Source organism: Rhyacophila brunnea, unplaced genomic scaffold, assembly GCF_057557595.1.
Source record: "Rhyacophila brunnea isolate RB1 unplaced genomic scaffold, BYU_Rbru_1.0 scaffold_13, whole genome shotgun sequence".
NCBI lineage: Eukaryota > Metazoa > Arthropoda > Insecta > Trichoptera > Rhyacophilidae > Rhyacophila > Rhyacophila brunnea.
Genome location: NW_028232785.1, coordinates 13,955,597 through 14,016,544, shown reverse-complemented (window position 1 = coordinate 14,016,544; position 60,948 = coordinate 13,955,597). Strand labels below are relative to the sequence as shown.

Below are 60,948 nucleotides of genomic sequence, written 5' to 3'. Positions count from 1 at the left end.
TTTGAGAATCGATGCCTTTACCGAATCTTTTTTTTGTTTATTAGGTAGGTATTGCTAAGACATAAATTTTAAGCCGTACGTGAACAGCTGTTTTGAAGTCGTGCATGCACACACAGATACGTGAAAAACTCCAAAAGTTTGAAATGATTTCAATCAGTCATTAAAGCTGCTTTCTAATAATTCCTGTTTTTATGATGTTCATGGATGAAATAATATTAATTGATCATTTCCATTACCCGAAAAAAAATAATTAATAAGCTCACACAATATTTTAAACCAGTTTTCGGTTAATTAATGATTTACAATATATTATTTTAGTCACAAAAGATGGCAGCACAAGCAAAAATGCCATTAAGAAGTTTTTTTGTCTATGGGCAAGCCACAAGCGTCTGTCATCGCGGACGCTATATTTCTGTTTTAAATAATATACGCACGATGGATATTAAACGCGAACTTGCTGACGTCGAATCTGACGCAAAAGACCAGCATTGGTTTGAAGTACCAATAATCGACCCTAATTGCCCTGATGCCGAAATTTACATAAAAGAAGAGAAAGCCGAAGGTGTGACTTGCACCGTTGAGGTTAGATTTTACTTATTTATTGTGTGAATATTGAATGTATCCCTCAGACATAAGCCAGTTTGTCGCTTGGGATGAATATAATACAGTAATTAGTCACTAATATCGTCAAAGAAACTAGAAAAAACAGCACAACATTCGAATTCAATCAAGATTCGATTCGAATCTTTGATGACAGAAGTTTCAGAACGTAAAAAACAAACAATAATAGCCAATAAAACGAATTATTTTGGTTTCATGCAATTTGTACGTAAACAGTTGCATTTATACATTGTAATCGCGAACATTTCGCGCAATTGTATTTCTAACTTACCTTCTGTCTTTTCTTGTACCCAGTAGTTTTTTTTATTACTTGACGTATGACGTTTGAAACTTGTACGTATGCAGTTCGCCGTATCACACTTCACCGTGAAATGTTTTATCGGAAATATAATATAGCCGTATAAAAGACCTTCCTACTTTTCTTGTAGGTTCTTGTAGGTTTACAGGAAGCCAGCAGCGAACAAATTTTCAAAATAGCAGATATACTGGATTTTTTGTTAAGTAAGATTAGGTTTTCATTCTTGAATTCATGAATTTTGCCAAAATCAGCTTTGAAAATTGAATTAATGTTCATATTGAATCACTAATAAAATTGGAGAATGTATAGTAAACGGTCTAAAAACGCTCGCGGCGATCTGTGCTAGGATGAAATGTTTTACGTACAAATTATATGTGATCGAACATTTCCTTCAGTTGTATGTATAACTAATTACCTTTTGTCTTTTCTTTTACCCATTAGTATTAGTGTACGTATTTTCATTTTGTATACTGTATGTATGTGTTTTTATTTAGACGAATATACAATTATATTATGTTGAGCGAACATACTTATTTGAACCAGAGATATATTATCATTTTAGTACATATTTTACCTAGATACTTATATATAAATATATATTTGAAATATATAAGTACCTAGGTATATATTTATATAATATGGTAAATATAATAGGTATAAAATATATATTTGATATTATTTTTATAATGCTTTTATTTGTATACTTACACGAGAAAGACAGAACTTAATATTATGTAAGTTAGAAATACAGTGTTGTCATATAGGTAGGTATATTCATTTTTTTTTTAAATATTAATAACCATGCCCTTGCTTTTTCATGCAAGGTGGTTGGGTGGGTTAGTTGCATTGACGTGGGGCTAATTAGGTTCCTCCATTTATATTTTTATTTTATTAAATATTTTATGTAGTGTTCTTGTGTTGTTCTATTGCTTAGTACTTCGTGAGGCTTTTGAAGGTCGATTTCATAATTATGCTGTCTACATCGAGTCCTGAGAGTCCATCGCCCCCTTTCTAGTATAGGGCAGTCGTTGATGACATGCCACACAGTTTTAGATGTGTTGCCGTCACATGGACAACAGTCATCATCCCTCAATTTAAATCTTTTTAGATAAGCTCGCACCGCTCCGTGGCCTGTTAGTATCTCTGTGAGTTCGTGTGATATTTTTATGTTCCTAGCAAGAGTGATGGCAGAGTTTATGTTTTGAATAAATGTCTGCGTTATTGATCCTGTGGCGGATGTTGTGTATCTGTGGTTCCATAGCTCTATTGTGTTTTCGTTTAGTTTTTGTTTTGCGTAACTAATTATATAGATTCAATGGTTATATTAATTATATGGATTCGATTATAAATTATTGAAAACCAATAAAGACATCTTATTATAACGCCGTCTTATAATGCCGAGGGTTCCAGGTTTGGTCAATTCACATGTGGTTGAGCAATTGCCTTACATCATTTTCTTTTAAAAACAACAGTCTGTTACGGCCGTAGTAAATGCCGTTTAGGCCAATATGATCGGACAAGTTAAAAAAAATACAAAAGAATATTTTAGATTGAAAAGGAAATAATATGTAAATATTCGTAACTGCATATTATAATTATTAATCACTGTTAAATAGTCAAATTTAATCTAATTTGAACATACCTCTTCTTTCTTCACCTTGTCTCGACCTAGCATTGGGTCTAAGGCAAGCACAAGTTCGCGACACTTCCCTTTGATCCATCGCCAACTCTTGCGCCTCCCGCAATGTCAGACCTGCAGCGCATATATCGCTTTTGTAGCACCGCTGCAGGGTTTGGTAGGGCAGGCCATGACGATGGCACCCTTGAGGCTGTGCCACAAGGGTTCTAAATATTGCACTCTTTGGCGGCATCTGGTACACATGTCAAATAAATGACAGAAAATTAAAACAATCACAGAGAAAAATGTGTCATCTGATGTCAATCCTATTCTGTCATCTGTTATTTAAACAAATGTTAACGGTCATAATACATAAGTACAATTTACCTGACATGATTTATTATTGAATTACGTTAGGATTAGGTTTTGGTTTGTTTTCACTTTTCAAAAGTCGACAAAAATGACACTTTTAATTATCAAAATCCGCCCACTGACACGTCATATTATCGTCAACTGGTCGAATCGTGTTTATTCTATTATTTATGAAATACAATTGCATACATATTTCAACATCAACTGGAGTCGATCTGGATGAACGTCTCTCCTAGCTACTACTACTTTTCTCGGTCTCTTGTTCTTCGCTGCCACGCACATCCACCGAACTTTATGAATCAGTCGATACAACGAGTTTTAGGGCATCCTTGTGCATGACTTTATTTTTCCAATCATCGATTAATATACCCAGAAAAATATCATTTCATCTGCTTGCCGGTCTCTATCATGTCGCGTACCTACTCTCGTATGCCTCCTTATTTTTATCCCTTGGTTTCTTTGTTATGCCTAACAGACACCTCATCCACGCCACGTTGCGCTACTCATTTTTTTTTTTATCTCGTTTACATTAAAGCTATAATTCAGTTGGGGCACGGCCAAAAACGATTGTTACTACGCGACGCGAATATTGTGCAAACGATGCGTGCAGAACAAAATATAATTTGTCATAAAAATTCAACATACGTCCATTTAATATTATGTTTATTGTTCTATTGGTATTAATAATAATATATTCATTGACATGTTTTCTTTTTCAAGTACCTATATGGGTAACATTTTTTAGTCATCTTTACACTCTTTAAGAATTAATTCCCTCGTCGCCATCACAAAATAAATTGACGTGTTCACAGCTCGACTTTCGCTCTCCGATTGCCAGCGAGTCCGAAATTTCGTCGCACATATAGTTGAAAATTATTTGCCGTTTCACTGAAGTATGTTCTTAAGAGATGCGAGTGAAACGTGAAACTGCGTAAAGTATTTAATAGAGAATGGAAGGTCACTTTTGTAGATATCTACTATGTAGGCGCCTAAATGCGTGCCATGGTATTTTATTGATAATAATTGAACAAATGACGTAGTTGTTGACCCACTGAATTTGAGTGCCATTGATTTGGTTCAACAAAGCAATCGACTTTTGTCTTCAATACATACATCTATAAACCTATTTTAATTGTCGTAGATTGCATACAATGGTCAGACAATATGGCGGCTCTCGTGGTGCAGTGCGTAAGGCGCTGGCCTTCCACCTGAGAGTTCTGGGTTCGATGCCCCGTGAAGACACAACAATTATCTGATTTTCTCAAAGCATGGGTGTTTGTGATTGTTTAAAATTACTAAAAACCACCCTGTACAACAAAACAAGTACATGGATTATTAAAAATAAAAAAATGGTCTGACATTCATTTAGATGTTGTGAGTTTTACTCCATTTTTTAAGATATTTTTGACTAAATGAGTTCTGTATTCCCTGGCAGTGTCGTCCCGTGGTAATAGAAACGTCATGCGTTGCTTAGGGGTTGCCCTCAATAAAAGGCGGCAACAGAAGAAAACTAATACAAATTATATCATTACTTAGCAGTGACGGTTTTCCACACCTGTTGTTGACGGTTCGTCGCTATAGGATTTGTTTCCCGAATAGACCAAATGTCAATTTTACAGGAGACGAAAAACCAATTTCATTGTCGTATATTTAAATATCAGTAGATGTATCGATCATTCTTTCTACACTGTATGATTGCAACATTATCTAAGAATAGAATCCAAGAATAATATACTGGTATAAATCATTAAATGCACAGAAAATGCATTTTATTTACAAGTACTCACTGTGGATATTCGGGAAATTTTTAGCGCTCTCTCAGAATAATGGATATTCGGGACAAAGACGGGATTTAAGACCAGAGCGTATTGCTGCACGGCTCACGGATTACTGAGTGGTCAAAAAGTACGCGCCTCAAATGTTATATTTATTAACACGATAATTGTCAATAATTACTTTTACTATTTAAATACTTAATGATCGTAATTACACAAGTTTGTATGTAATAATTACATGCGGCAATCGATTTTTTGGTTTTTTTCGGATTAAGTAATAAAATAGTTTTTACGTAATTAACTATTTTTTTATTGGACGAATAATTCACAAGATTTAAGAATGTACCATTCTAATAATCGAACATACATAATTTTTAAAATCACTTCTGAGAAAATATATTATAACCAATAGAAAAAATCTTTTTGAAAAAAGTAAGACACCCGGCAGGAATCGATCCTGCATCTCCTGGGTTTACGCCCCAGTCCACGAATTATCCACTATGCTACGAGGTGACATACTTATGACGACAAACTTTAACTATTGGCGTTTTAATACCTGCTCATCAGCATTCTTCAAAATCAAGCGACTATCGGCGATCGGTTTTTGTTTATTAAATAAAAGTAAGTATTTACTACTTCAATTACTAACTGACGTCACGGATTTCTCCAATATTTTATGATGGTACTTATTCGTACTTGCTAACAATTTTATATTAATACTTTTTCCAAAAAATATTTTTTATTATATCTATATATTTCTATAATTAACAATTAAACTTATTACAAACCACCAAATAAATATTATATATTTACTATTGTAAGGAATAACAACACAAAATAATAGCATGTATAAATTAATAAATTACCATTGGCTGCTAATATTAGGTAGGTACCAATATCCTAAGTATATAATATTCATCAAATAAATAGTTACTAACATACATATTACATTAAATTAACTATCAGCGCATTCAAAAATAAATAATAGCGTCGCCTTTATTTTAATAGAAGACCTAGATTAAAAGTGAAATAAAGACAAACAATGTTTGATTAATAATAATTTGAAATAATAATTATTTTTTACGTCATAGTAGTGACCGGGTCACACTGTAGAATTCATATAACCGTTGGGATTTTGTGTCATTTATCAAAACAAAATGCAGTTATTTAGGTTAAAATACTCACTTCTATAACTCTACTCTAAGTTCAGGGCGAACTGGTGATGTATCAGCTATGAATGATCTCTTCAAATTTGATGAATTCACTATTAAAACAATATTAACTTTAAAAACAATATCAATAAGACGAAATTTGAAAGAGGACTCCGGGCGGCCGAAAAATATGAAAGTGATCGTGATTGTTTTAGAGCTAGACAGCGTGAATGTGGGAGCGAGATGCACGGCATCAGCGCGTTTTGATTGGCTAAAGTCATATTCGGGAAATAAAAACTCAGCCAGAAATCTATTTCGACCGAAATTAACTTGGATATTCAGGTACGAATAGTTGGATATTCGGGAGAACACCACGGAGTAATTGTAACTTAACATGGCGTATTCGGGTTTTTTAAAAAAATATCTCTGTTCCTAGATAAAAATATATTGTTTTTATAAATGATTTCGGTAGAGTTCGATAAAAGAAATTGAACTGCATTAAAATTTCGATTTCGACAAAAATGGATATTCGGGAAACAAATCCTATAGCGACGGGTTGTTAAGCCACACGATTCGGTCGCTCCGTTAAAAATACCGATATTTTAATCATAATACTCTCTTACAGTATATCATACTGGCAAAATTTTTACAAGGGGCCGCCTCTGCCTCAGACCTCTATGTACTTATAACAATCGTCAGTTGATATGTTATGATAATATTGTGTATGTCAGTTTTTCAAGATTTTATTGCATTTGTCTGCTTAAGATACTTAATAGAAAATAAGTAATAAAATAGGTAGATAAGTATAGTATTCTCTAGTAACTTTGAAATTGTATACAGTGACAAGATGTGTGTGTAATACGCACTGCGTATTAGTGTATTCGTAAATGCCAGGCGGCTGATTTCATCAAATAATTCAAAAAAATCTATTCCAAATTGCAAGGTTGCGTGGAGAGTGGTCTATCTATCGAATTTGAGACTAAAAATGAAATCTGATGGCGCTTTACATCTAGTTTTGGTTGGCATCTTACATAGGAATCGAACGGTTCTCTTGTTTAGTACTAAACGTCTTAAAATATCATTAATACGATTAAAAGTATAGTTTAATATCTACCTAATATAATCTATTGTTTTTTTTTCAGAATCCTGAAACTAACCCGGCCACTATAAACAGCCAACGAGTTGACTTCAAGGATAAGTCTGCTGAAGACGGCCAAACCAACAATGGAAAATCACAACCTGGGTGTTCTTTTTCGGAATACAGGGCAAAAAATCAGGTACCTGCATCAATATCAGTAGCGAAGGGCGGAGGTAGGCTGTTAAGATCAGCTATAAATAGTGCACATCAAACTTTGTAAGTCGTACGTACATATTTGTTTTTATTGAACCAAGTCTACAATTTACAGATGGTGTTGGCTTGTTTTTAAAAATCAATTAAACCCTGCCAACCAAACCATAATAGTTTTTGTATACTTCAGACGATACGACAAAATTGTGCACACTTTTTCATACATATATACTTATTTGTTTTCGTTGGATTAAGAATACATATTACACTTGGTTCATTTTTTTTAAGTTTATTAAGCTTTGCCTAAATCAAACTATTGCAGAAAAAAAATAATATTTTATCTATAAATATCAAAAGTTATGTATGATTTAATTTCATTATTTAGTTTTATCGATAGACAAGTATTTTTTGACTATTTATTAAGGCTTGGCGTTCGCAGGGTTTAATTGAGTTTGAAAAACTAACTAACTTCATCTGTAGATTGAAGTCCTATTTCAATGAAAACAAATACATATGACAGATTAATGAGCACTTCCTACACCTCCATCCTTCGCAACTGATATAATATTTATACATATGTTAAATTTGACTGCGGACAGAAAATATTATATTATAAAAATGCATTGACAGACAACGTGTGAATATCTTTACTTTTTTTTTAGAAGAAACAAAACGTGGCATTGTGGTATTAAAAGTGCTAATTATTACGATGTTCAAACATCAATAATATGATAGGACCTAATGATTCCACGCGTTGATTTTCAAACAATTGGTTCTGCGCCTTCATTTATACGGTTCAAACATTGTACAATTATATTGCGGAAGGGTATAATCAATAATGTCAGAGCCTAATGCGGAAACATCGTCCTTAGCTAAGATCATGCTGTCTATGGTTCACCTCGTCTTAAAACTTCGTTCGTTTTTTCTGTTGAAAAAAATACCATATTTAAAAATTCTCTTTCCTATAGTTTAGGTAAATTATTTTATAATTGTTAAACGATGTCAAAAATATGACAACTGCACTTTATAAATGCAATAACTATAAATACTATCATGGAATGATTTAAGTGTAGGATAGTGACGTTACCCCAGTCCCGGAATAATCCCAAAGGCACTTTATCTTCAACCGGTCCTGCCCTTAGACCGATTGAGAACCTTTGCTTAGCCTTTGCTAGTAATAAGCTGACGTATAGATCGTTAATTATTTAATTAACCCTCAATTTGAATTTACTTTTGTAAATATATACGCAATCTTTAATGACAGCTGACCTCCTGTCACTTTTCTTTAGATCAGATGTTTATCGGAGAAAACATCGTAGGTTATTTTCAAAAAATAAAAACTTCTTTCAGTAATACCTACTGTTTTAATTATTTATTAAATTAATCTCAATAAATGAATTTATTATATTTAATTGTTTATCAAATATCTTAGCACTATAATTTATTTACTAAAAAATTAACAATAATTATTTATATAAACTTATTTTTTTATTTACTTAATTTTATTATATAAAACTATCTATAGTTATTTTTACATTTAACTTAATTTATAGGTATGGCTGCGCGCTTATTATATTATTAAGGCACCGACTATTAAGATTGAAAACCGGTTGTCATGCGCGGCTGATGATGAGTGATGTAATCGTAAGATGATGCAATTGTTTACATCGAACGCGGGATAATCGTCACAATTACGATATATTTACTTTAAATGCCTTTCGAACTCTAATCGTGGCAAGGGCTTTCTCACAGAAAACAAATAAATGCATCGATGCACATTCGATTACGCGATTAAATCTCGACTTTTCTTCCCGAGTGAATATTTTCAACTTTCCCCCGCAGAGGAACGGCACGTCATTCCCCTGCGGCTTATACTTTCCCACTCTCCAAATTAAAATTTTTAAATCAAGATCCTGGACGCCATCGGAAAAATGACAACATTTCTGGCGAATCATAGTCCAGTTAAATGATGACATTCTTGTTTAATTTTATACTGATGCCCATTGGTCAAAAGTGTCTTCGTATTCGACCAATTGAATGCTATAAAAATGTCATCATTCCACTGAAGATTTTACATTGCCCAAAATAGATCAATTACGTTATTGATTATTTTTATCCTCTCTCGCGCGAATTCAAAATATTACGTTATATACGCAAAATGATTTTATATAATGCAAAGAAGATTATAGTTATAAATTAGCTTTAGTTTACAGCATTTAGATATTGATATCGCATAAGTTATTCACATGAAATGGTTTATGTTTAACCTTAAACTCTAGACTTCTTAATTACTTACATTTTACTTACAAGACCGTTTGGTCTATCTGAAAGAAATTATCCATAGTTCACTCTGAGTGGCTGTGAGCTGCTCAGACTGTACTATGGGACTCATTACATAATTGTTATAGCTTTGTTTAGAGGTAGGCCACGTATTTTCAAACAAAAATCGACATTTAAGGTCGGACTGAAAAGTTGTGACGCCACAAATTTTTCGAAAAGAATGTCAGCTGAAGGCGTACATTTTTATGGCCGTCTCAATAAGTAGGGTGGGAATTGTGGATAGGATTGTATGGATAGGAAGGGAATTGGAGTGGATTGGATTTGGACGGGATAGCATGAGACTAGGGACCACGTTGGGCGCCACTGTCATATAATTGGATTTAAGTAGGTATAAGGAAGGTATGGGAGGTGGGTAGGAATGTATGGATAGGAAGGGAATTGGAGGAAGGATAGGATAGGGAATGGGATAGGATAATAGAGCATGAGACTAGGGGAAAAGATGCAGGGTCGTAGGTAGATTGACATTACCTCTAAGACCTCAGTTACCTGTTTGGTTACTCTACTCATTCGGGTGTTCCTATAATAATTAAATACATATAAATTCATTGAAGATAAATCTCCGGTTTGTGCGCGACTCTATGAAAAGCATAGAGACAATAGTGATAAGGATAATTAAATAAAAAGCGTGTAAAGAAATTTCAACAGATGTATAATTAATGTATAAGATTAACTTGCGGGCGACAGTGTATAAAGTTGTATAATTAATCAAATGAATTACGAGCGCCTAACGCAATATAATATACAGACAAATTCAGAATAAAAATCAAATACTAGTTCGGTGGACCGTAACGTGAAGAAAACAACAATAAATACCAAATACACAAATGCTCTTCAGTCTTCTTCGCCGTCCTCGAATGCGTCAGGTCCATGGGGCTTCCTTCAATCTCCTGGCATGATGGGGACGTCCTTCAGTGGGCCATCATCAACGTCTCCAAAACGTCAGGAAATCAAGGCCATGTGCCCCGGTTCCCTTGGCTCGGAACTTTCAGAGAGACGTCTGCTTCGGTCGAAAGCTAAAAACTGAGAGACTCCTTCCCGCTCGCCGTCATCTTCTCAAGCCCTTTTTTTGTTTAGCGCCGGAAATAGTTTGACGAACTGCGTACAAATTGTCCGGCGTGCGCAGCTCGTACTCCTGTCGATGTTTTGCGTAGTTGCCATCATAAAAAATAGTGTGTCATGAAAATAACATGACAATACATATTAATATTTAATTATAACACTCATATACCTATAATAATTTTATAAAAATTGGATTTCTCTGTTGCGTAATGCTTATAATGTATATTATGGCAATACTATCATCACCTTTTGTTTATGGTTAAGCGCGTCTATAAAGTGTCCCATTGTCAGAACTGTCAAAAGTATATCATCTGACACCTGCACGGTTTTGATCTGCTACGATAATCCAACGTAGGTAGGCTTTCGATTCGAAAGATGGGCGTGAAATGCGAGCCGGATGATTTCGAATTTGATGCAGAATGGCAGGTTCCCTTAAACCATCAAATTAACCCTGTGACCAATAATTATATAAAGCAAGAGATTGCCGACGGTTCCAGCATTGCTTTTGAGGTTAGTTTTATAAAGCTTATATATCTCCAATCTCATTCTTCAAGAGTAAGCAAGACGCTATGTTGTCATTTTATGGTACTGTTTGACAGTCGTAAAAATAGATTGTCCTTAAAATGAATCGCTGCGCAGCGTAGTTCGTTTTTTTGTCGGCAGGTTCGCAACTATTGTTCTACTGCGCAGACGCATAGATCGAACAAATCCAACTGTCGCGTGAAAATACAGAAGCTTTCGTACTTTTTTGATTCATGCATGCAATCTTGCAACTGCAGGATAGTACAACATGTTTACAAGTATATTAATTTAACCCCACGATGTTCGCGCGGCTTAAGGCCATACCTCAGTTGAGACACGGTTTAAAAAAATCGTCGCTAGGCGATGCGCGGATTGCGGGTCGCGGGTGGAAATGAGGCATGTCAAACCAAATATAATTTGTCTTATAAATCCAACATGTGTCCATTTAATGTTCTGTTTATTGTTTTATCAGTAACAATAATAATATATTCATTGACATGTTTTCTTTTTAAAGTAAATTTAAGAATTATTACGGCCGCCGCCATCACGAAGCAAAATGCCGTGTTTCCAGCTCTACATTCTCTCTCAGAATGGGAGCGAGTGACAAATTTCGTCGCGCCTATGGTTGAAAATTATTTGCCGTTTCACTGATGAATCACATTAAGCGTCGGCCGATAGCTTCGTGGGTCCCAAGTTCGAATCTTGGGTCTGACAATTTGTGTATGAGTCAGAGTATGGACCTAATAGGTTGAGATCCAAATCCTTAAATAAATCCACTATGTACCTCATGGAATTACACATTATTGGCTTGTGAATTATTTTTGTTACCTACAAGTCTTTTTACGGGAAGCCTGGCGGGAACCGCGTTAATTTTCACTGTTGATTTTGGCAAAATTTATGAATTAAAGAATGAAAACCTAACCTAACAAATGATATAAGTAGTATATCGGCAATTTTTAAAAATTGTTTGCCGCTGGCTTCCCGTAATCGGACAAGAACCTTAGGTCAACAATTAAATTGACACTATTTTGACAATATTTTAATTAGGTAATTGTTTTGCAAATTTTTGAGTTATTGTCTGTTTATTGGAAGCCATCGGCAAATTCATTTTGATAATAGCCGATATACTAGATTATTTAAGTTAGGTTAGGTATATGTAAATGATAATATGCATATGACGTATCTATCCGTTGCGCGAAGACAGACATACTGCACTGATCGGATTTATTTGACTGCAGTCGACGCCGAACCGATATTATTTGACATTTTCCAAACACTTCATCAAGGTTGCTCTCGTGGTGCAATGTGTAAGACACTGGTCTTCTATCCCGGAGCTCTGGGTTCGATACCTACCCGGTGAGGACACAATATATTTATGTGGTTTTCTCAAAGCCTAAATGTTGTGATTGTTCAAAATCACTAGCAACTACCTTTTACGAAAAAGCAAGAACATGTTTATTAATAATTACAAAAAAAAAAACATTTGGTCAGCATTATTCGGATTTTAAGATCTCAGGATCCTATCTATAATAACAATAAAAGTTTTGAGATAAACTCAAATAAAAACTTTGCTACCATATATAATTCATTAAATAAAGCTCAGTTTTTTCAACTAAGTATATCTTGTAAACGGATATAATATATATGTACAGCAACGAGTATTGCTTATAATTACGGCATGCATTTTTGTAGTTAGGTTTCTGTGATCCTAAGAAATCGTATTGCAATGGAAAATAATGCTTTCGCGATGAATATACCAATTATTATTATAAATCATATAAAAGTGAGTGATATTCCATAAAATAAGCTTGATTTAATGAAATAATAATAAGTACTAGCTGAGCCAGCTGGCTCTCGCCAGTCTGTCTCGCTAGGTCTTGCAGACAGCTTTTCGTCATAATTACATGGTGTTGGATTTTCACTTCAGGATGGATTTTCATTTACGTCAGACAGTTTGACATTTCGCTGATATGTCAGTTTTACGATTTTCATTTCGTCACTGCCAATACAAATTTGGAGTCATATGCATAGTCTATTCTGGAGTCTGGCCTTCACAATATCGTCTGACACCATTTCAGGCTGTTATCCCTAGCAGAACAGCTGGCAATCGCCAATTGCTACCACTGACATTTTAATTTAAATACAATATATGTGTAGGTATGTGCAATTTAAATTTGTGGAAGCACCTTAAAGAGGCCTTCATCCAGCAGTGGATTGATACAGGTTGATGACGATAATGACGATATAAATGGGTAGGTATTAATACCGGGAAGAATGGATTGGGGAACTCACATGTATGCTGGCAGCATTCTTCACGAGTATCACCTTGATTGAGGGTTGTGTGGACATCAGGACATATAATTCAAGATAAAACACGTCTTTGATTTGACAATTTCCCTGCGCAGGGACGTTTAATTACATTAACTTTTCAGACATTGGTTGGAATACATCATTAATTACACTTGCACAGGAGTCTTAGATTTAGCTATCGCACAGTCATTATATGGGAACACGTGTTTAAGCACATTAGCCGTATCGGCGCGAAAGTGTTTTATCGAGGACGCGACACATGGTTTTTAGGTGGTTATAGGGATTACTATCGGGCCGCTTACACAAAAGGAATTCACTGATTTATAATAATGAAACGAGCGCGACTTTACAGTTTACATCGTAAAGACCCCGGGCCGCACCGAAGGTGCAACCCCGGATGTCCGCTTCCACTTTGGCGGGAGAATGAATACTGTCCGCCCTTATCTGCAACGACCCTATCGGTGGTGAGACAGCGGGGAGAGGTACGAAGGGAATCTTTCGGTCAAGTCAAAACCTAACGGTGATCTTTTCTGTCGGCAGGTACAATTTTTTTCGCCCATTGAGGGTGCTATTGTTTACTTAGCTTTGTCAGAGATTCTAAACATTCGTCAGGGGCAATGGTGTTTTTGATTAAATCGCTGATCTAGAATTTGAAACTGTCGCGCCGGGGCCTCCTCTTTTTTTGTCTGGTAACAGTATATAGAATCACAAATTTAAAAAAAATATAGCAGTTTACATGACCAAGAAGAGTAGAATTATGTTTGTATAACCTTCATCCAGTAGTGGATTGATCTTGGTTGATGATGATAATGACGATATTTTGAATGGGTAAATATAATATCAGCAATTTTGATAAATATAGCAATTCATCTAACCGACAGAAATGCAAACATTTTAAAGAGGCCTTCATCCACCAGTGGATTGATTCAAGCTCATAGGCAATATAAATAGATATAATTTAATATCACCGATTTTGATAAATACAGCAATTCAAATGACAGAAAGGAGTAGAATCAGGCTAGGAAGGCCTTTATCTAGCAGTGGATGGGTTCAGGTTGATGATGATAAGGACAACAGAAATTGGTATAATATCACAAATTCGTTAAACCGATAGTAGTATAATCAGGTTGCGGAACCCTTCATCCAGCAGTTGATTGGTCCTGGTTGATGATGATGATGATATGAATATTTAAATAAATATAATATCACCGATTTTGATAAATACAGCAATTCAAATGACAGAAAGGAGTAGAATCAGGCTAGGGAGGCTTTTATCCAGCAGTGGATTGGCTCAGGTCGATGATGATAAGGATTATAGAAATAGGTATAATATCACGAATTCGTTCAACCGATAGTAGTAGAATGACGTTACGGAACCCTTCATCCAGCAGTGGATTGATAATGGTGACGACGATTTATGAATATGTCGATAAATAACGTTAGCATTTTTAATAAATATAGAAATTGAAGACTGTCAAGAATACAATCAACGTGGAGAGGCCTTCATCCAGCAGTGGATAGGTCCAGATTGATGATGATAAGGACGATAAAAATAGGTAGATATTATACTATATCACAAATTTTGATTACTATAACAATTCGTATTAATTTCTTTCATTGTTTGCAATGGCAACAATGGCAGTTTAATATGACTATATTAATCTATGGAAATTAGTAGCCTAAGTCATTAATTACTCAATAAAAAAAAGAGTGCGTGAACAACCACAAAGAAGTATTTAAAAAAAATCAAATTTGGAATTCAATTATGTTATCTATGTAATAATTCCACATGTTGTTGGTTAGTTTTTTTTATAATTTATTAAACCCTGCCTCAACCAAACGATAGTAGTTAAAAATATTATTCTATCTATTAAAATCCTTACAGCACATCTGTTCTGTCCGCATTAGATATAATTAATATGTTATTTAATTGTGGTAATTAAATATTAATTAAATACTCCGCGGCGAATGAGATATTAAATATCCAAAATTATATTTGATTTAATGGCATAATTTTAAATATTTCATAGACAGATGCGTATTATGGCTTGTTTTTCCCAGGGTATAATTGAATTTTAAAAACTAACCAGTACCATCTGTAAATTATAGTCTTATTTAAATGTAAACAAATACGTATAACTGACAAAGTTTAGTCTGCAGTATCTATGGTGAATCCACCCTACCTCCACCCATCGCCACAGCAGGATAGTCTAATTTTTATACATTTAGATTATTGCGTTGTTACAATACGTTTTATTTATTGAATGGGGGAAGATCCCATTAAATTGAAAAAATGTAAAAACTATGTCTCGTACTAAGTCTTTTAAGATACTCATAATTGCCACTCTGAAGGGGTGTGTCCATATGCTTTGCTTAGGAGCAAAAATACTATTTTATTTTAAAATTAGTAGGTTTTTAATAATACTACTGAATAAATCCCAACATGCTTAATTTATTATTTAACAAATTATCTGGGCGAGGAAATAAAAATGATATTATTTTTTTCACGTACAAAAATGGAAAAGTAGTAGCTACTTACTTATATTACCTACCTAATTATGGTGTAAAATAGTAATAATTGACTACTATTAGAATATTATTTGCCAATAACCGATAAGATATAAGCGATGTTACGGGTAATAAAGAATAAATGATACGTAATGTCATTTTTACAATAATAATAAAAAGAAACATTATTGCATTTTAATAATTATTAATAAAATCGCGAATTAAATATTATTTGTAATAAACGTGACATGAATTTCATTTACCTACCTACCTAAATGTAAAAAGAATACTATTACATAATATATCAGGATAATCAAGGTGTCTGAAATTATTATTCATTGATAGTAGTATTAAAATTCTCCATTATTACTATTGGCAATGAATACACATATAATATTGCAATAAATGTCTATGCTATTTGAAATGTCACATTACTGTTCGATGTTTTCTAGGATTTTCACAAATTCTAAATTTGAAAATATTCTGACACGTCAACTAAATAAGCGAAAGAAAACAAATGACAATCATTACTCTATTAGTTTGATAGATAAAAAGCAGTGACATGGTTTTAGATTATATTTTAGAAGTAATTAGTGAGGAAATATGCATTTAAAACCCATAGTACGCCTATGTGCTGCTTACAGATTTGAATAATTTTGTGGAATATTAATTGCGATTTGTGAAATATCGATTATACAGACAGTATTAAGCGACATTATAAATAATTTGCGGTAGATAGACAGTAAAGTAGCGAAAATGTATGGTGACGGATATAAAACGCGATTAAAATGATATTTACTGTGATTGTGTCGAGTTTTATCAGATTGTGCCGGATTCAAATGGAAGTAGATTCGGGACTCCAAAAATTGAACTGAATTCCTTTAATAATCAACAAAATGGTATTTAAAAAAAAAAGTTAACGTATTTTCCAAAATCTTTTAGGATAATAATATATAGGAGATATATTGTGTTTTTCAGAACCTTCAAACAAGAGACATGGTAAATATAAAATCGGAACCCGAATTTCAGCGAGTGGACATCAAGAAAGAGTTTATTGAAGATACAATTAATTATAAAGATCCGCAACCAAGTTGTTCGTATTCGGAATATAGCCCAGGAAAACAGGTAATACATTTATTTAAACTATGTACGTACTTTACAATATACGTAGAAACATGAAGATATTGTGTTTCTTTCTCGTATCTAGTCTATAAAAATGATGATGACAATAAAACAAACAAATAGTGGATGATATTATCTAGTGACATAATGTGACATGATAATATTATGCATGCGGGTGCAGCTCTACCTTAGGGGTTCATAGGGGCCATCCCCACATCGTTATCATGTGGTGATTGCGTAAAAAACTTCCGATATTTTTATCATTGTCATAATATACCTATTTAAATAAATGATTAAATAAATTGGTAAAATTATTTCATCTATCTTAACCCGTCGCAATTTTAGAGAGATATTTATTATTGATATGATTACGCGGTATTAAAATATGCATGTTGGATGAATACATAGATACAAGTTTAGGTACCTACCTACTTAACTGTTCCTATTCATCGTAGTGCAGTCGAGGTAAACCTATATTATTTGACAGTTTCAAACCATTTTGTCAGTAATTGCAGCTGGGAAGGAATGCTTCCGCGGTGAAAAGTATATTTGTGGCAATCAATTACCCATGTGCCCATAATATGAGGCACCAAGGGCAAATGGCATTTTATTGACGCCTTCTGTAGTATTCGCGTGTATATACCTATTAAAGAAGAGCTTGTAGACTTAAGTCAAGGTTCTGAGAGAAGAAAGAAAGAAAAATAACTGAAAACTTGGGGTTATACAGTGATTTCTCCTACGAGATGAAGGAATCAGCACCACAACATATTTTATTATTTATATCTATGCAGACGGAAAGATAACTAAATGGAATATCTTTCATCTCTTACTCATTATTTTTGTTAAGTCACCGTACTCCTCTCTTCCATGAGCACATAGTGGTGACCTCAGTTTTAGGTATCGGATCCTCAGACATTCCCAGACTTAAAAAATACCGATGCTTCAAATCCAGATGTAGAGCCCCTTGATACGCTCGATTATGACTGTGTGTGGTGCGGGGCGCGTTAGTTTCGAAGTGTCTATGTTTGTTATGCTGATGAAATAATTTGACTTTATTTTGTTTATAAGTCCGCTGTTGGCGTTCCATTTAGTAGTCTGCAAAGTTGTTGGCAGTGTGGTGTTATCAACTATAGTGAGTTGTGTATGCTGTGACTTAGTGGAGAAATTCAATGCTTTGGGCAGGGGTAGCTCTGAGTTTCTCAATGAGTGCCTCGCTGGGTAAAAACTTTGGGAGAAATTGGGAGAGGTTGCCTTATACCTAAAGTGAATTGGCGGATTGGGTAAATATGCACATGGAACGAGCCGCTGCATTAGCGGTGTGCGATAAGTGGTTACCTGTCTATTCCAAGATGTTGGCCATGACTCATTATAAAGGTTTCTAGCAGGGTGAGGCGTTTTCAGACAACCTATATAATTCGCAGGATGTGAACCCTCACAGTTAGTACAACGGCTGGTCCCATATCTGGAAACTTTTTGCAAACTAAGGTAATTAGGAATGTTTCTAAGTACATATAAAAAAATTCGCTCGTCACACGCATTTTCTAAAAATTACCAAGCGCTTCGGTTCATTTACTTTTCTATACCGACCACTGCCTCCGTGACCTCCGTTTTACCCGGAAATTCGTCAAAATGAATATATTTATTTTTCTGTCATTAATACGATCTGTCTTCTATTTGTTTTCTTTAGGTTAACACCACTAGCACTGTTATAGCTAAATCGAACTTGTGTATGACAGAAGCAGATAAAATTTACTCCGACATACACATTGATGAACATGCGATTAAGAAGGAATTCGAAGAATACAACGTAAGGTTTACAAATAAATACTTTTATTACAAGATTTTAGTATTGTAAGTGCTGATATGATAATACTAGCAGTATCGCCCCACTAACCCCCTTTTGATGCCGCTACATACAATTGTCCGTAAGTGAAGCATTCCGATCTAATATGGCAGCTCGGTTGGCTCCTTGCCGATTAGCGATTCTCATAACAATTATGTGTATCTAACGTTGCCATTTGACCTCTGATCGAGCTGAAATAAACGCCAATATTTTTTTAAATGTACACATTCTAGCAACATTTTCAATAAAAAATAACGGTCGCAACCATCGACTATAGATATATCTAGACGCCACCCGTTGCATCGCTAAATGAAGCGCGTGCCGTGCGTTTGGTTTGAGGCGAGTGAACGCATTCGTCTACAAATGTTTGAGACCATTGACCATTTCGCTAGTGCTCGCCCAAATTGCTCGCACTAGACGCTCAGAATTAAAATATAATTTTCTATTTTTTTACGTTATATAGTATTTTTAAGCGGTCAAAATGCAACCATTAGGTAAAGATAACCATATTTAAAGTTATTTTAAAGAAACACTAAGTCACCGATATTAAAATATATAATAATATACAAATACATTATCACGAATATGTATCAACTTACCCATGAAAAATAATACCATCTTCTTGCTTATCAGTACGGCTACCATATTTTAATTCAACACACAACTGTTACTTAATTAACTAAAAATATTTACCACCGACTTTATGTTTAACACAAAAAATAGCAATTTTAACAACACGAGCTCGCAGGTTTTCGACGCTACGTGAAGCGATTCACCACGATTTTCCGGCGATACTTTTGAAAACTAACTCACACATATGTAGACCTTTTTATCTTACTCTAGCGCGTGCCGCAGAGATTATAAGGGTGCCGAATACTTTCTCACTCGCACTCATGCATCGTTTTTGTTCAGGCCTTGGTTGCAACATTTACTTCCGTGTTGCAAGGCCCTTTTCCGCAAAATCCGTAAAACTGTCCCCGGGGTGCAACGGGCTAAATTTAAAATTCGAGCACCACGCACTCCGGCTCGTCTGCCTCCATCTACCCTTCAATTTTTGTCGAATTCCGACTGCGCGTGTGGATTTGTATAAAGAAAAACCGACACGACGGTACAAACAAATATATTTCCGAAGTTATAGTATAGCATATACATCATCCTATAATCTATAGCAGCAAGGGCAACCCTTTTTATGCTTACGTGCAAAGTATTTATAATAATGAGTGGGGTAAGTACATATATTTTTTTATTGATTTAGGTTAACCAGAAAAATCAATCACAGAGAATAAGTAGAAAAAATATAATTTATTATAAAATAATATATGATGGTCCCAATAACAGCGCGGTCACAAGTAGTGTAACTAATGAAATTAAATTAAATCAAATATTAGGTACAGTTGCGATGAATATAATCGGATATCGTTAAAAAAGATAAAAACATTCGTAATAACATAAAGTTGGAAAATGGATAATTTAGAAGAGGTTATTATTCAAACTACTCTACTATACCAGAGCTGGTTGAATACATACACATGCAGATGCATATTAGATTTGAATCAAGTTATCAACTGTCAAATTTGTCTTTCGGTTGATTAAGTGAAATTGTTTCGTTCACTACGTCCATCTTTAAACGCGCGATAAAAATTAAAATGGAAAATAGCCATACACATGACGTAATCATAAACAGTACCGATGGGTCATATAATTCAATAGAAGGAGCATGCCGCAAGCAAATGTACCTACTATCCCATTGTGAAATCTTCATCTACTGTTCCAATACGTAGTACCTTCTTTTACTCTTCTCGCTTTAGAGATACGACAATGGTTGAGTTAAAACAATAGTTAATTCACCTAAAGTACACTACAGCCAACTCAAATTGATATTCTGAAGGATGCCAAACACACTTGCAGGGTGAAACAAAAGGCTACTTCACTTTGATCATCCGGATCAGAATCTATTTTGTAAAATGAAATGTGAACCATACGTAAATTGTCAGGGCCGATCGAGGTCAAATTGAAACCTGGATTAGAACGAAAAACTAACAGGATGATTATACCCACTTCTCTGTTATGAAAACGACATGTACCTTAAAACAAAGTTTTTCATATTATTTTTGCATCGTTCAGCTTAACTAGTAAACCTGTGTAACTTCAGTAGATAGTCAACAGCATACATGTAATGCGGATGAAACTTTAAAAAATGGTTACGCTGTCTAGATCGTGCTGTGCTAATAATTATATTATAAATCCTTTTTTAGGATAACGCAGCAAATCTCAAATCGTCGGAAGAAGAGAAAATTGATCACATCATACAAATCGACGAACAAGATGTTAAAAAAGAACTCGAGGATTACAACAAAAGGTTTAAAAAAACACGTGGCACTATGAAACGAAATGTCTCTAAATCATTCCCCGAATTAGTGGCTGTTATAGAGTTGGAAAAAAAATATTTTCATCTTAATAATTTTGTGTGCGGTATATGCTATAATTTTTTTGCATCGTTAGACTTGCTCGAGCTTCACAAAGTGTTGCATAGAAATATAATCCATAAAATCACTAATAAGGATGTTAAACAATGTAAACTTAGTAAATGTAAAGTCTCTTGTCACACTCCATTTAAAAGCGATGAATCTAATTATTCTAGTGACACGAATAAACTTAAATTGACACATACCGCAGAAAAGCTATTTAAATGTTACCAATGTGATTATTCTTGTAATAAATTTCGTATACTGAAATTACATATAATGACACATACTGGAGAAAAGCCATTTCAATGTGATCAATGTGATTACTCGTGTATAACATCAACTCAGATGAAACGACACAAAATGAGACATTCTGGTATAAAGCCATTTAAATGTGATGAATGTGATTACTCTTGTAGATCATCTGGTAACATGAAATCACACAAAATGAAACATTCTGTTATAAAGCCATTTAAATGTGATCAATGTGATTACTCATGTGTAACATCTGGTCAAATGAAATTACATATAATGTCACATACTGGTATGCTATTTAAATGTGACAAATGTGATTATTCTTGTAAAACATCTTCCCATATGAAATCACACAAGATGACTCATTCTAGTATAAAACCATTTAACTGTAATCAGTGTAATTACTCTTGTAAAACATCTGGTAGCATGAAACAGCACACACTTCAACATTCTGGTATAAAGCGATTTAAATGTGATCAATGTGATTACTCGTGTATAACATCAACTCAGATGAAACAACACAAAATGACACATTCTGGTATAAAGCCATTTAAATGTGCCCATTGTGATTATTCTTGTAAAACATCTAATAGCATGAAACGACACAAAATGACACATACTGGCATAAAGCTATTAAAATGTGATCAATGTGATTACTCATGTATAACATTTAGTCAAATGAAATTACATATAATGTCACATACTGGTATAATTCCATTTAAATGTGACAAATGTGATTATTTTTGTAAAACATCAAATGTCATGAAACGACACAAACTGACACATTCTGGTGTAAAGCCATTTAAATGTGTCCATTGTGATTATTCTTGTATATCGTCGTCCCACATGAAATCACATTTGATGACTCATTCTAGTATAAAACCATTTAACTGTGATCAGTGTAATTACTCTTGTAAAACATCTGGTAACATGAAACAGCACAAAATTACACATTCTGGTATAAAGCGATTTAAATGTGATCAATGTGAATACTCTTGTATAACATTCCGTGATCTGAAAGTACACAAAACGACACATTCTAGTGAAAAGCCATTCAAATGTGATCAATGTGATTTCTCATGTGTAACATCTCTTCAGCTGAAAACACATTTAATGATACATACCGGTATAAAGCCATTTCAATGTGATCTATGTGATTACGCATGTATAACATCTGCTAACATGAAAATACACAAAATTACTCATTCTCCAGATAAGCCGTTTAAATGTGAGCAATGTGATTATAATTGTAAAAGATCTAGTCAGATGAAAATACACAATATGACGCATACTGGTATAAAGCCATTCAAATGTCTTCAGTGTGATCACTCTTGTACATCTTCCCGTAATCTGAAAGTACACAAAATGACACATTCTGGCGAAAAGTAATTAATATGTGAGCAATATGATTACTCATGTGTAAGATCTCCTCGGATGAAATTACATTTAATGATACATACCGGTATAAAGCTTTTCGAATGTCATTAATTTGTGACGACATGTATAACATCTGTTTATATGAAATAAAACAAAATGACGCATTTTGATGAAAATCCATTTAAATGTGTTATTTTTGTGCTTATTCTTGTAGAAAATCTTTTAATATGAAATCACACAAAATGACTCATTCTAATGAAAAAAAATTAAATGTGATCAATGTAATTATTCTTGTATAACATCCTGTCATTAAATTTACCGAAAATTAAACTTGAAAATGAATTTTTCATTTAAATGACATCAAACTAAATGATTTATTCTTGTTGTTCTATTGTTTAACTATTATTTATTCAACGAATAAGACAATAATATATGAGAATGTCACATTCTATAAACTGAATATAGATAATTTGAAAACGTCTCATGCATACACACTTACTTACTAGGAAAAAATATTTTGTTCTAAAACCGATAGCCAACATAATGCAATTGCATAATCATTTGATGACACAACTACTGGTTAAAATCAGCGTAAATAACTAAGATGCCTGTCTCTGAATTACTTGAATCCAGCAGGTAGAGGATCAAATCCGGTCGGTCATCGTGTTTTTTCCACTTTTTTCGTGATATTTATTAGTATGTATGTGCATGCGTTCTTTTCAAAATATGTATATTTAATTAAATTTTTCTTGTTTAACATCTTTTAACATTAAAATACACAAAATGACCATTAAAATGAATGTAGGTCTTGCATTTTTGTTGTTAGATACTAGTTAGTACTGTGTTTTGATATTTTTGTTATGTATTTGGAATATATGCTTGTAAAAATAATTCATCTGTTCACTGAACTATGACTTTTGTCTTTGATGAAATAAATAGAAGCTATAATTATCTTCAAACCGATTGTGTTATTATTTTTCTGTTAAACATTATTCTCTACTATTTTTTATTAGTAACACTGTAAAATTAGGGGTTAATTTATATGGCAACTATCAGAGTGACTTTAATTTGAAGAGTCGCAAGGGAAGTCGTGAGTGTCGCGCTCCCCGTACGCTCTGGCGAATTTAGTAAAGGCCGCAAAATTGGCCTCGGTTGCCACCATGTCCGCGTGTCCTATTGGGCCCGAATGTGGTCGGACCCAGGCAAACAACTCTGCTCGTTCGGGGTCCATAAGTGGACAGTCCCACAGGACGTGCTTTGCATCCTGCTGGTCGTGTCCACATGAGCAACCCGACCCATGTCTTGCCAAACCAAACCCCTGCAGTTTGGCCGCAAAGTTTCCATGGCCAGTCATGAATTAACTGGTTTAGTGGGTCGGCATTAGTCTCCTCGTCATGTGTCTCACCGAGACATCTGGAAAGTATAGAAAAGTCTAGCGGCCCTTAGGGGAGGCCACTTATCTCGCCTGCCATGCCGCATAATATGCGATCTTGTAGACCAGCTCAGATACAGTCTTTCTGTAGCTCACGCCCTCCACTCTCGATGGCTGTGTCAGAGGGACACCGGCGAGAGTTGTATTGATCCTCCTCATAAGGAGAGTGATCGATCCTCTAATTTGAACGTGCAAGTCGAGGGGAAAGACCCCCGCAAGGACCGCCAGGGCATCCGTAGATGTGGTCCTATAGGCCTTAGGCAGGCCAATCAGAGCAGCCCTCTGTCCTCTAAGCAGAGCCCTCTTCACAATTGTCAGCAAGGCTTTGGTGTGCCACACACTGGAGGTATAGCCAGCGATGCCCATGAAAATAGCCTCGTAGGCGATACTCAGGGCCCGAGGCTTTAGGCCCCAATTGTTGCCCGCCAGGCGAGCAACCTTCAGATAGGCTGAGTTGGCCTTAGCCACAATTACTTTAGCATGCTTCAAATAGGTCTGCTTCTCGTCCACAACGACCCCCAAGTAGGTCACCTCTCGAGAAAACCCTATAGCAGATTCGCCGAAACGCACTGCGGGTGATCGCTTATTTATGTGTATCCTTGAGCTGCCCTTGAGGAGGATAGCTTCCGTTTTGCCAGGTGCAAATGCAAGCTTATTAAGCTTACCCCAGCTTAGGATTCCCGATAATGCGTCCTTAGCTATGCGCTCGAGTGTCGGACGGCTCGATGAGCCAACTAGTAAAAGAAGGTTGTCAGCGTACGCGACGAACGCGCAGTCCAGTGGCAGAGGTAACGTCAAAACATCGTCAAAAAGTATATTCCATAGCAAGGGGCCAAGCACGGAACCCTGCGGACATACCATGGTGGTCTCCCTGTAAATCAATTCAGTGCTAGAGTCGTATATAACTTCCCTTTCATTGAAATAGCTTTGCACTAGGGCACAGAGGTCCCCCGGGATCTTTTGGAGCCGAAGCTTAGACAGAATTAATGGCCACCATGCGGTGTCGAATGCACCGGCTATGTCCAAAAAGAAGCCTGCCACAATGACTCCTTCTGAGTCCTCAACAAAATGTCTGTGCAAATCTGATGGCGTCCTCAGTAGACTTGCCGGGTCTGAAGCCAAATTACCTATCCGAGATAGGGTAGATTCTCTCAAGGTGGTCCTCCAGCCTTCTGCTGATTAACCGCTCCAATATCTTACCCAGCACTGGCAGAAAAGTGATTGGATGGAGACCCTTCTTCCAGCAGTCCGGGAAGATGCCCCTGCTCATGCAGTCAGCATACAACCCGACTATCTCATGAGATGCTCGAAGCCACGCCCTTCTGGCAATCACATTGCTGATCCCATCAGGTCCGGGGGGTTTGCCCGCCCTGAGGCCAACAAAAATTATTACCACCTCCGACTGGGTAAGCTCAAGAGAATGCTGAGTCTCCAACGGCAAGATTGCAGATAGTCTTAGTTGACAGGTTCTGTCATCCTCATGTGCCGTAGGTATGTCCTGTGGAATTAGAGCTTCCAGCAGTATGGATGCAGACTCTGCGCTGTCCATCGAAAAAGTGTCATCGGGGCGCCGCATAGCCGCCATGACTTTACCAGGCCTTGAGCCCAGCTTTATCACGCGGAAAGGCGGTCCCCACGGATTATAGCCCCCCATTTCAGAGACAAAATCCCGCCAGTGCTTTTTCTTAGCTTTATTTAACTCTTTTTTTAATTTTACCCTTGCGGATTTATAAGCAATCTCCGTAGGTTTGTCATTTCTGGGTAAGTCGTTCTGAGATCTTCTAGCTCTTTGCAATTTTCTTTGGGAAAGTCTCATGGTCCTTCTCAAAGACGTCAATTTTGGTATCCACCATGGCGCAAGGTTGGGTGGCCTCAGAGAGGTTCTACCCAGCGTGGACTCCGCAGTTTGAGTAATGAACGCAGTCAAGTCATTGGCTCTTTGGTGGAGATCGTCAGCTGACATGGCAGAGGCCAGTCCACCAATTTTGACGTCAAAAGCATCCCAATTAACACCGCTCGTCCAAAAGCGCCTGGGAAGCAGTACGCTCTCGGTTTGGCTCAATGGGGCCGCATCTCCCGCAACTCTGAACAAAAAAGTGATCAGTCGGTGATCGCTAGCCACCGCGTCCATGTGGACCTGCCAGTCCACGGCGCGTCTGGCAACGCCACTGGATGTTAGAGTGTCATCAACATGTGACTCACCATTTCTGGTGGAGAAAGTGGCCGGCCCGTCAGGGTCTTTTAGCACCGTCAAATCAAAGGCAGCCAAGAGCTCCTCGAGTGGCTCAGGAATGTCCTTGTTAGGTCTGTGCCCAGAGGCGTTAACGTCCGCCCCAACAAGTATCTGCTTGCCTCTGCAAGCATATAGGATTTTTTCCAGTTGTTTTGTGCAATACCAGGTAGAAGAACTCTACTGAAAATACGCAGATATAACTACAATGGAGAGCCCCCTGTTATTAGCAATCACCGCCACCGCGAATAGCTCATTTGATAGATGCGAGAGATGCAACACAGTCAGTGCGGTGTCAATTACAAATATGCAAGCTAGAGATTTCGGGGTAGCTTGTCTGATACGGCCGCCGCTTAGGCCCCGATTGGGACCAAAGGTGTATGGCTCGTGTATCATAATTATGTCCGTATTCTGATTCCGAGCAACCTCAAGCAGCTCAGCAGATGTGGCTCGATTTCTGCCAACGTTGATCTGAGCGAAGGAGATCATTGCAGACAGTAATCAGTGCGGCTTCTTTCCTCCTCAATAGCGTGTAGGCGCGCGGCACTTGCCCGGTTCGTCAGCGGCGGGGCAGCCCGCTCTGTTATGCCCTTCTCTAGTGCAGTGGCCGCACGTTGCAACCTTAGCGTTGCAACCCTTCGCCATGTGTCCGTATAATAGTGGCACTATTCAAATTTATTTTGTTGGTGTGGATTTGCATTTTTTTTATAAACTGAAAAAAAATGAAATAATTTGCATTCAAGTAGTATGTTCTTGAAATTTTATATTGTTATTTAATCGATTGCATAGAGTTTTAATTCAAATTTTCTCAAAGAAGCACAGTTTACTATATCAGTTGTCCATTCATAACTATTTATTTTATTTATTTTGATAGTTTTACAAAATGTATAATTCAGACCGATTTAAATTGGATGAAATAATAATTGGGTAGTTACTATTTAAAGTGGTTTTCATAATTTATAAAAATCATAGTCAATAGGTGAATAGGAGGTAAGTATATGAATTTAAGTACCCACTTACCATTAAAGACTTTTCAAATCCAATTGATATTTTAATTAAATTCAACGAAGTACCGTGTACGATATCACCATTTGACATAATATTTATGTATCTATAGTGTTAAAACTCAAATAAACCATGTCAAATTGTGATGAAAATATAATAGAAATGTTATTGTTAGTTAAAAGCAACACTGTATATTTATTTTGAACTAATTAAAGACATATTATGTCTTTAATTAGTAGGTAATATTAAAAATTCTCAATCACCAGCGATGGGTTTGTTTTCAAAATACCTACACATCATTTTGTTTACTTTACTTCATCCTTTTTCCAAAATATATCTACTTAGATAAGCATAAAATGCTTTAGCAATTATTGACCATTAAAATTTTATTGTTACTTTCAAATTATATTGTAACAATGGGTAACTACACGTCTTCAAAAATCCCAGCCGCTTAATCTTTTTCGGCGACAGGCATTTAATAAAATAATATAATCCCTTGGGTAATTTCTATCTTTGAGGAATATTCAAAATACAAAATTATGCATAATATACTTAATGTGTATCCTTTTATTTTTTCAAAAATTTTAAGAAGTGACGCAAGTGTTAATGATATTTAGACGAAGTTCTTTATTATTATACTATTTCCAAAGCAGGCCATTCATAAATAATTCAATTTCAAAGTGCATGAAAAGGATTGTTTAACTTGGTTGGATCATAAAAAAATTAGACCGCAATTAGTAATATTTTCAAACTGAACCATGATAATAGTGATTTTTATTATCTTTGTGCAAGATTAATTTAACCATAATATGTAATGTCATTTTCTACTAATGATAAAATAACATTTTGAAGTTAAAACATAATATTTTAGGTAGTTACCTTTTTAGGTGCAAAATATTTGTTTTTATAGTGATAGTAATATTGTATTAAAATATGTCTTTTTCTAGGTACCTACTGGGTATTTATGTAAATTAAGTTTATATATTAGAATACTACAAACTAATTTTAAGTAAAGTAAGTAACTGCAAAGTAATTAAATATAATTATATATAAATAACGTTTTATATATGATAATAAATTTGCTTTCTATTAAATAATATAATATTTTCAAATTTAAACATTACTTCATTGTTTTGTTGGGTATCTATGTGGGAGAGTAATCAACCGAAAAGAGTTTGAGAGAGCTTGAAGATGTATTTATCATGTAGTGAATTAATTTAAATAACCGAATCAAAATTAATATTAGTACTTAAAATTTTAAGATAATATTAATTACTGAGTAGTTTTTTAAAGTAGTTATGTAGGTAAGTTAAAATTAATTCCGTTTCTTTTCGGTATTGGTTTTATATTAAATAATATAATAATTTAACATTCTGACACAATAATATTGACTAACTTTTAAACTAATAATGCAAATACTTACTGCAAATACCAATATTTTTTGGAGATAAACCAATATGTTTTTTTTTTAAATTAATGTGATACGTCAATATAAACCATGCCGTATATTTAGATCTCCGTAAAAGAATGTTATAGCAAGTATAACAACCTTCTTATTCGTAAAATAAAGCGCAGAGCACTTTTGTTATCGAGGTATGACTATACTCCTCGGATATTTCTGTGAACACAGAATTGGTCGATGCGATATGTAGATATAGACCACCATTGTCAAAAACCTAACTTCGTCAATTTTTATGCTAGAGACCTGAAATTTTTACAGGACATGCATAAAAAATTAAATATTATAAAAAGCGAATAAAACCTCAAACGCTATTTTCAGACTTACATCGGTTTTTCCTGGGGCCGTCGACGTGTTATTTGAACTTTGACATAATATTACGTAACTCGCGTGTGTGTGCTATGATAGGTATTTAATTCTTTCAGTTATTAATTTAAAATATGTTATCTTTATATTCTTCTGTGATAAAGCGTCTTTGAAACTTTTATCAAATGTTTGTTTACAATGTTATGTTCTTTATTTTTCTTGACGAGGTAATTATCAACAACGTAGTGTAATTAGATCTCTCTATATTGACAATTAAATAAGTATATAATTGTTTAGTTATTAAAATTTATGTTATCGTGAATTTTAGTTTTTACTCATTGAATACATTTTACTATGGAAATGTCTATTTATAAAAATATGTTGCTATTAGGTAATGATTTGAAAGGTATAGTTTGTAGTTTCTGTTATATTCAATTAATTCTAACAATGTTTAATTTCTTTCTGAGTTTAAATGGGTAATTGATTTTACTTTATCTTAAAGAATTTTAATAAGTTCAATGATATTCAATTTTAATATTAAATAAGTATATCATTAAAAAGTTTGACAAGGTTTGTTATATTCCAAATAGTTGATTACGAATTAATTTATTATCTATTTAACTTGGGTATTTTGTGCGTTATTTTATATTTGTTATCTACTTGTTAAATGTCGACTCTTCGATATTTACGGATATTTTCCTTTACTTTGGTTTAAATACACCTGACTAATTTCCCTCTAATTATTATCGTTCCACTTTTTTCTGATTTAATAATATAATCTTTCGTCATATCTATATACCTATCTGGTTTTAACTAATAAATACGTATTAATATTGAAAATGCTTTCAATTATATATTTTAAGATGTAGGTAAACTATTCTGGTACTCAGGGCTCGAAATGGACCGGACATCGGTTCCGGTTCGTGACATCGATAAAATTATCGCTCCGTCTCGTGGAAAAAATATTTTGACCGTCTCAGCTAGATAGGCCATGTAATAGAAAATGTAACACATTTATTTTTATGAAGTAAACATAACATTTGATAACTATGTAATATCTTCAGAAAATTGTCGAGCGCTCCGGTTCGTGAACTTTTCCATTTCGAGCGCTGCTGGTACTGAATAATTAGTATGGTATATAATATATCGGTTTAACTTATTAATTACTTTGATGACGTAATTATTTATTGATATAATTATTCTAGATTTTTGTTTCAATATATAAATAACACTAAATATATAATATACTATATGTTATTCTAGATTTACCTGATCGACTCAAATTCGTATTCGGTTTAATTATATAATTATTTATTTTTAATAAAATCGTTTTAAAATACACTCGTATTATAAGTAAATCCATGAAAATAATATTTTAATTGTTTTAGAATATGTTTGAATTTCAAATTCTAAAGATACTATTCGTTTTAAATTTGACTCTAAATTTTTTAATTTTGACTTATAATTTTTTAATATTCTTTTACATTTTAAATTTCTGTCCTTTGTTTAAGTGACAAATGTAATTTAGAAAAACACGTATACAAGCAATATAATATGCAATATTTACAAAAGATATCATAATGTTGTTTTTAAAACATTATCTGTCTTATTGATTATGTACACACAAGGTAGCCTTAATAATCTATCTTTATAATATGATAGATACAATAGGGAAATGTTAGAAGCGTCAATAAAACTGGGCGGACCAGTCGGGCCCATATTCTTTGAGTCCGAAATCCCTAATAACTTTCCATTCGATTACCCTATACACCATTGTCAAAATTATCTTTTTTGCAATTTTAATTTTTTTCAATTTGAAAATCTTACGGTATTTTTTCTTTTTACCTGAATTTTTAATAAAATACAACTGAGGCTGTAGTTCTTTCCGTCTTCCAAGGTCCCTGGATGTAGCTTCTTCTTCTTCCTTCTGAGCCTGGATTTTCGGTCTTCTGGTTCAATGTTCCCGGTAATCCGTCTACTGGAGAGCGTCTGCCGTGTGCTAAATCAGTGTAGCGGCCGAATAATAACTATCAAATTCATCCATTGTTTAAGATATCAAGTTAATTACAATTATACATTCCCACTGAATTTATTTTCTAGTAAACAACTGATCAAGTTCGGTCAGCGAAATCAGAGACGGTGTAGTATTACATATAACAATACTTTATTAGTATTACGGGTATGAGCTGATTAAACATTTCCCATAGTATTTTCTTACGACTATAATAATAAATAATATTTCTTTTCGCTACTCAATTTAAAACGCTGATTTTATAATATTTAGTTTAATATGATTATGTAACAGAATTTAATGCTAATGTACTAACTTTTATTGTATTAATAACGAAGAGCAGTTTATCTCAATGTCACTCAAATCAAGTACTTAGCTTGCAACTATCATTGTATAAGACGCTGCTAATAAATCTCACCGTACGACATCGAAGACTTCGTCATTATCAGTATCCTCTACCTAAGCATCGAACACCACACATCAGTGACCACCAACATCAGCATTCCATATTTTCTGACACCAAATGTTATGTCCTAGTGATGAGTACCTTAAGAAAGCAGGTGATCTGGCTGGCAGGTGTCCTGTATGGTTTGGTGGTATTCACCTTCCTTAAGTTTCTTACCAGAATTGGGATACTCTGTGAGACTCCTTGATGTAATTCTTTACAGTTTTCTTGTACGGTTATAGACTATACGTCTTGAAGGTAGTTTGTCAGGAGATTTACCTTCTAGGATGCTTGAGCGGTGGACGTTTATAATTGTGTTGATGGATATCAAACGCCGTAAAGTCCACAATATTGAAAAAATTGACTTTTGATATACGATAGAATATGCAAATCTGCACATTATGGTATACTGCAAACCCCCAAAAGTCCACTGTTTACGTATGAAATCACGTTTCGAAAGATCAATATTTTTTCAAACCACCTAAAGTCCACAAGCTAAAGGTGAACGATGGCACCTATCATTTTCCTTAATTTCTAAACAATTATAACATAAAATGGATGTAGAAGTAGATTTTGTGGATCCAGACAAGGCCAGAAAGAGGTCGAGCACCGAAGCTAAGAAGAAAAATCCTTGTAGCCATCGTGGGTATTAGATTCAATTATCTTACAATATCTCACATGTTACAACCATTTGTATTACAAGATATGATAAATCTGCATTTTTCTCAGTTTGACATTCAGTGGACTTTACGACGTTTGATATGTGTCAACACAATTGATTGTGAACACGGGGAAATAATAGGGTTTTACGTAAAGTTAAACATTACTATTTATTTCAGTAATAATTTTAGTACAAAGTGTTTGAAAGACAGAGGTTACGTACTGTACAATGGTTGGAAACAAAAGACAAATAGGGTTGAGATTTCCTGGGGTTATATACGATTCACTTTAATGGGTTTTTTGACTTGAACAAACTCCACTTTGCAGGTGTTCACATGGTGACTGTTTACATCAACGATAAATAACATAGATAAGTTTAATGGGATCTTTGGCTCAGTCCAAAGTCTAATTTGACTCTGCAGGTGTCCATAGGTGTCTGTTTACAGCAACCAAAAATAACATTAATAATGATTAACGAGTTTTCTAGCTCGGGTCAAAAGGTTAAAGAGGGTCCATATGCAGTTATCTAACCCAAAAAGGCGCACCCAGGGGGGGGGGGCAAGAGGCCTTGCCCCCCCCAAAAACATTGAAATTGAAAGCCAATAGATTAGACAAATAAAAGCACCCTCTTTAGAAAAATTTCTTAGATCTTAATTTCTAACACAAAAATTTCGAAACACTAATGTCAGGTTTTTTTAGAAACTCAATCTCTAATGGAAATGTCAAAAAACTCTCGGTGTCCACCCGAATTCCGGAGTGGTTTACACCAGTGGCACACCCAAGGGGGGCAAGGGGTCCAGGCACCCCCCAAAGATGAAAATTATCAGAATACCTAATTTTAAACATTGACATCGAAAGCCAATAAAACACGGCAAAAAAATGATTTGTAATAATTCTCCAGCACCCTTTTTAGAATAATTTCTAGCACAAAAATTTCGAAACACTAATGTCAGGTTTTTTTAGAAACCCAATACCCAAGGGAGCTGTCAAAAAATTCTCGGTGTCCACCCGAATTTTGGAGTGGTGTAGGTCATGGCTGGGAAGGGCTGACAGGGCTGTAGCCTGGAGGCCCGGGCTGTGGGGGGCCCGGCGTGTCGGGTTGACCAGATAAGTGAGATAAACACACATCATAAATTAGCTTTAATAGTAAAAAAAGTCGCCTGCGGTGCTATTACACTTGATGGCCATGAACATTTTTAATCTTACATAATTGAGCAATATATTTTTTGATTATTATATGTCGATACTCGACAGCTCCATTATTAAAGTAGATGTATTAAAAATCGCCAATAATTCACTGTATAAGTACTCTTAATTTGAACTAAAACACAATATAAAAAACGTTAATGTAGTATTTCACACTGCATTTAATCTTAGCGGTAGGTAGGGGGCCCGCTAAACATCCTAGCCTGAGGGCCCGTTTCAGGATGTGGGGACCATAGTATAGGTACACCGAGTGCAATAGACAAAAGACCGATAAACGAGAAATTAAGCTTTGAAGAAGAAGAAGAATCTATGGGACTAATTTAAATTCTCCTCCTTGCCCCCCCCCCCCAATATTAAATCCTGGGTGCGCCACTGGCAATCAATGTAGATAACAGATTGCTTTGCTCGTAAATAATATTGATAATAACCAGTTAACACGCTCGGTACCGCAAACGAGAATCCTCGTTATATCAATAATTACGCTGAGTACCGCGCGCGAGGATCCTCGTTTTGTTGCGCGTTTTTAAATAAATATGTTTACTGTGACATCTATGTATTTTCAACGAAAACATTTGACATATCCTGTTAGATTATAAAATTCAGTACCGACTGGTATAGATAAAATATCGATATCTGTTTTACCTTCAGTGATATTAATAAAAATCACAATTTTATTATTATGAGACGCCATTTTTGATCATTCTCTCGTGTGACTTTACCGAATTATGTACTGATTTTGAAGACGAAAATTACAGTAATAAGCAATAAAGGGATTCAATAAGGTAAGAGAAATAATTTATCTATGATATTTTATATAAATATTTATGGTTTCTGGCAATATAAATTAATTTTACATGTTTCTTCATTCACGTAACTTTACTGTCAAAATTTCCGAATGCAAAGTTTGAATGTTCTCATTATTTACCAATCCCTTGATAATGTGCCGATATATTACTTTATAAGCCTAGAATATTGAATTATTATGAATAATCTATATAATTATATGTGTTTAAACGAGTATTTAGTTGATTTCACGTATTTTTCCAACATTCAAAATTTGTTGACTAATGGCGATTTCGTTGTTGTTCATAGGTGTTCCAAACCAACCGATTTGCCTCCAGAGGACAAAAATGACATAAATAAGCAAAAAAAAGATTGTATAAGGTAAGATAAATAATTTATCTATGATATTTTATATGTTTATTGATGGTTTCTAGCAATTTAAATAATTTTACGTGTTTATTCGTACACGAAACTTTACTGTCAAAATTTCCGAATGCAAAGTTTGAATGTTCGCATTATTTGCCAAATACTTGATAATGTGCCGATATATTACTTTGTAAGCCTAGAATATTGAATTATTATAAATATTCTATATAATTATAAGTGTTTGAACGAGTATTTAGTTAATTCCACGTGTTTTCCCAACATTCAAAATTCGTTTACTAATGGCGATTTTTTTGTTGTTTACAACTAATGCAAACCAACCGATTTGCCACATTATATACGTCACAAGGTAATAATTTATACGCAAAATATAATTTATATAAGATAATCGAACATTTTGATAAAGCCACATGTTTCCCAAGAATTAAATTCTGTTTACTAATGTGGAATTTTGTTTTGATTCCAGCCTATTGTCACTCATTGAAATAGAGGCCTTTGGAACAGACGACTCTGAGCAGGATTATGCATTCGAGTTATTATATGACTCTGATTGAGATGTTCTACTGGATGCCACCACCGATGTCGCAGACATCACCGATTTCACCACCGGCCACTCGAGCAACTTTAAGGACGACTTCAACGGTTTCATTGACCGCATTGCAGAGGTGCTAGATGAAACCAGTATGGTGTCAGGAGTCGCCACGTCCGAGGACCTACTCCCTGGCCAATCTCGGACAGAAACCAGAGGTCAAGCGGGTCGACGGCGAGGAAGCGGAAGTAGAAGCGGTCGTCCCAGAGGCAGCCGAGGAGGACATGCGAGGTTTAGTACCAGTGTTACTGAACCGTGGTCAACAGAAGACCACACTCCAGCACCTGGACCGTTTACTGCTGACCCAAGTGTAAAAGTGAATGTTGACGTTCAATCAGTTCATTGATTATTAAAAAATGTAACCCTAGTCGTATGTTAGAATTTAAAGATTTTTTAGTAGTATTCAATTTCTTTAATGTCTATTGGTACCGATGTCTCGTCTTCTCCGGCTCTGAGGCGTCACGTGACGCTAGATTCGCCTGTAAGATTATCTGGAGACATGTCCAGACATACCTTACAGGCGATTCTAGTGACGCGGAAAAAGCATATCCAACAAGGCTATGCAAGGTATGTGCCAAAGATAAAAAAAGGGGCGAGACTCGGTACGTGTGTAAAGAGTGTGATGTTCCTCTTCACAAAGGCATCTGCTGGCAGAAATATCACACTATTCGTAATTATTAAACTGTTTTTGATTGTTCCTGAAAGTTTTATTTAAATATTCCCACAAATAAGCCAATAAACCAAGATTATATCATTTACTAGAAAAAACCAATTTCACTCAAATTTGTCCGGGAATAGGGGTAAACTTTATAAAAACCTGCCGGGGCTCAATCATGTCAATCTCTAAAAGAGGGTGGAAGTCGGTATAATATTATGCACGTGTTCATATCAACATAGATTGTCTTACTTTAACTTTAAAATGCTACTTGTATGACAAATACATAATATATCATCTTATTTATTACTGCACGTGTGCATTGGTTTAAAACGTTATCTCATTAATTTACTGTTTTTAGATAAGGAACTAAATGTTGTGTGTTTTCTGAACATTTCTTAGATTGACACAGTCAAGTAGGTAGATAAATATTTATATTATATTATAGTGTTTACTTCAAAAGCTTAAAGTTTGTATGATGCAATAATCAAATAGTATTGTAAATTTGATAGGTGATGCCTTATTAGTGTACACAACAGTACGTGGCAGGGTTCCTATATTATTTTGACGATGATAAAAAGAGGACATATTTATTTCAAAATTAGCAGTCGCCCCATAGTCCAGTGCCTTACGGGGTCTCTAGGTTTGAACTCGGTGATCCATATAGTAGAGTCGCACATTTCCAAAGGCCGCCTTGTCCATTTTGTTTGGCTTGGAGATTATTCTCGAAAAACGTGTATGGAACCTCTAATGAAAAAAATAAATATCGCTTTTTTTAATCAAATTGAAATAAAAATATAATATAATGCCGGGTCCACACCGAAAACAAGTCGCGCGACAACTCGTTAAATTTTACGATAAGCATGATAATTATCGTAAAATTTAACGAGTTGTCGCGTGACTTGTTGCCGGTGTGGACCAGGCATAATGCTCCTGAAATAAAAACATATATCAATATCATACAGTTTTTAAAATATTTGAAGATTCGTCATGGACAAGATGACTTTATTTTGACACAGTTTTATGGACTTGATGCATTTTGGAAATGTTTTTATGGGCAAGGTGAGTTATGGTAATTTACGGAACATCTACATGAAAAGAAACATATATGTTTTGTTAATTAAATTAAAATTTAATTTATATGCTTGCCGTAAACACACCGTTTTCTAAAATATCATACACAGTTTTTGAAATATTTAAAGATTTGTCATGAAGAAGATGACTTTTTTTGACACAGTTTTATGGACAAAACGCATTTTGAAATTGGACGCTGTTTTTCAACCGCTATACGAGCTGCAAAAGACTACTATAGGAATAACTTTTATAGATATGTACCTATGTGCCCATTTGAATTAGCAATCTAACTGCATATTCAGTTCATTTTTGGTCAAAACTAGACAAGATAAATTTTGGAAATTGGCGACTCACTATATACCTACTCATGGGATTTTCTTTATTATTCTGAGTCACACCTTTTTCTGACATTCTGCTGGTTCAGCACATTACCATGAACGGATATGAGACGACAGTGGATTTCAAGAGGGTGGACTCCCTCCTGGTTAAGAAAGCGAATGATTGAACGCACCTCGAAGCGGCAGAATTCAATAGTAAAGCGTCCATCTAAGAGAGTACCTTTCAAAACTACAAACAGGTACAATTCGATACCTGCACACAGCGCTCGAAATGGAAAAGTTAACGAACCGGAGCGCTCGACAGTTTTCTAAAGATATTTACATAATTATCAAATTTAATGTGTGTTTCATTAAAATAAGTGTGTTAGATTTTTTGTTATATGGCCTATCTAGCTCGGATGGTCATTTTTTTCCCACGAGACAGAGCGATAATTTTACCGATTTCACAAACAGGAACGGAGCTCCAATGCGCTCCGGTCCATTTCGAGCCCTACCTGCACAGAGATAATAGAAACATTTTCAAAATAGACACATGAATAATGTAATATCTATTCTGGTCTACCGGATTTAACTGTGCAACCTTTATCCAAGATAATATTATAGGCGGAACAAAATATTGGATTGGATCAGCAATATATTAATAATAGTTAGACAAGGATACGATGGCTGTGCCAACATGTCGGATAATAATATTATAGGTGGGATCAAAAAATAATATTGGAATTATACCCAAAACCTATGTTCTTTCATTGCGCAGGTCACCGTTAGCAAAACGTTTTAATTAAACTGGTATTTTCTACTCTTAAAATGATGTTTTATGTGTAGAACTTGCTTCAATAAATGATATTCCTAGGTATATTATTTATCATAGTTACGATGTCAGAATGTACATGCTTTGATTATTTAAAAAAAAAAAACTTATATGTCAATTCTTTCTAATGTAGCGACTGCTGTATCGCCAGAAAACCGCGAATTCTCCTAAAAGTTGTAATGAAAGGAGTTTTACCTACCAATAAAACTCTTATTATTCATGTTGACTTTGAAGTCCTTGAGATAGGGTTTGCTCTTTCTTCTTCGCGCGAGGATATATTCTAATAATTTATTTTCCTTTTTCTTGTCGTTGGTCATTTCTCCGTTTTCATTTACTGGTCATACCCGCGCGTCTGTTTTTTTATGTATAAAGTTTGGCATCACTTTGTCTTCATTATGATATGACTCAAGGAACCAGGTAGAAGTTACCTGGACTTCAAAGTCAACATGAATAATAAGAGTTTTATTGGTAGGTAAAACTCCTTTCATTATTCGAATTTGACTTTGAAGTCCTTGAGATATCTGTTTGTTATCACCTGGTGTTGGGTATGCCAAATTCCTGTATGTGACAATGATTCATTGACGAGGTATAGACCATCGTGACTTTCCATGTATATGTTGAATAGAGAAGTTAATGGGCTCTTTTCCCCTTCTGATGGTGGTGTATCCATCGTTCTCTGGTAGTTGTCGTGAAATGTCGACTCACTACGCCAGTTACCTCTCTTTAAAATATCATCTATTGGGTATATTTACAGTTTAAGGAAGCCACTACTGAGCGGACACTACCTGGTGGTTCTTGTACCCCTGCTTCCAACAGTACTGACCATATCCAATTCTCTATAACTGTCCTGGTGGTTGGTTTTGGTGATCCTCTTGAAGATATAAATAATTCCGAAATATACCCACCTTCCCCTCTCTTTGGGTTTGACCAGCGCTCGAAATGGAAAAGATTACAAACCGGAGCGCTCGAAAATTAACATGGTTATCAAATTTTATGTGTATTTTATAAACATAAGTGTGCTAGATTTTTTTTTTATTATATGGCATATCTAGCTCGGACGGTCAAATTATTTTGTCCACGAGACGGGGCGATAACTTTACAGATTTCACGAACCGGAACGGCGCTCCGGTCTATTTCGACCCCTGGGTTTGACATGCAGACGAGTTTCCGTAACCAGAATACTGGGTCGATGTTTTGACACGTGGAAGCGCTTAGCTTCCATTCCGATTGACGATGCTTGGCGGTATCTGTATTTGAGCCAAACATTGGCGATACAATTTGTGGCCACTTTTTTCCACTAATCCATTGTCTACTATTACTGAGTAGTGTGAGGTCATGAACCCTTCGTTCCGATGCGAGAAGCAGCCGAGTAGGTGGCTGTCCTGCGAGAGGTTTCGAATAGGTTGTACTCCACCGGTGTTGTTTTCCTAAGATGATCTACCACTCGTCCTGGATCCCAAACCGGTGGTTTGATGGGTTTCATATTTTCAGTTATCATTACCGAAATTGCCTGTAACATATTGTGTTGTACTACCACGTTGATGCTGATATCTACAATGATAATCGGTTTGCAAAATGTGGCTATGGCTGATTTATGCACCAGGATGGTTATGTACGACAAACCCTCCATGTTGTACATGTAGCCTAGGTATCTGGCCAATTCCATTGGTTGAGGGCTATTATGATCCATTAGGTTCATGTTACCCATGTCATTGTCTTTCATTTGTTCCAAGCTGGTTTATAAGTTTTTAGAGTCGAAGGCCGCCATCTGGAAGTAAGAAGTGCCCTTTCTTCCACCATTCAATTTGATGTTATTTCCACCCCACCCGAAATTATCCATAGTTAAAGGGACAAGTCCCGGGTCCTTGGAGGTGGACCGTTGGTCTCCATACCAACTAGTGTCGTATGTAGGTGAGGCATTGTATAAGCATTGTTTCAAGCTTGGTGCCACTAGTAAGTACTTCCCTCTTGCTGAGTTCAGGTGCGCTAGGACTCGTGAAAGGATGTTTGGTGGGGGAAATATCCACGCCAATCTAAAGTCCTACACTCGGCTGAAGGCGTCGTGAAACAGCGCGCCACTGTCTGTAACGTCTCGTGACACATACGTTGCAATGACATGTGCTGTTTCGCTTGCGAATAAATCCACCTCGGGAACACCCCATCTTTGAAACAGGGGGGTGGTTGCGGTGTTGATGAGGTGCCATTCGGGAATGAGTTGTCTGCGGGAGAGATGATCTGCCACGCAGTTGTAATTTCTGCGGAAGTATTGTGCAGTAAACGTGATGTTGGTTCGACTGGTAAATACTAGTATCTGTCGGCATAGGTTTGGGAGGGTGACAGATTTTGTGCCGCCCTCGTTGTTGATGTATGCCACCACTGTTTTGTTGTCTGTCTGCAGAAGCAGATCTGGGCGGGTATGTTAGAACTTGCGAGTCGTATGGTCGAAAACCGTGTGGTATGACAAGTTAGTATCGCCCGTTTCATACCGTATACGATAACACCTATTTTTGAAGCCACTCGCTACGGACTATTTTAATTCGCGAGTGACTAGTTGGCAACATCGCCAAAACCGAGAAAATCGGTGTCTATGGTACAAGATGAAACGTCAAAAATGAAATGTCAAACGAAATCATTATTTTTGTTGGTTATGTTTGTGTATAATTCCTACAATATTCGATTGATTTAGTATAATATGATATAGATATATGTACGTAGAATATAACCTTACATAAATGCGAAACCATATAATATTATTACACTGTAAAACAAGATTTAACAAAATAAACACAGTGTCTTCAATAACATTTATTTTTATGTAGGTATTTATTCATTACAAACCATTATAAAACATTAACATAATTAATTGAACTCAAGATAACAGAGTATTAAGTAACATTGTGAATAGGTAATATAATAATTCGGCATCTTTATTGTTTATAAATTGGTAATACCGTGTTCTTTCCGTCAGCGAACTCATTCATTTTGACGTTTTGATTTTCAAGGTCACTGTCACATACGAAACGAAATATCAAAATAAACATGGAAATCGGGTAATAGGTACATGAATTCACGTCCTTCGTCGTGCAAAAGTAGCAAAAGAATGGAGAGGTTTCAATTAAGTGATCTTAATTGAAATGAGGTAGGTGAGGTTATGTCCGTCTCAACATTATACCTACCTACGACTTTTTAATTCTCCATGGATATAATATTATAAACGTAATAATGTGTCAAAATATAACATACATCTTCTATGTCTTTGATTAATTTTAATCTATACAACCATATTCATTTTTTCGCATTGTAAACTCTTCACGCTTGTAGGTAGGTAGTAACATTAAACTTAAGATACCTACCTAATAAACCTATATGGCGTGAGAATTTGTAAAATATATCTCACAAGCTCTTTGTTTAATCGAAAATTACGTATAAATAGTGCATCACTGAGTGAAAAAGCATTTTGACATAAGTTAACATAATTATTTGATCTGTTTCGCGGATGATTACGTGATCCTAAAAGTGCCGCAAAAGTAACTATTTATGGGATTGACATATTTTACAATAATTGGGTGAACGATACAAATCTATAGCAATGCTTTGGCGAAATATAAAATAATAATATATAGGTAATTATTCTCGCGAGTCCAATAATAAAATACTATCTTTTCGCAGCCTAACCTTTCACTTTTATTTGACAGTTGAAAACTAAACTGCGTTATCGGCGCGAGACATCAGTGCGCATGCTCACATACTCAACTCGTATGGGGGACTATGGTCACGAGTGCCCTTTGGTATGGGTAATATTGTCGACACAGATTATGACTAATTCAGGTAGTGATAAGTTTCGACATGCCTTATTTCGATAACCTACGTCACTTTCGCGAATGACTACGATGTTTCACACGACTCGCAAGTTCTAACATAAGGCCCCTGATCCTATGATTGATTGTATCTGAGATTGAATTGCAAACATCTCCTTCCTGTTGGAATGCCATGCCATGCTAACTGGTCTTGTTTCCACGTACCTGATAGGTGTGTTCATTCAGTTGGGCTCACTAGCCTGTGTCAGACGCGTCTGTCGTCAGGAGGTGATTGATGTGTGTCAACTCTGAGGAGCCTATCACCTGGAGCCACCACATGATGTCATGTTAGGCCTGTGGTGGGATTGTCGTCTATTGGCGAGAATGGGACCTCGACAATTTTGATGACTGGAGCTTTGTAGCCGTCGGCAATGCAATCTTCCTCGTGGAGGTAGGATGCGAAGTTAAGTCACCCCAGAAGGGATTGAACATGTGCCTACCTGAGGGACCAACTGCCTTTTTGTAACTGCGTTGTGTCAAATCTGAGGATCCTATCGCCAAGGGCCACCACAAGATGTCCCGTTGGGCCTGTGGTGGGATTGTCATCAATTAGCGAGGATGGGACCTCGGCCATATTGATGACTGGAGCTTTGTAGCCGTCGGCAATACAACCTTCCTCGTGGAGGTAGGATGTGAAGTTGAGTCGCCCCAGAAGGGATTGGATATGTGCCTGTCTGAGGGACCAACTGCCTTTTCCTGCGTTATGTCAACTCTGAGGATCCTATCGCCTACAGCCACCACATGATGTCCCGTTGGGCCTGTGGTGGGATCGTCATCAATTGGCGAGGATGGGACCTCGACCATATTGATGACTGGAGCGTTGTAGCCGTCGGCAATGCAACCTTCCTCATGGAGGTAGGATGTGAGGTTGAGTCGCCCCAGAAGGGATTGGATATGTGCCTGTCTGGGGGACCAACTGCCTTTTTGTACCTGCATTAGCAGCTGATGGTGACGGAGTGCTACACACTTCTCCGGCGACAGAAACCTCCGCTTGTTGTGTGTGTCCTACGTGATGTCCAGGGACCCTCATTGTTGGCTTGGGTTCAGACAGGATCTTTTAATATTTATTAACCATCCTAAAGACTGTAGGAAGGTTATCCTGTATTCCACCTGAATCGAGACTGTTTCTCGGATTGGTTGGCTACTAAGAAGTCGTCTAGGTAAGTGAATATTCTCAGCCATTCTTTCGTAGGCGTTCGGCGACCCAATCGGTCAGGGATGCCAACATAATTGGAGCGGTTGGCAGCACGAACGGGAGTCACGTGAATTGTAGGAGCTCCCCTTGGTAGGGTACTCGAACGAATCGACGATGTTGAGAAGCCATTGGTACCTGGAGGGACGCCTGACTTAGATCTATTATTACTAGCCAGTCTTCTGTTTGTAAGACGGCTGGAACCTCGTAATGGTGAATTAGTTTGAATGGCCTTGGCTGTAGGAACGCATTCAAACGCTTTCGGTTGAAAACAGGGCATAGGGCCCCGTCTTCTTTCTTGATCAGAAACAGGGTAAAGAGAAAAACCAGGGGTTTGACCCGCTTCTTCTAGAACCCCTGAGTTCTTTAAGTCCTCGATCTCGAAAGTGACCGCTGCTGATTGTTGCGTTTGAAAATCTTTCCGTAAAAGTAAAGAAGGACTTACCAATGGTGGTATCCGCACAAAAGGTATGCGGGCTACGGCTATTATTTTTACCAATTGTTTTGAGGATTAGTTGCCCAATCCACTAACCCTTGCATACCCTTTCAGAAGCTGTCCCGTTGTGAAAAAATCGCATTCTGGAGGGCCGCGATGGTCCTTTTCGTCAGATGGTTAGCTGATCACGAGTGGTCGCACCGACGCAACTTGTCATTTAGACCTAATTCTACGACCGTAGGGGCCGCCAAGAATTGTTTTTTTTTTTGGCGTTGTGCCACTCCTTGCCGGTCCCCCTGCTGAAATAAGGTACGTAACGAGGATACCTCAAACATCAGCATCTTAATCGACGCTGGTACGTTGAACTTTTCCTCCTGTAGCAGTTCTGCTGCGCCGTCTGGTGTCCATTGCTTTTAGAATATCCTCCTCACGGTCATTCAGATGTTGCGCCATAATCACTGATCACTTAACGTTCGTCCAAGATAATTATTTTGATAGTTAGAATGAACTGTCAGAAGCAACACGTAAACAAAGTAAGAAAGTCAAATCCATAATAAAGAAGACAAAGTGATGCCAAACTTTATACATAAAAAAACAGACGCGCGGGTATGGCCAGTAAATGAAAACGGAGAAATGACCAACGACAAGAAAAAGGAAAATAAATTAGTAGAATATATCCTCACGCGAAGAAGAAAGAGCAAACCCTATCTCAAGGACTTCAAAGTCAAATTCGAATAATGTTAATTATATGCACTCCTTCATTCTACACAGTATATATTAATATGCCAACCCTATGCAACTCATGTTATACCTAGCCCCACGTGGTGTAACCGGCACAGTTGTCTGATATGAATTAAATAATAATTTTATACCCCAAATTGAATTTCTCTGCTGCGTAATTATTATAATATTATATATGGCAATACTATCAGCATTTTTTATCTATGGATAAAGCCCGTCACTGTGTGCCATTGTCAGAACTGTCAATATCATCTGCCGCCTGCACGTTTTTAGTCTGCTCGATACTCCAACGTACGCTTTCCATTCGAAAGATGGACGTGAAACGCGAGCCGGATGAATTCGAATTTGATGCAGAATGGCAGGCGCTCTTTAACCATCAAATTAACCCTGTGACCAATATTTATATAAAGCAAGAGATTGCCGACGGTTCCAGCATTGCTTTTGAGGTTAGTTTTATGAAGCTTATGTCTTTTATGGCGCCTGTGCACGTCCATGGATTTACTTGCAGCAATCGTGGGTATTTTAAGTATTGACTGTATCTCCAATATCATTCTTCAAGAGTAAGCGAGACGCGATGTTGTCATTTTATAGTACTATTTGACAGTCGTAAAAATCGGCTGTCCTTAAAATGAGTCGCTGCGCGGTGTGGCTTATTTTTTCCCGGCAGGTTTGCAACTATCGTTCTACTGCGCAGACGCTGATATCGAACAAATCCAACCGAGACGTGAAAATACAGAAGCTTCCGAACTTTTTGATTCATGCATGCAATCTTGCAACTGCAGGATAGTACAACATATTTGCACGTACATTGTCTTGTTATGGCTGAATACTTCTGTCAGCAGTAAATCCATACACGTGTAAACATGGTAGGTAGGTATTCAATGGTGTTTGGTTATGTTTGCGGACATTGTCATTAATTTCTTACACGTATTTATTTCGTTGTAAGCGTTGCAAAATTACGCGTACCTACCTAGGATAACTATATTAAACGTATCCAAATTCCTAAATAAATCCTCTATGTAGGTACCTCTTGGAATTACAAATAATTGGATGCGAATTCTTTTTTTCTCTATAAAGAGCTCAAACAGTTAATAATACTATTTTGAAATTAATTGAAATATTTTTTATCCTAATATTTTAGTTCTTATTATTGGAATTTTGATAATAGCCGATATAGGTACTGGATTATTTACTGATTACTGGTTAGGTATATGTAAATAATAATATGTATCAATCGATTGCGCGAAGACAGACATACTGCACTGATCCAATTCATCTGAATGCAGAAACGGTTATTATTTGACAGTTTCCAATCATTTGGTCAAGGCGTCTCTCGTGGCGCAGCGCTGGTCTTTTATTCGGGAGCTCTGGGTTCGATACCTACGCGATGAGGACACAATTTGTGATGTTTGTGATTGCTCAAAATTACTAACAACTACCTTTTACGAAAAAGCAATGACATGGTTATTATTAATAATTTAATAGAGATAGAGAATAACATTATTTGGAGTTTCAAGATAACTGTGTCCTATCTACAATAGTTTAGTTCTAGTTTTGAGATAAACGCAAAAAAAGATTTTACTACCATGTAATTCATTAAATAAAGAACACTTTTCTCAACTATAACTTGTAAACGGATATATGTACAGCATCGAGCTTAAAAAACCATGTTGCAGCTGAGAAATAATGCTTCCCCGATGAATATACCTACTGATTATTATAAATCATATAAATCTGAGTGGTATTCCATAAAGTAAGCTTGGTTTAATGAAATAATAATAAGCAGGTATTTTGTTTTTTTCAGAACCTTCAAACAAGAGACATGGTAAATATAAAATCGGAAACCGAATTTCAGCGAGTGGACCTCAAGAAAGAGTTTATTGAAGATACAATTAATTATAAAGATCCTCAACCAAGTTGTTCGTATCCGGAACATAGCACAGGAAAACAGGTAATACATTTATTTGAACCATGTACGTACTTTACAATGTAGGTAGAAACATGAAGATATTTTGTTTCTTTCTCGTATCTAGTCTATAAAAATGATGATGACTATAAAACAAATAAACAGTGGATGGGATTATCTAGTGACATAATGTGACATGTTAATATTATGCATGCGGTTGCAGCTCTTCCTTAAGGGTTCATAGGGACCATCCCCACATCGTTATCATGTGGTGATTGCGTAAAAAACTTCCGATATTTTTATCATTGTCATAATATACCTATTTAAATAAATGTTTAAATGAATTGGTAAAATTATTATAACTATAAAATATAACCCGTCGCAATTTTAGAGAGATAAATATTATTATTATACTAATAAATAAAGCAATAATTGTAAATTATGTAATAACATAATAATGATTACGCGGTATTAAAATATGCATGTTGGATGAATACATAGATACAAGTTTAGATACCTACCTACTTACCTACTTAACTGTTCCTATTCATCGTAGTGCAGTCGAGGTAAACCGATATTATTTTTTGACAGTTTCAAACCATTTTGTCAGTAATTGCAGCTGGGAAGGAATGCTTCCGCGGTGAAAAGTATATTTGTGGCAATCAATGACCCATGCGCCCATAATATGAGGCACCAAGGGCAAATGGCATTTTATTGACGCCTTTTGTAGTATTCGCGTGTATATACCTATTAAAGAAGAGCTTGTAGACTTTCGTCAAGGTTCTGAGAGAAGAAAGAAAGAAAAATAACTGAAAACTTGGGGTTATACAGTGATTTCTCCTACGAGATGACGGAATCAGCACCACAACATATTTTATTATTTATATCAACATTGAATAATTTAATAATTATAGTTTATAATAGGTAATATAATATGTGATTATCCTAATAACTGCGGACACAAATAGCGTAACTAATGAAATCAAATTAGATCAAACATTAGATAGGTAGAGTTGCGATGAAGATAATCGGATATCGTTAATAACGATAAAAACATTTGTAAGAACATAAAGTTGGAAAATCTATAATTTTGAAGAGGTTGTTATTCAAACTACTCTACTATACAGAGTTGGTTGATTACATGTAGATGCATATTATATTCGAATCAAGTAATCAACTGTCAAATTTCTCTTCGGTTGATTAAGTAACATTGTTTCGTTCACCACGTCCATCTTTAAACTCGCGATTATAAATAAAACGGAAGATAGCCGTACACATGGCGTAATCAAAAACAGTACCAATGGGTGATATAATTCAATAGAAGGTGAATGCCGCAAGCAAATGTCCCTACTATCCCATTGTGAAATCTTCATCTACTGTACCAAAATGTAGTACCTTCTTTTACTCTACTCGCTTAAGAAATAGGACAATGGTTGAGTTAAAACAATAGTTAATTCGCCTAAAGTACACTACGGCCAACTCAAATCGATATTCTGAAGGATGCCAAACACACTTAGGTACATGCAGGGTGAAACAAAATGCTACTTTACTTTGAACATCCAGATCCGAATCTGGATTAGAGCGAACAACTAACAGGATGACGACATCCACGTTCTCTATTATGAAAACGACATGTATCTTAAAACAAAGTTTTTTATATTATTTTCGCACCGTTTAGCTCAACTAGGGAATCTGCGTAGATAATAAACTTCACACATTTAATGCGGATGAAAGTTTAAAAGATGGTTACGCTGTCTAGATCGTGTGGTGCTAATAATTATATTATAAATGCTTTTTTAGGATAACGCAGCAAATCTCAAATCGTCCTGCTTTATGTCGGAAGAAGAGAAAATTGATGACATCATACAAATCGACCAACAAGATATTAAAGAAGAACTCGAGGAATACAGCAAAGGCTTTAAAAAAACACGAGGCGCTATTAAATGCAATGTTACTAAATCAACACCCGAAAAAAATATATTCCACGAAATCACTAGTATGGATGTAGAACAATGTAAACGTAGTAAAAGCAATTTCTCTTGTCAAACGCCATTTAAAAGCGATGAATCTAATTCTAGTGACACGAAACAACTTAAATTGCTACATACCGGAGAAAAGCCATTTCAATGTAATCAATGTGATTATTCTTGTAAAAGATCTGGTCTACTGAAATTACATATAATGAGACATACTGGTATAAAGCCATGTCAATGTGATCAATGTGATTACTCATGTGTAACATCTGGGCAAATGAAATTACATATAATGTCACATACTGGTATAATGCCATTTAAATGTGATCAATGTGATTACTCATGTATAACATATAGTAACATGAAGCGACACAAAATGATACATACTGGTATAAAGCTATTTAAATGTGATCAATGTGATTATTTATGTATAACATCTAGTAACATGAAAAAACACAAAATGACCCTTTCTTGCGTAAAGCCATTTAAATGTCAACAGTGTGATTTCTCTTGTAAAACATCCGGTAACATGAGATTACATATAATAACACACACTGGTATGAAGCCATTTAAATGTCATCAGTGTGATTACTCTTGTATAAAATCTGGCCACATGAATCGACACAAAATGAGACATTCTGGTGAAAAGCCATTTAAATGTGGTGAATGTAATTTTTCTTGTAAAACATCTAGTCATTTGAAATTACATATAATGATACATTCTGGTATAAAACCATTTAAATGTGATCAATGTGATTACTCATGTATACCATCTGTTAACATGAAACGACACAAAATGACGCATACTGGTATAAGGCCATTTAATTGTGATCAATGTGAATACGCATGTATCACATCTAGTAGCATGAAATTACATAAAATGAATCATTCCGGTAAAAAGCCATTTAAATGTGACAAATGTGATAATTTTTGTAAAACATCTAGTGACATGAAACGACACAAAATGACACATTCTGGTGAAAAGTAATTGAGATGTGATCAATACGAGTTGCGTGAGATTTTTGATGTGAATGAGGCGGTACAATACTCTTAAATGTTTTATATAATGTTTTTAATAAATGTTTTTCAAGGAAGTCACTATGTCGAGGTGAAAGACGATATCTGAAGTGGTTTTCTCGGGAGATTATTAGAGACATTAAAGTCAAACACTACTATCAAACAGCCTGGAAGCCTAAGCATGGTCAGCATGACTATGAAATGTTTGTCTTTATCGTATGAGAGTGAGACAAGCTGTTCGGCTGGCCTATCGAACATATATGGAATCGGTATAGGATTGCATTCACGAAAATCCTAAATCGTTTTGGGATTATATAAAATCATTAAGAAAGGATGATGGATTTGCCAATTCGATTACTTGGAAGGGCGAAGAGGTGACTGGACATAGAATGGCAGAAGCATTTGCTGGTCTTTCAGGTCCTTCTACGCAAGTAGAATTCCGAATCTGAATGTCGCCTCAACGTCAAGAAAACGATCGTGCGCTGCCCAATCCGTTGACATCTCCCCAATTGATGGATGTGACGTGTTTAGATTTATTAAAAAAAAAATAAGAATACGGCTCATTAGGACCGGATGATGTCCCTACATTTCTTTAAAAGAGTGTGTTGATTTTGTCAAAGGCCTACTTGCATATACCTATATACAATCTTACAATGGACATAGGTGGCTTTCCGGAAATATAGAAGATGTCGAAGGTGACTCCAATTCATAAGAGTGGTACAGAGTCGTCAGTAGAAAACTACAGGCCGGTAGCTGTTCTCTCTGCACCAGCAAAAGTTCAAGAGATGATCATGCACAGCATGATTTCTCCAAAAATTGAGTCATTTATATTGAATGAACAGCATGGATTTAGAGCAGGCCGATCAACGGAAACCAACCTGATGGTGTTCACTGATTATGTGTCGTCAGTACTCGATAGAGGTAGCCAGGTTGACTGTTCTTACAAAGATTTCTCGAAAGCATTTTACAGAGTCGATCACAATATTCTAATGGAAAAACTCCAACTTATTGAATTGTCGGATCGATTTTTGAAGCTATTCGGGAGTTATTTTAGGAACCGTCAACAATACGTTTCGTACGGCCTTTATCAGTCACAGACCTTTTCCACATTTTCTGGTGTCCCCTAGGGCTCAAACTTAGGGCCATTGCTGTTCACGATTTATATAAATGACCATTGGTAATTAAAAAAGCTATTTTCTTGTTGTTTGCTAAGGACTTGAAACTCTTCATGGAAGTTGTAACCTTGGACGATTGTCGTCAACTCCAACTTGATATAAATAATATATTAGATTGGGACAGGCGTAACAAACTGGACTTCAATATTGATAAATGCAATTTTTTATCGTTTACTAAAGCCTCACGAGTATTGTTTTTCCAGTATTGTTTTTCGCGAATATCATCTGTAGGAGATCTTGGAATTACGTTTGACAATAAACTGGCGTTTAGTGGTCATATAGATAACATTTGTAAAAAGGCGCTAAAGATGTCGGGCTTTGTCTTGCGTACTCCCGGGTCTTTTCGGATGTTACGGTACTAAAAATTCTCTATAACTCTTTAGTTAGAAGCAGACTTGAGAGTGGGTCTATCGTTTGGGCCCCGCATCAGTTGAAGTACGGCCTTATGGTAGAGAGAGTCCAAAAGAAATTTTTAAGACTCCTTTACTTTCGGCTGTATGCATATTATCCGTGGCTCTATCCGACTGATTTTCTCTTAGGGATGCTTACATACTGTAGCTTAAAATTTAGAAAGGATCTTTATTTAGCTACATATTTTTTCAAACTTATACGCGGCGTAAATGTAAACTCTGCAATTCTTGGTGGTTGACGTTCACCCCGGTCCGGGAATAGTCCTAAAGGTACTTTATCTGCAACCGGTCCTGCCCTCGGACCGATTAAGAACCTTTGTTTGGCTAGCTCGATACTATTCGGGGAGAGGGTGATCAACTAAAGTTCTCGATTGACACCTTTGGAATGCACTTGATCATTATTATTTAACTTTATATTATTTAGGACCACTACCTAGTGATAGGTTAGCACCTAGATCATTAATTATCCGATAGTCTTTCAGATCGAACTTATTTTCGTAAATGTTTACGTAAGCGTCAAAGACAGCTGACTATCTGTCACTTCTCTTAGTATTAGATGCTTTTCACGAAATGTTTCGTCGGTTGTTTTTCAAAATGAAAATGAAAACTCCTTTTAGTAATTCAATTCAAATTATTTATTAAATTATTCTCGATAACAAATTTAATTTCTTTTCTTAATTAATTATAATCGACAATTATACACTTTAGTTTAATTTCGAATAATTACATAATTATTTTATACTCTTATTTAAATTAATTATTAAATAAAGTTAATCAATTATAATTATTTTATGTTTAATTAATGTACGATTACACACTTATAACTAAGAGTCGCCGACCGTATACTTTAAGAAACTATGCTCCTTTTATATGTATAATAGATCGCGAATAGATGACGTGTACTATGACGATATGTTTACTATATCATCTGACAGCTCGAGCCACGTGTCGTTCACGATGACGTTTCAACTCGCGACACGTCGTGACGTCAGATTACGACGCGGCCGAAATATCTCCCGAATGAATATCGGAGAAATATTCAAAAAACTAAGCGAATTCAGATCGCCTCCGGGCACAACCTTCCGGGAATACTGAAAAACCGACTGCTCACTGTACATAAAATGCGGACCGTTATATAGACTCCCGGCGGGAAAAACCCGAGATTTTGACGTCATTCGAAATATGGACCAATGGGAGATCGTTCTACCTCCTCCACAGAGCTAATGGCCAGAGTATCGGACCAATCATAGAAAAGCTGTTTATTTCCCGGCTTTTCCGGAAAATTATGATCATTCAATAGAATAAAAATATATAATTAATTAATACCTATAGGCGGTACAAGTTTAATAACAATCGTGAAAGTCCTTATAGGGCTTTTGACACAAATTGTCCAAATATCTGTTAGTTCGTTTATCGAGCTAACGGAAAGGAAAAATGAAAATATTTTCGCTAAAAATAATACGTAACAAGGACGTGAGTCATTAAAATCACCGTCCAAGAACATGGATATAATGAGACTGGCAGAAATCGCAGTTGTCCGTTTCTTTTATGCAGAACTTTTGCGGGCTAATTACGGATAGCCGGAAAGGGTTGCGATTAAAATTTATTCAATTATATTTATGGAACACTTCAACTTAAAGGTATAACATTAGTTTCAATCAAAATTTCTATGACAAGTCTTCATTTATTAAGTTTGAAAATTACCTATTTTGGGCAATTTAATATTGATCTGTCGAGGTTAATTGACAGATCTAAAGAATAATTTTTATTCGTAAATTAAGAGAGCAACCGAGTCCTCAGACTTACATTATCAGAATTTCCATTTTCGAAATTCCTTCATTTAACTTTTACAAAAGTAGGTACTTAAATTGGTACCCTTTTTATTACGATTCGAAATATTAATTTATTATTTAAATTAAGTGTGCGTAATCAGTACTTACAAAACGTAATCATTAGATTTTAATTACGACAATATTTGATATCATAATTAATTTATTTAAGGCATTTGACTTTGGCCGCGGGGAAAACATCGCGACTCAATTTAGAAAAATAAAATTTATTTTTATATAATTCAAAATCAGATTAAATAGAAATGGACATTTATTTACAATGTTTAGCAAATGATATCTCATAAGTCGTTTACAATTTATTATCTATTTTTAACCTTAATCCTATACATTTCAATTACTTACATTACACCTTATAAGACCATTTGGTCCCCTTGAAAAATAATTCATCCGTAGTTCATTCTGAGGGGCTATATGTCACTCAGACTGCACTACGGGACTCAATACACAATAACTATAGCTTTGTTTAGAGATTGGGCACGTATTTTTCAAATAAAATCGACATTCACGATCGGATCGAAAAGTTGTGACGTCACTAATTTATTAAGGAAAAATGCCGGCTGAGGGCCTACATTTTGGGGCCTTGTCATGGTGTTGGCTTGTGTATCTCTGATAATTACCTTAGGACTCGAGGGCATCCGTTGTTTGTTCTCCCACGGTGCAGAACTAACCTGCCATTAGTAATGCCAATTAGGAGGGCAGTGACCATGTTTAATTAAATCGCTTCGGCGATTGATATATTCCACTTACCTGAGGGTGAATTTAGGTGGACGTTGTTTTATATGTTTTTAACATACGGTCTATCAAAGTTCACTCTGTGTTCTTCCATCTACTTTTATTGTGTTACTTATTTTATTTATTTTCTTATTTTATGACTTATTCTCTGTATTTTTATTTAAAAAACTTAACACTTATTTTATGTCATGTCGTGAACGCTTTGAATTTATAATTTGTTATGTTCATAATATGTAAAATAAATCAATTTGATTTGATTTGAATGTTAACTCATGTATATGATCTCTTCGGATGAATTTACATTTAATGATACATACCGGTATAATGCTATTTGAATGTCATCAATGTGATAACATCTGATAATATAAACACAAAATGACACATTTTGATGAAAATCCATTTAAATGTGATATTATAGTGCTTATTCTTGTGAAAAATCTTTTAATATGAAATCACACAAAATGACTATTGATGAAATTCTAATTAAAAATAACTAAACATATTAATTTTAAATAAATCCTCTTGTATAACGTCCCGTCACTAAATTTACTTAAAATGAAACCATAAAATTACTCATCGCGGTGAATGTAATTTTTCATTTAATCACATCTAGTCCTATGAAATCAGACTAAATGATTTACTCTTGTGAACAACCATTTAACTACGGTGCATGCCCTTACTCATGTATAAAATCTAGATATAAAAACTTACATTCATGACATACTGGTGAAAACACATTTAAATGTGACAATTTAATTTGTTTAACCATTATTTATTCAACGAATAAGACGTAATAATATTTGAGAATGTCACATTCAATATACTGAATATTGATAATTTGAAGAATTAAACACTAGAAAAATTCTTTTTGAACTAAAACCGATAGCCAACATAACGCTTTTGGATAATCGTTTGATGTCACAACCACTAGTTAAAATCAGCGTAATTAACTAAGATGTCCGTCTCTGAACTGCAAAAACATATCTCTTCTTCTTCTTCTTTCACCCTGTCACGTCCCAACATTGGGGCATAGGGCAAGCACAAGTTGGCGCCACTGCCCTCGGTCCATCGCCAACTCCTTTGCCTCCCGCCATGTCAGACCTGCAGCACGTAGGTCGCTTTTGTAGCATCGCTGCAGGGTGAGGGAGGGCCGGCCATGGCGACGGAACCCTTGAGACTGTGCCACAAGGGTACGAAGTGCCGCACTCTTTGGCGGCATCCGGAATACATGTCCCAGCAAAAACATATACAGGCGGAATACTGGAATCCAGCAGGTAAAGGATCAAGTCCTGTCGCGTACCTACCCTATTTTTTCCACTAAATGATTTTTACTAGTTTATATATGCATGCGATCTTGTATGTGTATTCAATTTAATTTATCTTGTTTAACATCTTCTGAATTTAAAATAAACAAAATGAGTCGGTCTGGTGTGAAACCATTAAAATGAATGCATTTTTGTTTTTAGATAGGTACTGTTTTTTGATATTTTTGTTATGTATTTGGAATGTATGCTTTTAAAAATCACTCATCTGTTCACTAAAATATGACCTGATCTTTGATATAATAAATAAAAGCTATTTCTTCAAACCCATTGTGTTATTATTTTTCTGTTACATATTATTCCCTACTATTTTTTATTAGTAACACAGTAAAATTAGGGGTGCAGTTGTAAATGGCGAATAAATAAGTGTTATTTAAACATTTTGATAAATGAATACAATGGCTACACAATGACTATGAAGAGAGGGTTTGGTAATCTTACTGGCCAGCACCTCCAGATCATTATACATGTCAATTCTAGACTGGACATGGCGGCTTCGCTGGCAGGCTCTATGAGCTTGGTCTTGTTACCCGTTCAACATGTACTGTGGCAGTGAAATATAGGATTCAAACCGCATCCTCTGGGAATGTTCTTGAAGGTTTACGGAAAGAGAAGAGTTGCTCAAGTCAGTTCAACCAGCTATGCACCCATCGGACCGTCCGATCTGGTTGCCACAAAGATGAATTTTATATCGTTTAGAAAATTTGTGGCGTCATACTGCCAACGTGAAGAGATATTCACTTAGAATGTTTGGAAGTTTTGTATTAGCTTGAGTTACTACAATATTTTTAATATTGCCTTATCGTACCTGCTCATCTCTACCATGGAAATAATTTTGAAAATACTAACTTCTTTCTAACCAAATAGAAAAAATCTCTTTGAAAAAAGTGACATCTCGCCGGAATCGAACCCGCATCTCTCGGGTATTGCGCTCGAGCGCGTTGACTACAATGCTAAAGGAGTCATATCTAATTACGACAAACTTTAACTAATGGCTTTTAATACTCACTGAAGCGCTTTCTAAATAATTGAGCTATGTACTTTTATTTTTTCTCATAAGTGTTTTAATATTGTGTATGTTGAATGAATAGAAAGCTGGCTACATTCCTAAATCTTGTGAATTATACATTCAATAAAAAAAATTGTTAATCAATATTTATTCATTATTAATATTAAATAAAACGTACCTAAGTAGTTTGACACAGTGAAGGTTTTACGTACGTGGCAGGGTTCCTATATTTTGACGATGATAAAAAGAGGACATATTTATTTCAAAATTAGCAGTCGCCCCATAGGCCAGTGCCTTACGGAGTCTATAGGTTTGAACTCTGTGATCCATATAGTAGAGTCGCCCATTTCCAAAGGCCATCTTGTCCATTTTGTTTGGTTTAGAGATATTCACGAATGTGTATGGAACCTCTAATGCAAAAATTCTCTTTTTTTAATCAAATTGAAATAAATATACTATTATGCTCGAGAAATAAAAACATCATGCACAGTTTTTTTCAAGATGACTTTATTTTGATACAGTTTTATGGACTTGATGCATTTTGGAAATGTTTTTATGGACAAGGTGAGTTATGGTAAAACGTATAATATGGAACATCCACAAGAAAAGAAACATTTCTGTTTTGTTAATACAATTAAAATATAATATATGCTTGCGAAAAACACAATACCGTTTTCTAAAATAACATACACAGTTTTTGAAATATTTAAATGGACAAGATGACTTTTGACACAGTTTTATGGACAAAACGCATTTTGAAATTGGCGACTGTTTTTGGAGACCCGCAATACGGGATGCAAAAGACTACTTTAGGAATAACTTTTATAGAATATGTATGTGCCCATTTGAATTAGCAATCTAACTGCATATTCAGTTCATTTTTGGTCAAAACTAGACAAGATGAATTTTGGAAATGGACGACTCACTATATAACTCATATGTACATAAATTGTATTTTCTTAATTATTCTGAATCACACCTTTTTCTGACATTCTGCTGGTTCAGCTCATTACCATAAACGGATATGAGACGATGATGGATTTCAATAGGGTGGACTCCGTCCTGGTTGAGAAAGCGAATGGTTGAACGCACCTCGCAGGCGGCGGGATTCTATAGTAATGCGTCCATCTAAAAGAGTAGGTACCTTTCAAAACTACAAACAGGTTCAATTCAATACCTGCACAAGGATAATAATAACATTTTCAAAATACATGAAGAATGTAATATAGTCTATTCTGCTCTCTCTTATTCAGCTGTGCAACCTTTATCCGAGGTAATATTATAGACGGAACAGGATATTGGGTTGGTTCTGCATTTTATTTTGGTTAGACAACGATGCGATGGCTGTGCCAACATGTCTGATCATATTATTATAGGTGGGGCTCAAAAATAGTATGGGATTTAAACCCAAAGCTGTGTTCTTCCATTGCGTTATCCATGCCATCGTTTGCAAAATGTATTAAATAAATTTGGTTTTTTTACTCTTAAATGATGTTCTATGTGTAGAACTTGCTTCAAAAAAAAATAATGCTATAATATACAATAATTATCAAAAAAAGATTTTGAGCCAAAGCCACTCTTGCACCACCTTGCACCACGCTGCCGATGCCCATGTAGCTGATATATAGGTAGGTACTCGATTATTTGTTAGGTTAGATTAGGTTTTCATTCTTGAATTATTATTAATGAATTTTGCCGAATTCAGTTATATAAAAGTAATTAATGTTCATAATGTATAGTGTAAGGTCATTTCCGATAGAAAGCTCACGGCAAACTTTACTACGGTGAAATGATTTACGTACAATTTACATGTAACCCGAAACGAGGACATACTATTACGCATTTTTCGATAAAAATATAAAAAATTATACCGGGCACGGACATTGACCTAAAAAAAGACGACTTGTCCGGAAAGAGGACCCTGGGAATCCTCTGTTCGTCTGTTAACCTGAAAACCGCGAATTCTGCCAAAAGTAGTAGTATTAATTATATTCACTCCTTTATTATACACACTTTATATTAATATGCCGACCCTATGCACCTCATGGTTTGCCTAACCCCACGTGGCGTCACCGGCACAGTTGCCTGATATATTATTATAATAATTTTATACAAATCGAATTTCTCTGTTGCGTAATGATTATAATATATATGGCAATACTATCAGCATATGTTGTCTATGGTAAAGCACGTCAAAGAGTCCCATTGTCAGAACTGTCAAAAGAGTATCAACTGCCACCTGCACGTTTTTAGTCTGCTACGATAATCCAACGTACGCTTTCCATTCGAAAGATGGACGTGAAATGCGTGCCTGATGAATTCGAACTAGATGCAGAATGGCAGGTGCCCTTAAACCATCAAATTAACTCTGTGACCAATAATTATATAAAGCAAGAGATTGCCGACGGTTCCAGCATTGCTTTTGAGGTTCGTTTTATAAAGCTTATGTCTTATATAGCGCCTGTACACGTCCATAGATTTACTTGCAGCAATAGTGGGTATTTTAAGTGCTGACTGTATCTCCAATCTCAATCTTCAAGAGTAAGCGAGATGCGATGTTGTAATTTTATGGTACTATTTGACAGTCATAAAAATCGGTTGTCATTAAAATGACTCGCTGAGCGGTGTAGTTCGTTTTTTTGCCGACAGGTTCGCAACTATCGTTCCACTGCGCAGACGCGGATATCGAACAAATTCAACTGTCGCGTGAAAATTCAGAAGCTTCCGAATATTTTTAATTCATGTATGCAATCTTGCAACTGCAGGATAGTACAACATGTTTACACGTACATTTTATTGTTATGGCCGTGATAATACGTTCTGTCAGCAGTAAATCCATACACATGTAAACGGTGTAGGTAGGTATTCATTGGTGTTGGCGGACATTGTCAATAATTATTTAGTAGACGTATTTATTTCTTAGTAAGCGTTGCAAAATAACACGCACCTACCTAGGATAACTATATTAAACGTATCCAAATCTTTAAATAAATCCACTATGTACCCCATGGAATTACAAATAATTGGCCTGTGAATTCTTTTTTTTTAGAAATTAATAATATTATATTGTCATTTATTGAAATATTTTTTATGCTAATATTTCAGTTCTTATTATTGGAATTTTTTGGATTACTGATTTTACTGATTACTGGTTAGGTATAAGTAAATGATAATATTTTGACATTAATTGAAATATTTTTTATCCTAATATTTCAGTAAGTAATTATTATTGGGATTTTGATAATAGCCGATATAGGTACTGGATTATTTAATGATTACTGGTTAACTGGTTAGGTATATGTAAATGATAATATGTATCTATCGATTGCGCTAAGACAGACATACTGCACTGATCCAATTCATCTGAATGCAGTAACCGATATTATTTGACAGATTCCAACCATTTTTGGTCAAGACGGCTTTTGTGGTGCAGTGTGTAAATGATACGTTTACATCTGACACTTATACCGTTATACTTATTTTATGTGTCTGACATAAAATTTCACTTACTGTTTACACCTGCATGGATCTGACATAAAATTCTCGTATACTTCTCGTTGAAATAAAGTCTCTACACTTTATTCAATGGCAACATTTGGAATAAATATATGCGGTATATGTATATGTATCTATCGATTGCGCGAAGACAGTCATACTGCACTGATCCAATTCATCTGAATGCAGAAACCGATATTTTTTGAGAGTTTCCTCGTCATTTGGTCAAGGCGTCTCTTGTGGTGCAGTGTGTATGGCGCTGGTCTTCCACCCGAGTGCTCTGGGCTCGACACCTACCCTTTGTTTGTGTTCGCTCAAAAAAACCTTGCACGAAAAAGCGAAGACATGCTTATTAATAATAATTACAGAAACATATATATATATATTTGGTTAAATTATTTGCAGTTTTAAGATAACAGTGTCCTATCTACAATAACATAATTTTGAGAAAAACGCAAATAAAGATTTTACTACCATGTTATTCATTAAATAAAGCATACCTTTCTCAACTATACCTTGTAAACGGATATATTTACAGCATCAAGTTTTATTTATAATTACGGCATTATCGAAACCGGGCCTAAATCAAAACATGCATTTTTGTAGTTAGGCGCCTGTGATCCTAAGAAACCGTATTGCAGCTGGGAAATAATGCTTTCGCATAAATATACTTATTATTATTATAAATCATATAAAAGTGAGTAATCACAAGTAAGCTTGATTTAATGAAATGATAATATTTTGTTTTTTCAGAACCTTCAAACAAGAGACATGGTAAATATAAAATCGGAACCCGAATTTCAGCAAGTGGACATCAAGAAAGAGTTTATTGAAGATACAATTAATTATAAAGATCCTCAACCAAGTTGTTCGTATTCCGAATATAGCCCATTAAAACAGGTAATCCATTTATTTGAAGCATGTTCGTACTTTACAATGTAGGTAGAAACATGAAGATATTGTGTTTCTTTCTCGTATCTAGTCTACCAGTACCAGTAAAACACTAGTAAAACTAACCAGTAAAATCAATCTCAGAGAATAAGTAGAATAATTATAATGTGTATAAAATAATATGTGATGGTCCTAATAACAGCGGACACAAATAGCGTAACTAATGAATCAAATTAGATCAAATATTTGGTACCTACATCTGCAATGAACATAACGTCTATTCAAATCTAAACTATCCTAAACGCCAAATCATAAAATGTGCAGGAAAGCGAAATTTAGAAATGATGAACCTATACTTAATTCGATTTAGTTCTGTAATATCGAAATATTAAAAAATCATTTTTTGTGTTTCAAATTACAATAAATTTTGTGGAATTTTTCCCAATTTCAAATTTATGAAAAATTCAAAACATTGGAAAATAATGTCACTTAGGATACTTAAGAAGTGGCATAAAAATAATTGTTTCTTAAATTCAATATAACCCTATACATTTAGGTTTATACAGAAATGTTGGAAATTTCATAGAGAATCGATGGATGTAAAAAACGTATTTCGAAAAATTGGCGTTA

General features: G+C 35.4%; 2 protein-coding genes across 3 annotated transcripts; both read left to right on the top strand.

The window, feature by feature from the left end:
- Window positions 1-356: 356 nt before the first annotated feature.
- On the top strand, window positions 357-23,880 carry LOC147076573 (uncharacterized). Of its 2 annotated transcripts, XR_015069321.1 has the most exons (5): window positions 367-582; window positions 6,978-7,112; window positions 16,841-16,987; window positions 18,672-18,791; window positions 21,083-23,880. XR_015069321.1 is itself a non-coding variant. In XM_085940339.1 (3 exons), exons 1-3 carry the CDS (start codon window positions 436-438, stop codon window positions 17,039-17,041), a joined length of 483 nt encoding a protein of 160 aa, XP_085796465.1. In that variant the 5' UTR covers window positions 357-435; the 3' UTR covers window positions 17,042-17,670. The 2 variants fall into 2 exon arrangements, 1 of the variants encoding a protein (XP_085796465.1); XM_085940339.1 differs by lacking the exons at window positions 18,672-18,791; window positions 21,083-23,880 and having other exon boundaries at window positions 357-582; window positions 16,841-17,670.
- A 20,896-nt stretch (window positions 23,881-44,776) lies between these two features.
- Window positions 44,777-46,688, top strand: LOC147076572 (uncharacterized). The gene is made up of 3 exons (XM_085940897.1): window positions 44,777-44,984; window positions 46,343-46,489; window positions 46,668-46,688. Exons 1-3 carry the CDS (start codon window positions 44,850-44,852, stop codon window positions 46,686-46,688), a joined length of 303 nt encoding a protein of 100 aa, XP_085797023.1. The 5' UTR covers window positions 44,777-44,849.
- Window positions 46,689-60,948: the final 14,260 nt, after the last annotated feature.

Excerpts from the sequence above, each read along its gene's own strand:
- LOC147076572 (XM_085940897.1), top strand. The coding sequence starts at position 44,850 with ATGGACGTGAAACGCGAGCCGGATGAATTCGAATTTGATGCAGAATGG. Across the intron at positions 44,985-46,342 it reads GTTCCAGCATTGCTTTTGAG|AACCTTCAAACAAGAGACAT; the intron begins GTTAGTTTTATG and ends TGTTTTTTTCAG. Across the intron at positions 46,490-46,667 it reads AACATAGCACAGGAAAACAG|CTCTTCCTTAAGGGTTCATA; the intron begins GTAATACATTTA and ends ATGCGGTTGCAG.
- LOC147076573 (XM_085940339.1), top strand. The coding sequence starts at position 436 with ATGGATATTAAACGCGAACTTGCTGACGTCGAATCTGACGCAAAAGAC. Across the intron at positions 583-6,977 it reads GTGTGACTTGCACCGTTGAG|AATCCTGAAACTAACCCGGC; the intron begins GTTAGATTTTAC and ends TTTTTTTTTCAG. Across the intron at positions 7,113-16,840 it reads AATACAGGGCAAAAAATCAG|AACCTTCAAACAAGAGACAT; the intron begins GTACCTGCATCA and ends TGTGTTTTTCAG.